At 53.3% G+C, this 70,222-nt stretch overlaps 3 protein-coding genes across 3 annotated transcripts; all 3 read left to right on the forward strand.

Annotated features, from left to right (window-relative positions):
- The first annotated feature begins 35,917 nt into the window (after positions 1-35,917).
- On the forward strand, positions 35,918-36,874 carry LOC136302488 (olfactory receptor 14J1-like). The gene has a single exon (XM_066205964.1). The coding sequence runs from the start codon at positions 35,918-35,920 to the stop codon at positions 36,872-36,874; it is 957 nt and encodes a 318-aa protein (XP_066062061.1).
- A 9,204-nt stretch (positions 36,875-46,078) lies between these two features.
- Positions 46,079-46,867, forward strand: LOC136302518 (olfactory receptor 6E1-like; the record flags this gene model as incomplete). Its single annotated transcript, XM_066205990.1, is given in 3 exon segments — positions 46,079-46,299; positions 46,301-46,431; positions 46,434-46,867. Coding segments are annotated over 3 exon segments (786 nt in total), but the record flags the coding sequence as incomplete, so codon positions are not given.
- Positions 46,868-55,019: 8,152 nt separating this feature from the next.
- Positions 55,020-56,262, forward strand: LOC136302489 (serine/threonine-protein kinase pim-1-like; the record flags this gene model as incomplete). Its single annotated transcript, XM_066205965.1, has 3 exons — positions 55,020-55,562; positions 55,689-55,739; positions 55,945-56,262. Coding segments are annotated over exons 1-3 (912 nt in total), but the record flags the coding sequence as incomplete, so codon positions are not given.
- Positions 56,263-70,222: the final 13,960 nt, after the last annotated feature.

The following is a 70,222-nucleotide window of genomic DNA, read 5'->3' on the forward strand; positions in this document are numbered from 1 at the left end:
CCAGGACAGTTCTAAAACAAGTCGAAGACATCTGGCTCAAGAGTGCAGGGATAGAAGAAACAAGGAGTGAATCTGGGAACTTGGGTTGGGTTTTATGATAATGGGTAAATTGTAATTCACATGTAGCAACTGTATATAAGAAACACTTTTAGAATCTCATGTCCATGTAAGATTATGAGTTACCCCACTTTAGACCTCGAGGCTGCATAAGTGATGCCCTCTTAATTGCAAATTAGTGTTAAGGAGTTTTATTCTGATATTTATGTAAATTGGGTTACAGAGGGGCCTCACAGAACCAAGGACTCTACTGTGACACCTTGGAACCTCATGGAACCAAAATCCTTTTTGACACAGCAGAGCCACATGGAACCAATGGCCCATGGTGATATTGCAGATCCAAGGAGACCATGGTCACACTCTGCAACCTCATGGAATCAAAAGTACATTGTGACAGAGAAAGGCTTCATGGAACCAAGAGTCCATTGTGACACAGCAGGGCCTTGTTGGAACAATGGAACAATCGCTGATAGTGCAGAAACTCATGGAACCAAGGGGCCGCTGTGTCATTATGCAGCTCCATGGAACCAAGGAAACCATTTGGGCACTGCAAGGCCTCATGGAAGCAAGGGACCATTGTGACACTATGGGGCCCCATGGAAACCAGGGGGCAATGGGACACAGCGGGGCCTGATGGAACCAAGGATCCAATATGACACCACCATTGCTACACTGTGAGGCCCCATGGATCCAAGACAACAGGGAACAGGTCTCGTTGACTTGGCCTGACTAAATTGACCTTGGCATGTTGGGGGTCCCTTCTCATGTGCCCCTGAAACACTGGGGCTCTGTGCTTTCCTTCCTATGGGAATGTACTGCCCTTCTCATGCAGGTGCTTATGGCTGAAATAAAGATTCTGCCCCTAAAATTCCATATATCCAAGGTACAGAATCCAAGATATTTATTCCATTGTTCCCAGATGAAAGCTGCCAGGACAGAGAGACCTGGCTGGCCATGGCCTCTGGTGGCTGCCGTTCATCAGCCCCTGAAGCACTGGGGCTCTGTGCTTTCCTTCCAGTGGAGACTATGGTGACACTCCAGGGCCTCATGGATCACAGGGACCATTGTTACACTGAGAGAAATCATGGGACCAAGGGGATCATTGTGGAACTGCTGGGCCCCATGGGACCAAGGGGCCACTGTGCAGCAGCAGGGCTTTGTGGAACCAAGAGGCCGTTGTTGCATTACAGGGCCTGGTGGAACCAAATGTGAACCATTGTGATCCTGCAGGGCACTGTGGATCCATGGAGACCATTGTGACATTGCAAGGCCACATGGAATCATGGAGACCATGGTGACACTGCAGGGCCCCACAGAACCGACTGTGACCCTGCTGGGCCTCATGGCAGCAAGGGGCCAATGTGACACCTCAGAAGGAAGAAGAACATTGTGACACTACAGGGCCTCATGGAACCAAGGGAACATGGAACAGATCTGGCTGGTTTGGCCTCCCAAGGGCCACCTGACAGGTCCAGCTGATTTTGTAATGCTGAGGGCTGCCTCTCATCAGTGCTTCTGGAGTATAGTGCCTCAGTGCTTTTCTTCCTATGGAAAAGAACCATCTGTCTATCGAGGTGGCCAGAGGCAAAATTGATACTCCCCCTGAAAAATTCCCTATATGCAAGGGTTGTTCGAGAAAAAAGCTGCCAGGACAGAGAGCCCTGGCTGGCCTTGGCCTCTGGTGGTCACCTCTCATCTCAAGAAGGTTCTGAGGAAAGTATTTGCACAGGTTGGACTACTGGAGCATCACTGAGTCTCTCATCCTCCAGCACTAGGGCTGATCTGGAGTCTGATCTCCCTCTCCACCCCTCAGCAGCTGCTGAGCCTTTCAAGGGGGCCAGGGCTGTGGGGTGAGTGCACCCAATGCTGGAGCAACCCAGAGCAGGCACTGCCATGCGTTTTACCCAGACTTGGCTGGGCTGGGTTGAGGGCAGGGGAGGTGGGCAGAGCTGGGAAGAAGCTGGGCTAGACTGGGAAGTGTCCAGGAGATAAAATCCACCCATGTCAGCTGAGCTGTGTGACTCTGCAGGGCCAGGACTCACGTTCCAGCAGGTGTGTGGTGCTGTGCCAGTCCCCTGGCAAGGATCTCACACTGGCAGGTGCAGCACTGAGGAGTTTGGTCTGTGGCCTTGGTGGCATGGCCAGTGTGAGAAGGTGCCCCAGGGCTTTGACCATCCCTCCAGCCTCTTCCATCAGCCACTGGCACACCTGGGCACTCACCCCAGTTTATCGGTCTATTTGTTCTGTGGTGATCTCCTTCTTCTTGCTGATTTCAGCACTGGTGTAGGGGCAGCATCAGCCCTGCCAAGGCTCCCTCCTCACCCCGCCCTTGGCAGTCTTCAGGGCAGGGCTCTCTGTGAACCCTGGCATGGGATGTGGGTGTTGGAACTGGACACTGAGGTCTGCTGTGGACACTCTGGTTGGACCATTTGCCCACCCAAAACACACCCTGTGCTGTGCCGTTTCTGCTGAGGGGGATGTGGGGCCTGTGCTGGGCAGGGGGGCTGTGCTGCCTCAGGGACAAATGACAAGGATGAGCCACAATACAACAACCAGGAGGTGGAAGTGAGGACAAGCTAAGGCGGAGGAATGCAGTGATCTGACCTGAGCATGTGTTCATGTGTTTAGGAAAGCCAAAGCTCAGCTGGAGCTGATGGAGGCCTCAGGCAACATCCAGAGCAAGGTTAATTCTGCTGTTATATTTGCAGGAAATGGCTGCAAAAGGAACATGTCAACCTGCTGCTAAATGAGAGCAGGAGGGGCAAATCTAGAGACACCTTCCACTGGACCAGATTGCTCCATGCAACCTGGCCTTGAACACGGCCAGAGGTGGGGAGTCTGCAGCCTCTCTGGGTAACCTGTGCCAGGACCTCACCATCCTCACTGGGAGAATTTCTTCCCAATATCCTATCTAAACCTGCCCTCCTTCCCCTCATGGCCATTCCCTGTTGTCCTGTCACTCTGAAGGCCATTCCCTCTTTTCCTGTCACTTTGTTCAAAGTCCCTCTCCAGCTCTCTCAAAGCCCCTTTAGGTGCTGGAATGGACTCCAATGTCTCCCTGGAGCCTTCTCACACCCAGGCTGAACAGCTCCAGCTCTCTCAGCCTGGCTCCAGAGCAGTTCCAGCCTTGCAAATGTCCATTGTGACACTGCAGGGCTTCCTGTAACCAAGGGTGCATTGTCACACTGTGGAACCAAGGAGACCCTTATGACACTGGGGTCCCCATGGAAACAAGGGGCCACTGTGACACTTTGGGGCCTCAAGGAACCATAAGTGTTCTTTGCGATACTGCGGAACCAAGGGGCCATTGTGACACTCTGGGGCCCCATAGAAGCAATGGGACATTGTGACACTTCAGGCCCTCATGGAACCAAGGAGAGCAGTGTGGCACTACAAGGGCTCATGGAATAAAGGAACCCTTGTGACACAGGGGAGGCCAAGGAAACCAAGTGGTCCATTGTGACATTGAGGGGCCTTCGAGAACCAAGGGGCCATTATGACACTTTCGAGCGTTATGAAAGCAAAGGGGATCCTTGTGGCACTGTGGGGTCTTGTGTAACCAAGGGTCTGTGTGGCACAGCAGGGCCTCATGGAACCAAGGCCATTTCAAAACTGCTGAGCCATGTAGACCATTGGGACACTGTGGGGCCTGATTGAACTGATGAGAATATGGTGACACAGTGAGGCTTTATGGCAACAAGGATCCATTGTGACACTTTTGGGTCTCCTTTAACCTGGAGTCCAATTGTGACACTGCAGAGCCAAGGAGATCATTGTGATCCTACAAGGTCTCATGGAACCAAGTGGCCATTGTGTCACTTTGGGGCCCCATTGGACCAAGGCCAGCGTTGTGACACTGTAGGGCATCATGGATCCAAAGGGCCCTTGTGACACTGCAGGGCCCCATGTGTAAGAGACAGTCCAAAGATCCCTCATCTGCCTCACGACCATCGTCAAGGACAGAGACTGAAACCCCTAAAAGGGACTTTAAAATCTCAGCACAGGAGTTCTGGCCTGGCTGAGGTGGGATGTTGACCAAGTGCTGCCTGCTGGTGTGTTTGATGAAAAAACCCAGCACGCATTTCTATCGGAACATCAGAACCTGAGCAGAAACAATGGGCAAGTCACGGTGAAGTGACTGCGCCTGCTGACTTGTACTGGTTGACACTGTACCTGCTGACGGCTGACCTGTTCTGAGTTCCCAAAACGAACACACTGTAATGATTTCCCCCACCTGTTTGGCAAACTGCCTGTGGCTTCGGAGAGGATTATAAGGACCCCTGAGTTAACCACAGACTTTGAGATCTCCCCACAGAAGAAGACGGATCTATTGGCCAGACCACGAGGATTTCGTCTCTCCGTTGGTAGCTATAACCCACCTCCTCTTTCTCTTTTCTCGCTATCCTTTATTTCCCTTCAAATCTCCACTATTGCATTTGTTGGCACTAAATAAAGGTGCATTTTTGATTGAGTAAACTGAGTTGTCCCCTGCTGTGTCTTTTGCGCCTTGAGATCCTTAAAACAAACCATCAGGTTCCCTGCATATATTTGCGGACTCTGACATTAAAATGGCGTCACGGACAGGATCTTGATGGACATAGGGGTTGCGGGTTTTATATAGTTTGTAACAGGGAGAGGACCCTCGTCTCAGCCGCACCTAGCACACCAATTCGGTGAGCGCTGTTAGAAAGCAAGGGGGGGCGAGGGAAAATTCCCACAAACTCTATAGACCCAGGCGAATAGCACTCCCTGTCATCAGGATTTCACAAAAAGATCTCATTGTGCAAAAGATGGGACTGTAGTTAGGTTTTTTTGTGTGTTTTGGGCTGCTTGGTGTAGTTGAGGAGACAACTATTTGTAACTAAGGTGAACCTCCCAGGCAGTTTTGGTCTCCTCGCCCATTCCAGGGAAGCGAAGGGAAACACAGTTGTAGCTGCGCTTTTGGTGTAACTTTAAGAATACCTCCATGAGAGTGGTTTCGGTCCCTTCACAAAATGACTGAAAAAGATAAGAATGCCTTTTATGCTTTGTTAGCAAAACATGGCGCTAGACCTTCTCCAGATGGAGAAAGGTGGGCACAGAATAATTGGTTTAACTTTGAAAACATAGTAAATAGAATATATTCTTTACAACATGATGTTAGATATAAACTGGGCAGAAATAAAACCATTCTTTGCTCAGTTTTGGGGGCCTGTCTCTCGGCAGCCATAGCAACCCGTTTTAAACGGGTAAGTGAAGGAAAAGCAGTAATAGAATCCCTGCAAAATTTGGTAGAAGCTTTGCAAACACAATTAGAACAGGAAAGAAAGAATTATTTGCTGCAGACTTCCCTTGCAGAAGGGCGAAGTAAAAACTTAAAATCTGCAGATTCACCCACAGAAATAGAAAGAAAGGAGACAGACAACATTAAACAAATCTACCCTCAGAAAGAATTAGAACACATGTAAAATTGTGGGGAACACTGTTGCTCCAACTTGAGACCTCTCATCAAAACAGAATATAATTCTATAAATGAAGAGGATCATGATCCCCACATAACCACCAAAGAAATACCATACACGGCCACTGAATTAGCTAAATTAAAGAAAGAATAGTCCCGCCTCCCAAGTGAATCAGAGACGGAGTATGTGTTTAGAGTTTCCCTCACTGGGGGTGACCAAATTCAATTAAGTAAACAAGAAGCAAGTGGCTATTGGGGACATGGAGTTTTCTTAACAACAGGAAATACACGTGCTCCATGGTCCCTGACACAGCGTGCAGCTTACTGGGCAGGGGGGTTAAACCCCCTTGAGAGGGGTGACCCTCTGGCAATAGTTGGCACTCCAGACCAACTCCTAGAAAACATACACAAAGCTGCATGCTTGCAAATGATACATGAAAGGAAATTAATCTCTGGCTATGAGTCATCAATGCAACAGCCTGCCAAACCTGAGATCATGACCCCCCTAATTCGAGGTTTGCCAGAGTCTCTTAAACCAACAGCAATTCTTCTTCAATAAACAAGAGCATCTATCTCTCCGGCAGATAGACTTGAAAGATTTCTTGGCCATACAAGAGATCAAACTGGTTCCACTGACTCCACTGACTCCTCACCTTTTACAACTCCTAGCACACAATATAACAACAGTCATAAACTTTGGACATGGAGTGAGGTAGCAGAGGAGATAATAAGTAGAAAATATGGACCAGTGAAGTACTCAGAGGACAAACAAGAAAAACCCAGAGGAGTCAGGCACATTGCCTCTCCTAATGAAAAATCAGAAAAGGGAAAACAAATTTCCAACTGGCAGCAACGGTGGTGGCTAGGACTGAAAAGGGGAGTTCCACGAGAAGTAATGAATAAATTGCCATATGATAAATTGGCTAAAATAATTTCTAATTGGCTCTGTCCCAAACATATTGTATTGGAATCATCAAACCGACAACCCAGCACACCTCCTGTCTGCAAAGACGACAGCCCATCCTCCACTAACATGGAAATCCAGACAATTTTCGGACAAAGATCTGCAGAACTAAGGCCATCTGCTGGATTCGGAGAACCAGTGTCCCAAGAACAGTAGCAGGAGCCAGTGAAGAGAACGTTGCTCAGTGTCACTCCAGGCACGGCTGATGCCGGGCACAGCTCAGCCTGTGGGGAGCTCCCATAGCTCCTGCCTTCTCCCTCCCTGATGACAGCTCCCTCCCTCCAGCCCTCAGACCCTGCCCATCTCCCCTTATTCCCTCCCAGCTCATCCCTTTGCTTCACCTTTCATTAATAAACACTTTGGCTTCTTCACTTTACCTGTGTCTCTGTGGAGCTGAAGCGGCGTAAAAACCTGAGCCCTGGGACACACAGGCCCCTGCTGCTGTCCTCTTCCGCGCCATGTTTTGTGCAGAGACACAGAAGAGCGAGGCCGCGTCAGGCTGGAAAGGTGTCTGTGCTGAAGGTCCTGTTCCACAACACTGTGGAGTTTAAGGTCCTACTGAGCAGCCTGAAGCTCCTGGATTTTGGAAGAGCCAACCTGAGTATGCTCTGAACCCAGCTGTGAGGGATTCCATGGCAAGCATCTACAGAGGGCAAAGGAGCTTGGAATGCTGGAAGCTTTCAAGAATAGCTTCCTGAAAGCACAGCAGTGCTCCATCCCTGCACAGGGTCAGGGAGAGGGCAGAAGCAGAGACCATCAGGCCTCAACAGGGAGCTTTTGGTGTGCCTAAGGGCAAGTGAAGCAGCAGCAGCACGGTGGCAGACACTCGGATGCGTGACCGAGCCAATGTCCCGAGCGCCGTCAGGCAGTGCCGGGATCCCGGCTGCGGTTCTGGTCCCCAGAGTTGAGGAATCACAGCCCCTGCCTCAGAGCCTGTCAGAAAGCCAAGCAAGTGAGAGCAGAGGGAGGGCAGCCTTCCAGTCTCTCTTGGGCATGGCCACAAAGCAGCCCCTGCTTCTCCTTCCTCCGCCTGTGTTTGGGGTGTGCTGATGGCAGCGCCAGCCAGGCTGTGCTCTGTGTTCCAAAGGCTGTGGAGAGTGGGCATGAAAAGTGCTGGGTGCACAGCAGAGAGTCCTGGAAGGTGCTGGCAAGAGCGTCCTGCAGGAACAGGGCTCTGGTCTCTGCCTGGGAAGAGCCTGGTTTTGCTGCTGTGAGTGCAGGCAGGCGTCGATACAGGTGAAGAGGCAGCGGGCACCTTGTGTTTGTAGAGGGCCTGGGGCTGCATGTGCAAACCTCCACCTGGAATCACACTGGGGGAAATCCCAGCTAGAGCTGGAGCGCCTGTCCAGAAAGCACCAGAAGGAATTCAGCCTTGCCAGGGTTTCTTAAGAGTGTGTTGGTGTTCCCCAGGAAAGGTACACATTTGGGAAAATGCCTCTGGGGGAAAGGGGCTTGCTGCGGAAGGAAAGCGCTTTCCTAGGAGCTCCCGGTGCAGTCGGAGCAACTGTCCCCCTTTGGCTCTCTGTGGTCCTTTCAGTCCTTGAGGCCCGTTGCACTTGGCAGATGGACAACGGAAAGGAGAAGACTGTGAAGAGCAGGTTTGGAATCCACCCGGACCTGCGGAGACCAAGACCCGCACCTGCAGTAGGGTGTGTTCCCCCCCCTTTGGACACAGGTGTGAGCAGGAGTATCTCTGTCCAGCAAGCAGCCCCAAAGCTGTCTTTGAGAGCTGTGAATTCAAAGGCCTTCGCGCACACACCTCTCACATCTTACCTGTCTGCTGTGTTTCAACTCCTGGCAATATGCATTTTCCTCTTCCTTGCTGAAAGCTGCTGCGGCCCAGAGGGCCAGCACCGAGCTGGGCTGTGTGGGCCAGGCGGCACGGAGAGTCTTGGCTGATCTTGGAGTGTCCGTGGCCTCAGAAAAGGCTTGGAAGGTTTGCCTCCGGAGGCGCCCTGCTCACTGGCTCTTCCTATGCATCTTGGAGAGAACAAGGCAGGCATTTCTGGCAGCTGGGCATTAGCAGGCCTTCAAATGGGGGCGTGTTGTGAAGCAGGCCCAGCTGAGACACCCTGAGAGGAGCCCAGCGCTCCTTGCCCCTTTCCGCAGACACGTGAGCGTTGTCTGCTTTCGGGATGACTCCGGCTGTGTCAGGGGGTGCTGCTACGTGGACACAAAACAGCCAGTCCTGTCCTGCCGGGTCACAGCAGTGCCTCGCAGCAGTCCTGCATCCCCGTCAGAATGCCGGCCAAGAGAGGTCCTGGAAGTTGAGGCAGATGATTTGAAGCTTGCGCAAGTGCCTACAGGTCAAGGCCAAGGGCGTTCCCTCAGGATAGAGCAGTCCTGAGAGGTCTCTAGAATTCAAAGAAATCAGCAGACAAATGCATTGTCCACCAAAAGCTCTTTGATTGGCAGGAGGTTAGGGCTCTGCACCCCACCACAAGGCTTCCTTGCCACGTCCAAATTGCAGTGGGTTTCTGTAGGAATTCTATCAAAAATACCTTCCGTCTTTAGACTGCTGAGGTGATTCCATAGGCAGGGGCTTAGAAAGAAACACATTGCCTCAGAATCCTAGACTTGAAGCTAATGTCCACCTGCTGGCCAGGAGGAGTCTCAGCGCACCAAAGCAGCTCATCTTCCTCACCCCTTCCCTGCACAGGGCTGATTCTGTAGCCGCCCTTAGGTCTTCCCAAGGCTATGTCTAAAGCTTTTTGTCAAGTCACTCTCTTGCCAAGTTAGGCTTCCAGGTTTTTCTTATGTTAACTGGTGCTAAGTACTTCTGGATATGTGTGCTAAGTACTCTTTCCTTCTGTCAATAGCCTGTGCTTCCTTACATCAAACAAAGGCCTTGTTTCATTCCTAAATGTGCCTGATGCTGGCCCAAGTCTTTTGGCACTGCTTGCTTTCCTGTGGCATGCTCTACGTCCCCCGAGAGTAAAGAGGGAGCTGGAGAAGGAGCTTGCCAGGCTGCTCTCCATCCTTTACCAGCAGCCCTGCTTAAGCGGACAAGTCCGAGCTGAGCGCAAATGGAACAGCCGAGCACGGGAAGGGTGGGTGGGAAGGATGATCCAGGAACCGTACGCCTGGCAGCCTGAGCTTGCTACCGGGGGAGGCCTTGGAGCACATCCTCCTGAGTGCCATCCCACGGCATGTGCAGGGAACCAGGGGGTGGGAAAGCTCTGTGGAGGGATGGGGACAGCTGCGGGTCTTGGCAGGGCGTTGAGCTGGGGTTGGTGTTGCTGGGCGTGTTGGGGAAGGAGTCGTCTGGAAGAGGAGAGGTCTAGGCTGGAACTGGAGTCACTTTGAAGGCACCACCTGTGGTATGGCACAGCTTTGGTTATGGAGGACAGAAGGAATAGCTGGGACTTATCAAAAGCATGATGTCTCTGTGGAAGTGAAGGACTCGAGAAAAATGCAGAACACTTCCACAAGCCAAACACAGGTCCCAAATGGGAAGACAAACAAACAAAACCTTGTGACCTCCAGAAGGAGCCCATGCACCCTTGGGTAGAGCTGTGCAGAAGCCAAGACATAGAGCTTCACTGAGCCAGATGCTCACCTGGAGCACCAGCCCTTTGGTGCCTCAACATGGCAGATCAAAGCCCATTTCCCAGCTGTCACTGGCTGGGGCAAATGCTAGGTCCTGGCAGGACTGCAGCATTCAGGATCTTTAGCCAGCAGCAGCAAGTGCTGGCTGGGCAGAAACTTGCACCTCTGCCTTGTACTAAAGACAGCACCCTCCAGAATTGGCATTTACTATCTCAGGAAAATCTGACTCTGCTGTCCCCACAGCTGTAGGGCTGGGGTAACTTTGCTCATTTTGCTCCTCTTTGGCCTCTTCTCCAGCAGAAGAGAGAGCCATCAGCACTGCAGGTGGCTGAGGAGCTACCACTAACTGTAGCAATGTATCTGCAGCAATGTATCTGCATAACTTGGAATACAAAGTGCTCAAGCCCAACTACCACCTAGAGATATTAGTTACAAGTAGCAGCTCTTTGGGAATGTATCAAGGCCACAGAGACACAAACTGGTCTAAAAAGAAGAGGAGCCTGGGAAATTGAATACCAGGACAAGAAGAATGAGCTAGAGGCCATGAAGGCTCGGAATTATAGCCAATCAAATTGCCTAAGGGACGTGTGCTGAGCCAACAAAGCAGACGAACCAATCAAGAAAGGCATGAAGGTGTGAACAGTGATCTTACAATCTATAAACATAGTGTAATGTAAATATGAAATGGCTTCTGCAGAAATCCTATTGGTTCTGTCGTTCAGAGGTACTGAGCTCCCACAAGTATCATTCAGATGTATTTGCTGGCAGCCAGAAATGAAAATTCAGGACTCAAGCTGTAGCCCTAAAGAGCAGGGAGATGCTCGAGGAGGCACCACCTTTGTTTTAGCAATTCAGGAAGCGAGCGAATCCTTCTGTGAAAGGAACCACTACCCTCCTTGCCTTCCTTCTGGCACCTGAGAAGGACAAAGACTGTCCCAAATGCAATTTGCAGGCTGCCACAAGTCTGTGCTTCTTGTGTCTTTTCAACACAGCTCTACCCAAAGCTGCAGCCACAGCTGACACCAGAGAGGAAAGCCCCTGAGAGCAGCAGAGTCTGTGGGGGCTGTTAACATTTACCTCTCCTTCTGTGGCAGTGTGGAGTGCTTTACAAACCTCTCCAAAAGTCCGAGAAACAAAAGAGCCACAAAGAAAGGAGAAAGCGTTTAGATCTTGGAGTGCAAGCCAGCCCAGACTGGAGATCTCTGCTGGAAATGCCTAAAACCTGCAGGATGCAGAAGGGCTCTGTCAGAAGGCAGATGAGGCATTTTGCTCTCAAGTGCATGGCCACTGGTCCTGAAGCATTGAGGATGACTGCCTCAGCTCAGAAGGAGAGTTTCTTCTTTCTTCTCGGGTTTCAGTCTCTAAATTATGCAGTTCTAATCCTGACCATGGAGTATTTTCATTCAGCAAACTCTTGGAAAGAAAGCTGTGATAGGGGGTAGGTTTCTCTTTCAGGCAAGCAAGATTCTTCTCCCTCTGTACGTGTGGCCAGGGTATTATCGCTATACAAAAATGCTAAGGAAATAAACACACCGCTGTCCCACTCTTGAGAGACCAGGAGATCTACCAGGTCATTTTCCTTGCTCCAGGTAACACCTTGGCAGTGTGACCATTTAACAATTTGACAATGCCTTCTGGCCATGCTTACAAATTCTGACTGGAACTGAGAGATGGGACAATCTATCCTCAGTGTCTGAACATTTTTGCAGCTTGCCTGACTTCAGACTTGATAGATATTCTACCAGGAAAACACCTGGCCAATGGTTTTGTGGTTGGACTCACCCGTTGCCGATATTTTTGACTTTGATGGATTTTGTCATGGGATTTTCCATGCTCACAATTGTCCCTGAGGAAAACAAAATTCAAGATGCTCGCTTTGAAGCAGAGATCCCAGCTTCCAGGAGGCACAAAAGGCAGCCCCATTGCTGGGGCTCTGAAAACTTGGTGGTCAGCTGGGTAAAAACAACAAAAAAACCAGACAGACAGCTCTGAATCAGAAAAGGCCTGCAGGGACTGATTTTCTCCAGAAGTCCCTCTGGGGAATCCTAAATGTCGCTGTGATATCAAACTGAGGAGGAACATTTGGAACATTAGGATTTTGAGGCAATGTGTTTCTTTCTAAGCCCCTGCCTATGGAATCACCTCAGCAGTCTAAAGACGCAAGGTATTTTTGATAGAATTCCTACAGAAACCCACTGCAATTTGGACGTGGCAAAGAAGCCTTGTGGTGGGGTGCAGAGCCCTAACCTCCTGCCAATCAAAGAGCTTTTGGTGGACAATGCATTTGTCTGCTGATTGCTTTGAATTCTAGAGACCTCTCAGGACTGCTCTATCCCGAGGGAACGGCCTTGGCCTTGACCTGTAGGCACTCGCGCAAGCTTCAAATCAGCTCCCTCAGCTTCCAGGACCTCTCTTGGCCGGCATTCTGACGGGGATGCAGGACTGCTGCAAGGCACTGCTGTGTCCCGGCAGGACAGGACCGGCTGTCTCGTGTCCACGTAGCAGCACCCCCTGACACAGCCGGGGTCATCCCGAAAGCAGACAATGCTCACGTGTCTGCGGAGAGGGGCAAGGAGCGCTGGGCTCCTCTCAGGGTGTCTCAGCTGGGCCTGCTCCACAACACGCCCCCGTTTGAAGGCCTGCTAATGCCAAGCTGCCAGAAATGCCTGCCTTGTTCTCTCCAAGATGCACAGGAAGAGCCAGTGAGCAGGGCGCCTCCGAAGGCAAACCTTCCAAGTCTTTTCTGAGGCCACAGACACCCCAAGATCAGCCAAGACTCTCCGTGCCGCCTGGCCCACACAGCCCAGCTCAGTGCTGGCCCTCTGGGCCGCAGCAGCTTACAGCAAGCAAGAGGCAAATGCATATTGCCAAGAGTTGAAACACAGCAGACAGGTAAGATGTGAGAGGTGTGTGCACGAAGGCCTTTGAATTCACAGCTCTCAAAGATAGCCTTGGGGCTGGCAGCTGGACAGAGATGCTCCTGCTCACACCTGTGTCCAAACGGGGGGGAACACACCCTGCTGCAGGTGCTGGCCTTGGTCTCTGCAGGTCCAGGTGGATTCCAAACCTGCTCTTCACAGCCTTCTCCCTTCCCTTGTCCATCTGCCGAGCGCAACGGGCCTCAAGGACTGAAAGGACCACAGAGAGCCAAAGGGGGACAGTTGCTCCTACATCACTGGGGGCTCCTAGGAAAGCGCTTTCCTTCTGCAGCAAGCCCCCTTTTCCCAGAGGCGTTTCCCCAAATGTGTACCTTTCCTGGGGAACACCAACACACTCTTAAGAAACCCTGGCAAGGCTGAATTCCTTCTGGTCCGTTCTGGACCGGCGCTCCAGCTCTAGTTGGGATTTCCCCCTGTGTGATTCCAGGTGGAGGTTTGCACATGCAACCCCAGGCCCTCTACAAAAACAAGCTGCCTGCTGCCTCTTCACCTGCCTCGACGCCTGCCTGCGCTCACAGCAGCAAAACCAGGCTCTTCCCGGCCAGAGACCAGAGCCCTGTTCCCGCAGGATGCTCTTGCCAGCACCTTCCAGGACTCTCCACTGTGCACGCAGCACTTTTCATGCCAGCTCTCCACAGCCTTTGGAACACAGAGCACAGCCTGGCTGGCGCTGCCATCAGCACACCCCAAACACAGGCGGAGGAAGGAGAAGCAGGGGCTGCTTTGTGGCCATGTCCAAGGGAGACTGGAAGGCTGCCCTCCCTCTGCTCTCACTTGCTTGGCTTTCTGACAGGCTCTGAGTCAGGGGCTGCGATTCCTCAGCTCTGGGGACCAGAACCGCAGCCGGGATCCCGGCACTGCCTGACGGCGCTCGGGACATTGGCTCGGTCACGCGTCCGAGTCTCGGCCACCGTGCTGCTGCTGCTTCACTTGCCCTAAGGCACACCCAAAGCTCCCTGTTAAGGCCTGATAGTCTCTGCTTCTGCCCTCTCCCTGACCCTGTTCTGGGATGGAGCACTGCTGTGCTTTCAGGAAGCTATTCTTGAAAGCTTCCAGCATTCCAAGCTCCTTTGCCCCCTGTAGATGCTTGCCATGGAATCCCTCACAGCTGGGTTCAAAGCATACTCAGGTTGGCTCTTCCAAAATCCAGGAGCTTCAGGCTGCTCAGTAGGACCTTAAACTCCACAGGGTTGTGGAACTGGACCTTCAGCAAAGGCACCTTTCCAGCCTGACGCGGCCTCGCTCCTCTGTGTCTCTGCACAAAACACGGCGCGGAAGAGGACGGCAGCAGGGGCCTGTGTGTTCCAGGCCTCAGGTTTTTACGCCACTTCAGAAGCTCCACAGAGACGCAGGTAAAGTGAAGAAGCCAAAGTGTTTATTAATGAAAGGCGAAGCAAAGGGATGAGCTGGGAGGGAATAAGGGGGGATGGGGAGGGTTTGAGGGCTGGGAGGGAAGGAGCTGTCAAAAGGGGTGGAGAGTGGGGGGAAAAAAGGGCATGGGCAGGGTCTGAGGGCTGGAGGGAGGGAGCTAACTACAAACAGGGAGAGGTCTGAAGCCATGGGAATTGTGCTCAGCCTCAGCTGTGCGTGGAGCTCCAGCAGCACTGAGAGATGGTGTCCTCTTCAGTGTCTCCTGGTGTGTTCTTGGGACACTGGTTCACTGGATTCAGAAGACGTCCCCAGTTGTTGAGCTTTTTGGGGAAACCAGCTTCATTTTGCAGGTTAGAGCATGACGGGCTGCTGTCTTGCCTCTGGGTTTGATAGGCTGGAAGAGAGAAGAACAGAGCCATGGTCAGAGCCGGGATCTGTGGGAATCCTAGGAGATCTTCCTGCCAGGGCCATCCCACCCAGAAGGAAGCAGGAGACATTGGGATCAGCCAGAAGGTGCTTGCCACGAATCCCCCACGTGCCCCTGAAATCTCTGTGTTGTGCCCTCTCCAGCCCTCGTCCACACAAGGAGCAAAGCCCTCCAGAGCCGGGGACTGCAGCTCTCAGCCCAGGCAGTGCACCTTCCCCTGCCAGAGAGAGCCGCTGACAACCCGCTGCCCTCACTCACCCCGGGCGATGAGCTGGAGCTCTCCCTGCTACATCCACATGTACCGCACGGCCATGCCTGTGAACGCAGAGCGTGTCACGGCCCCAGCGGCACAGCTCCCTGCCAGCACCGCTGACAGCCCTGTGGCCACACGGCCTCCTGCCCCAGCAGGGCTAAGCCCGGGCCCTTGCCGCCTGCTGCCGCCCCAGGGCACGGCTGCCAGAGGGCGGCAGCAGCCCCGAGGGCAGGCGGGGCTCCACGACGCCGGGCCCGGAAGTCGCTGCAGCCGGGGCAGCAGCTGGGGCCAGGGCCGAGCTGTGGCGGGCCTCAGAGGGAGCCCGGGCTCGTGGCTTACCGATGAACCGCAAGGCCGCCTCGAGCAGGGACTCCTGTGGGTTCTGCAGGTGCTCGGCCGCTTGGCTCCTGTCGTCTGCCAGCTGGAGAGAGCGGCAGGAAGGAAGGGTTGGCGCGGGATCAGCCCCTGGGCCGGGCTCTGGCCGTGCCCAGCCCCGGCCTCCCCTGCCCATACGGCCCTGAGGCCCAGCCAGCAGCCGCTGGTGCCAGTCTCTGGAGGGGGCAGAGGGCCGACTGCTGCCCGGGGAGTGGCGGTGCCGCCCCGCCCCGCAGCCCCGCTGGGCCGGGACTCCACGGGCACCCGGCTCAGGGCCGCAGGAGCCTGGAGAAGAGCTCGCGGGGCCCAGGGAAGGGAGCGGCGTTTGGGGCGCAGGCCGGAGCCCCTGGGTGCAGCGCTGGGCCGGGGCCACGGCAGCCAGCCCTGCAGCCACGGATCTTCTCCAGGCTGAGGCTGGCACTTCTCCAAGCCATCCTTACCTTACACTCATCGATATTCAACGGATCTTCCTTGGTCAGTAGCTCCTCTAGATCCCTCCACTTCAGGAACTTGGCCGCACAATGCAGGGTTTCCCGAGAGGCCTGAAGAGCAGCAGAGATGCAGAGATGGCACCACAGCCCAGGGCACAGGGACCCGCATCCCTGTGCCAAGGCCTGGAGGAGGGCGCAGTCTGCGTGGCACCAGGGCCGGAGGCAGCTGAGCCCCCTTCCAGGCATGCACAAAACCTCACATTTGCCACACGCCGGTTCTCATCATGGCAGTAGATTAAAAGTAGGTGCAGGCTCTTGTTGACAGTTGTCTTCAGGGACTTTTTTCCTTCATCCACTACCAACTCCATCACCTTACGGAAGAGGTCAATGGAGAGCAGTTGCATGAAGCTATTTTCCTAGAGGAAAGGAAAAAACCTAAGCACCGATTACTCCAGGCCCACCTAGGCAAAGGCCTGAAAATGCAGACAGCACAAAGATTCTGGGCAGCACCCAATGCCTGTGGCTCGGGTTGCAGAACCTTACATTGTTAAAGAGCGCCAGGAGTGCCTCAGCCAGCTTTTGGGCGGTGGTGCTGGATATCAGGATGTCTTCGTTCTTCAGCATATCAGTAAGCACACGGAGGGTCAGGGCAACCACCACTCCATCTTCATCGCCCAGCAGATCCACAAAGCTTTGAGACAGACAGCACATTCTTCTGGCCTGTGTGGAACACAAGGCTGTGCTGTGAAGCCGTCAACAGCTGCACCAGCGACAGCGCCCTGGCACTGCAAGTCCAGCCTGCTGCCGCAGGGCCCAGAGACTAAAGGCCCGTCCCCAAGCACTCAGGCAGCTGAGGCAGGAGAGCTGGGAGCAGCTACCTCAGCTCCTGAAGCCCAGCCAGCCCATGGGGCTGCTCTCCCCAGTGCAGCTTCAGCTGCTGCCCCCTTCTCACCATCAGGGGATCCTTGCTGAGCACCAGGAGGCCTCTGAGCACCAGGTGACACCTCTGCCTGCACTCGATCCGCAGGTAGCTTGACACGACCCTCAGGACCCAGCCACCACATTAAGTCAAGTCCAGGCACTCCAGGACCTGAAAGGCAGAGGGCAGTGGCACAGGGCCCGGCTGGCAGGAGCCCAGAAGTGCACAGGGCCAGCCCCAGGCAGCAGCACAGGGCGCTGGTGCCATCCCAGGCCAGGGATGCAGCTGCAAGAGGGCAGAGAGCTGGGAGGCAGCTCAGCGAGGCCGCGCTGGCCTTCAGGCTCACCTCCACAAGGAATGCCAGGAGAGGCAGATCGTAGCCTGGCTTCTCAATGCTGAGCAGCCGGAGCAAATGGATTGCGATGCAGGAAGACAAAGGGATCGAGACATGGCGCATCTCCCTGTCAGGGGCAAAAAGGAACAAAGAGCCTGAGGTGGGGGGGCACACTTTTCTCAGGACTGACTCATAGAGGTGCAGTCTTTCTCCAGCATCCCTGGAGGGGACGTGGGTGCTTTGGGAGGCGGCCACTCCTGTGCACCCTCCTCTCCCAGCCTTTTCCCGTCTGCTCGGCCATCCCTAAAGTGACGAGGCCCTCTGGCCCATGACCACAGGGACTGTGTGGGGCAGCCCGGGCACAGGGCACAAATTCCATGGACAGCAGGGAGATAGGGGGTCTCACCTGGCCAGCAGAGCCACAGCATAGTGCTGGGAGTCAGCACAGGGCAGCGTGTCCCAGCCATGCTTGGACTCCACAGCGATCACCTCATTGTCACACTCCAGCCGGCAGAGCAGGGACTTCACGGCCTGCACTGCAAACCTGTGTGCAGAGCAAAGCCCGGGTCACACTGGGAGCACTGGCACTGGTCACAAGGACGTGGGAAGGACAGGAGCACGAAGACCTGTTGGGGTCACTGGGAAGGCGGTGTTCCTCTCGGCATGCTCTCCAGAAGTGATCGACTTCCTGTGGTAGCATCTGCTGTGTGGTGATGACAACATGGAAAAGCAGAGCCACAAACAGGCGGGAGGAATGAAGGATCAGTGCCTCGTGGCACTTGGGCACCTGGACAATCACCCAGAGCGCCAGAGTTGCCTGCAAAAGAAGTTGCCAAGGAGAGCCCTCAGTGCCGAGGTGTCCATGTAGCAGGGCCCTAGGGGAGACGCAGGGGGAGCAGCGGGCCTGGTGCCCCCTGAGCCTGCCCTTAGCCCAGGTTTCAGCCCAGGGCCTGAGGCAGGGAGAGGATGGAGAGCTGCTGGAGAGGCGACCTGGGGGTGAGCAAATGCCCAGAAACTCACAGCCAGGGCAAAGACGTCCTCCTTGTCCCCATCAGAGGTAACCATGCGAGACAGAGGCCAGTCCTCCATCACACGGAGGAGTGTTGGCAGCACCTTCTCCACTGTGGAACTCGATTAGCTTATGGTTCTCCACATCATTGCAGCAGCTCTGTGGGATCAGAGCTCTGTGTCAGGGACGTCTCAGCCACACTACCATGCCCTGTGCGGGTCTGGGGGCCAGGGGACAGAGCCCCGGTGCCCTGAAGGGCAGGGAGGGAGCATGGCAGCAGGCTCGGGAAACAGAGGGGCCCCAGGGTCCTGGACCTGTCTGGCAGAGCCCATTGCACAGGCCGTGCAGGGCCACGGCCCTAAAGGCCAGTGAGCCCTGAGCTCTCAAGGCAGGTGGGCCCATACCTGTCACATATTGGGGCACAGCGCAGGAGGGTCAGCACCACGTCAGCTGGGTGTTCTTCAGCCAGCCTCACAATGTCAATTTGCATCCTGGCAACCACAGTGACATGGGATGCTAGTCTCTGGTGAATATTCCTTACAATGGCTGGTACCTGGAGGAGGCATGGGGAAGACTTGGAGCACTGTCCAAGGCAGCAACTTCTCCAGCTTCCCTTCCCACAGTACTCTAATGGCTTCAAAGGCTGAGAGGACCCAGCGGCTTGAGGGGACACACAATCCTGGGAGGCCTCCAGCCCTGGCCCCAGGCTGCTTACCCGCTGCTGAAGAGGAACAGAACTCTCCTCGAAAAAATCCACGGTGGGAGCATGAGTCAGGGTGGGAGTGGGGGTGCTGTCAGTATTTAGGAGGCCTTGAGTCATTCTGGTGGCAGTGTCTGTGATGGTGGTGCCCTCGATCATTTCCATGACGACAGCCTTCGCCCGGAGATCATTCACTGCAGTGACAAAATTTTCTGAGCGTGCAGTCAAATTTGTGCTGACATCAGGCTCTGCCTGGCAGTTGGTCAGCCTGGAGTTAAGCTTGGCTGTACCTGCAGTTGCAGTGCTGCTGGTGTTCCTACGCCGAATGCGCAGGAATTTCGGGAACATCTGCAGGGGAACAAAGCCAGGGATGTTCCATGGAATGCTCCAAGCACGGTGCTCGGCTGAGCAGTGACAGCAGGCCCAGCCCAGGTCGGGAGGGCTGCAGGTACCTTCAGTGTCCTGCGGAAGTGGCCACTGGCAGGCCTGTGCTCTTGTGTGCCGTCCGTGGCTGCATCTGGCAAAGAGCGAGAGCAGGCAGAGCTGAGGGGCTGCGGGAGAGGCTGGAGAACACAGCCCAGCCCTGTCCTCCCCAGGCTGGAACCGCCCCGGGATGCCCCAGGGGATGGAGCATGGGCGCTGCCAGGTTCAGCCCCAGCCCCTCTTCCGTCCTGTCCCTGGGCATGTCCACAACAGGTGGGAGAGGATGGAGCCAAGCTGGCTGCAGCCATCAGCCCTGTGGCCCAGTTCTGCCACTCACCGTCCTGCACTGGCTGGAACTGCTCTGGCTCTTCAGGCTGCTGTGCTCCACGGGCTTGCTTTCTTTCCCCCCTGAAGACTTTGAAGAGGCCAAGAAATCTGCCCGCCATGCCAGAGTGTGGTGTTGAGGGCGCCTTCTAGAGAGGTGGCTCAGAAGAGCTTCGAGTCAACAAGTCCTCGATGGCAGGTGCAAAAGAGAAGCCTCGGGTAGGCCACAGGTCACCAAGTCCTGTGGTCTGGCCTCGAGGTCAGCTGTAGGAATAACGCCTCGGAAAAGCTCTGGATCAGACGGGAATGAGTGTGCCTTGGGGGGCTCCTCACGACACCGCTCTATCCCGTCCTGTCCCGTTGCCTGCTCCGAGCACTGTGGCCTGGCTGCGCCACCGCCAGCACCTATGTCACCACAGGTCACAAAGGGTCCTTTGACACCCTGTCCCGTTCCATGCCACGGTGACCCCGCTGCTGCACCATGTCACAAAGGGCCAATGCACACACTGCCACCTGCCCTGGGGCCGCCCCCAGCCCAGCCAAAGTGGCCCAGGTTGGAAGGAATCCCTCACCCCAAGTGTCGAAGACAGCCCTGAGACAGCATCTTTCGGAGCGGCTCAAACCGTGGGCAAACGCTGCCCTGCTCTGCGGGCCCAGGGCAGAAGAAGGAGCCCCCAGGGCTGCCGACGCAGCCGCAGCGGGAAGGCCACGGGGCCTTGCACAGAAGCTGGCACGGCCTCCCTGGGACACGTCCACATCCGCTGGCTGTCCTAAACCCGCAGGTGTGACGCAGACGAGGAACGTGTGGGCCAGGGCACAGATGCTGCTCTGAGCCCTGGGGCCAGGGGAGCGCTGATATCGGCAGGTGTGACGGAGCCTCCGCCCAAGCAGAGCTGCCACCCCCCGAGCCCTGGCAGTGCTGGTGTCATCTCCTGCCCCAGAGACCTGTGCCCCGGGGCGCTTCTCTGCCACAGGGCAGCCAAAGCCACCGTGCGCTGGGGGCCGTGCTCCTTCCTACAGGGCATGTTGGCAGGAGCACCTGGAGCAAGTGCTGGCAACTGTTGCTCTCTGTCAGAAGCTGTTACTCCATGCTGAAATTGTTTTCTACTTGGAGCCATTTCCTGAAGCACAAAATCACCCTGGCAGCAGAAGCAGAGAAGGATCTGGCATTTAAGAATCCTCAATTCAGGAAAGCTTTTCTTCCCATTACTCAACTCATGTAGTTCAAAAAAGTTGCAAACTTCCTAAATTAATAGCAGTGGCCTGAGAACCTGATAGATTTGGAAGTTTCCTTCGCACCTCAAAGCAGCAACACATTTGCCTTAAGGTCATCCACTGAATGTCACTTTACAAAGCATGAGACCACACAGAGGCAAAAAATAGGCCTTGCTTTAGTTTCAAACATTTTTCTAGGAAGGCATGAGAAGAACCTAATTCTCTTAAAGAGTAAAAGCTCTCCACGAATGAAAGTTCACTCAGTGTTACAAAAGCAGCCAAAACAAAGCAGTAGATTGCAAAAGACCTAATCCTGCCCCAGCTACAGATATCTAAGTGGCCAAGAAAGCACAGCTCTCCCCTCCTCTTCCCCACAGGAGAAGCAGGATGACTAAGAGAAGAAGTCCCAGCTATTCCTTCTGTCCTCCATAACCAAAGCTGTGCCATACCACAGGTGGTGCCTTCAAAGTGACTCCAGTTCCAGCCTAGACCTCTCCTCTTCCAGACGACTTCTTCCCCAACACGCCCAGCAACACCAACCCCAGCTCAACGCCCTGCCAAGACCCGCAGCTGTCCCCATCCCGCCGCAGAGCTTTCCCACCCCCTGGTTCCCTGCACGTGCCGTGGGATGGCACTCAGGAGGATGTGCTCCAAGGCCTTCCCCGGTAGCAAGCTCAGGCTGCCAGGCGTACGGTTCCTGGATCATCCTTCCCACCCACCCTTCCCGTGCTCGGCTGTTCCATTTGCGCTCAGCTCGGACTTGTCCGCTTAAGCAGGGCTGCTGGTAAAGGATGGAGAGCAGCCTGGAAAGCTCCTTCTCCAGCACCTTTTTTACTCTCGGGGGAGGTAGAGCATGCCACAGGAAAGCAAGCAGTGCCAAAAGACTTGGGCCAGCATCAGGCACATTTAGGAATGAAACAAGGCCTTTGTTTGATGTAAGGAAGCACAGGCAATTGACAGAAGGAAAGAGTACTTAGCACACATATCCAGAAGTACTTAGCATCAGTTAACATAAGAAAAACCTGGAAGCCTAACTTGGCAAGAGAGTGACTTGACAAAAAGCTTTAGACATAGCCTTCGGGAAGACCTAAGGGCGGCTACGGAATCAGCCCTGTGCAGGGAAGGGGTGAGGAAGATGAGCTGCTTTGGTGCGCTGACACTCCTCCTGGCCAGCAGGTGGACATTAGCTTCAAGTCTAGGATTCTGATGCAATGTGTTCCTTTCTAAGCCCCTGCCTATGGAATCACCTCAGCAGTCTAAAGACGGAAGGTATTTTTGATAGAATTCCTACAGAAACCCACTGCAATTTGGACGTGGCAAGGAAGCCTTGTGGTGGGGTGCAGAGCCCTAACCTCCTGCCAATCAAAGAGCTTTTAATGGACAATGCATTTGTCTACGGATTTCTTTGAATTCTAGAGACCTCTCAGGACTGCTCTATCCTGAGGGAATGCCCTTGGCCTTGACCTGTAGGCACCCGCGCAAGCTTCAAATCATCTGCCTCAGCTTCCAGGACCTCTCTTGGCCGGCATTCTGACGGGGATGCAGGACTGCTGCGAGGCACTGCTGTGTCCCGGCAGGACAGGACTGGCTGTTTTGTGTCCACGTAGCAGCACCCCCTGACACAGCCAGGGTCATCCTGAAAGAAGACAACGCTCACGTGTCTGCGGAGAGGGGCAAGGAGCGCTGGGCTCCTCTCAGGGTGTCTCAGCTGGGCCTGCTTCACAACACGCCCCCATTTGAAGGCCTGCTAATGCCCAGCTGCCAGAAATGCCTGCCTTGTTCTCTCCAAGATGCACAGGAAGAGCCAGTGAGCAGGGCGCCTTGGGAGGCAAACCTTCCAAGCCTTTTCTGAGGCCACGGACACCCCAAGATCAGCCAAGACTCTCCGTGCCGCCTGGCCCACACAGCCCAGCTCAGTGCTGGCCCTCTGGGCCGCAGCAGCTTACAGCAAGCAAGAGGCAAATGCATATTGCCAAGAGTTGAAACACAGCAGACAGGTAAGATGTGAGAGGTGTGTGCGTGAAGGCCTTTGAATTCCCAACTCTCAAAGACAGCTTTGGGGCTGGCAGCTGGACAGAGATGCTCCTGCTCATACCTGTGTCCAAAGGGGGGGGAACACACCCTACTGCAGGTGCGGGTCTTGGTCTCCGCAGGTCCGGGTGGATTCCAAACCTGCTCTTCACAGTCTTCTCCTTTCCGTTGTCCATCTGCCAAGTGCAACGGGCCTCAAGGACTGAAAGGACCACAGAGAGCCAAAGGGGGACAGTTGCTCCGACTGCACCGGGAGCTCCTAGGAAAGCGCTTTCCTTCCGCAGCAAGCCCCTTTCCCCCAGAGGCATTTTCCCAAATGTGTACCTTTCCTGGGGAACACCAACACACTCTTAAGAAACCCTGGCAAGGCTGAATTCCTTCTGGTGCTTTCTGGACAGGCGCTCCAGCTCTAGCTGGGATTTCCCCCAGTGTGATTCCAGGTGGAGGTTTGCACATGCAGCCCCAGGCCCTCTACAAACACAAGGTGCCCGCTGCCTCTTCACCTGTATCGACGCCTGCCTGCACTCACAGCAGCAAAACCAGGCTCTTCCCAGGCAGAGACCAGAGCCCTGTTCCTGCAGGACGCTCTTGCCAGCACCTTCCAGGACTCTCCGCTGTGCACCCAGCACTTTTCATGCCCACTCTCCACAGCCTTTGGAACACAGAGCACAGCCTGGCTGGCGCTGCCATCAGCACACCCCAAACACAGGCGGAGGAAGGAGAAGCAGGGGCTGCTTTGTGGCCATGCCCAAGAGAGACTGGAAGGCTGCCCTCCCTCTGCTCTCACTTGCTTGGCTTTCTGACAGGCTCTGAGGCAGGGGCTGTGATTCCTCAACTCTGGGGACCAGAACCGCAGCCGGGATCCCGGCACTGCCTGACGGCGCTCGGGACATTGGCTCGGTCACGCGTCCGAGTCTCGGCCACCGTGCTGCTGCTGCTTCACTTGCCCTTAGGCACACCCAAAGCTCCCTGTTGAGGCCTGATGGTCTCTGCTTCTGCCCTCTCCCTGACCCTGTGCAGGGATGGAGCACTGCTGTGCTTTCAGGAAGCTATTCTTGAAAGCTTCCAGCATTCCAAGCTCCTTTGCCCTCTGTAGATGCTTGCCATGGAATCCCTCACAGCTGGGTTCAGAGCATACTCAGGTTGGCTCTTCCAAAATCCAGGAGCTTCAGGCTGCTCAGTAGGACCTTAAACTCCACAGTGTTGTGGAACAGGACCTTCAGCACAGACACCTTTCCAGCCTGACGCGGCCTCGCTCTTCTGTGTCTCTGCACAAAACATGGCGCGGAAGAGGACAGCAGCAGGGGCCTGTGTGTGCCAGGGCTCAGGTTTTTACGCCGCTTCAGCTCCACAGAGACACAGGTAAAGTGAAGAAGCCAAAGTGTTTATTAATGAAAGGTGAAGCAAAGGGATGAGCTGGGAGGGAATAAGGGGGGATGGACAGGGTCTGAGGGCTGGAGGGAGGGAGCTGTCATCAGGGAGGGAGAAGGCAGGAGCTATGGGAGCTCCCCACAGGCTGAGCTGTGCCCGGCATCAGCCGTGCCTGGAGTGACGTTGAGCGATGTTCTCTTCACTGGCTCCTGCTACTGTTCTTGGGACATTGGTTCTCCGAATCCAGCAGATGGCCTTAGTTCTGCAGATCTTTGTCCAAAAATTGCTTGGATTTCTGAGTTAGTGGAGGATGGGCTGTCGTCTTTGCGGAGAGGAGGTGCGCTGGGTTGTCGGTTTGATGGTTCCAATACAATATGTTTGGGACAGAGCCAATTAGAAATTATTTTAGCCAATTTATCATATGGCAATTTATTCATTACTTCTCGTGGAACTCCCCTTTTCAGTCCTAGCCACCACCGTTGCTGCCAGTTGGAAATTTGTTTTCCCTTTTCTGATTTTTTATTATGAGAGGCAATGTGCCTGACTCCTCTGGGTTTTTCTTGTTTGTCCTCTGAGTACTTCAATGGTCCATATTTTCTACTTATTATCTCCTCTGCTACCTCACTCCATGTCCAAAGTTTATGACTGCTGTTATATTGTGTGCTAGGAGGTGTAAAAAGTGAGGAGTCAGTGGAGTCAGTGGAACCAGTTTGATCTCTTGTATGGCCAAGAAATCTTTCAAGTCTATCTGCCGGAGAGATAGATGCTCTTGTTTATTGAAGAAGAATTGCTGTTGGTTTAAGAGACTCTGGCAAACCTCGAATTAGGGGGGTCATGATCTCAGGTTTGGCAGGCTGTTGCATTGATGACTCATAGCCAGAGATTAATTTCCTTTCATGTATCATTTGCAAGCATGCAGCTTTGTGTATGTTTTCTAGGAGTTGGTCTGGAGTGCCGACTATTGCCAGAGGGTCACCCCTCTCAAGGGGGTTTAACCCCCCTGCCCAGTAAGCTGCACGCTGTGTCAGGGACCATGGAGCTCGTGTATTTCCTGTTGTTAAGAAAACTCCATGTCCCCAATAGTCACTTGCTTCTTGTTCACTTAATTGAATTTGGTCACCCTCAGTGAGTGATACTCTAAAAACATACTCCGTCTCTGATTCACTTGGGAGGCGGGAGTATTCTTTCTTTAATTTAGCTAATTCAGTGGCCGTGTATGGTATTTCTTTGGTGGTTATGTGGGGATCATGATCCTCTTCATTTATAGAATTATATTCTGTTTTGATGAGAGGTCTCAAGTTGGAGCAACAGTGTTCCCCACAATTTTGCATGTGTTCTAATTCTTTCTGAGGGTAGATTTGTTTAATGTTGTCTGTCTCCTTTCTTTCTATTTCTGTGGGTGAATCTGCAGATTTTAAGTTTTTACTTCGCCCTTCTGCAAGGGAAGTCTGCAGCAAATAATTCTTTCCTGTTCTAATTGTGTTTGCAAAGCTTCTACCAAATTTTACAGGGATTCTATTACTGCTTTTTCTTCACTTACCCGTTTAAAACGGGTTGCTATGGCTGCCGAGAGACAGGCCCCCAAAACTGAGCAAAGAATGGTTTTATTTCTGCCCAGTTTATATCTAACATCATGTTGTAAAGAATATATTCTATTTACTATGTTTTCAAAGTTAAACCAATTATTCTGTGCCCACCTTTCTCCATCTGGAGAAGGTCTAGCGCCATGTTTCGCTAACAAAGCATAAAATGCATTCTTATCTTTTTCAGTCATTTTGTGAAGGGACCGAAACCACTCTCATGGAGGTATTCTTAAAGTTACACCAAAAGCACAGCTACAACTGTGTTTCCCTTCGCTTCCCTGGAATGGGCGAGGAGACCAAAACTGCCTGGGAGGTTCACCTTAGTTACAAATAGTTGTCTCCTCAACTACACCAAGCAGCCCAAAACACACAAAAAAACCTAACTACAGTCCCATCTTTTGCACAATGAGATCTTTTTGTGAAATCCTGATGACAGGGAGTGCTATTCGCCTGGGTCTATAGAGTTTCTGGGAATTTTCCCTCACCCCCCTTGCTTTCTAACAGCGCTCACCGAATTGTTGTGCTAGGTGTGGCTGAGACTAGGGTCCTTCCCCTGTTAGAAACTATATAAAACCCGCAACCCCCCTGTCCATCAAGATCCTGTTTATGACGCCAATTTAATGTCAGGGTCCACAAATATATGCAGGGAACCTGAGGGTTTGTTTTAAGGATCTCAAGGCGCAAAAGACACAGCAGGGGACAACTCAGTTTACTCAATCAAAAATGCACCTTTATTTAGTGCCAACAAATGCAATAGTGGAGATTTGAAGGGAAATAAAGGATAGCGAGAAAAGAGAAAGAGGGGGTGGGTTATAGCTACCAACGGAGAGACGAAATCCTCGTGGTCTGGACAATAGATCCGTCTTCTTCTGTGGGGAGATCTCAAAGTCTGTGGTTAATTCAGGGGTCCATATAGTCCTCTCCGAAGCCACAGGTAGTTGGCCAAACAGGTGGGGGAAATCATTACTGTGTTCTCATTTTGAGAACTCAGAACAGGTCAGCCATCAGCAGGTACAGTGTCAACCAGTACAAGTCAGCAGGAGCAGTCTCTTCACCGTGACTTGCCCATTGTTTCTGCTCAGGTTCTGATGTTCTGATAGAAATGCGTGCTTGGTTTTTTCCATCAAACACACCAGCAGGCAGCACTTGGTCAACATCCCACCTCAGCCAGGCCAGAACTCCTGTGCTGAGATTTTAAAGTCCCTTTTAGGGGTTTCAGTCTCTGTCCTTGACGATGGTCGTGAGGCAGATGAGGGATCTTTGGACTGTCTCTTACACATGGGGCCCTGCAGTGTCACAAGGGCCCTTTGGATCCATGATGCCCTACAGTGTCACAACGCTGGCCTTGGTCCAATGGGGCCCCAAAGTGACACAATGGCCACTTGGTTCCATGAGACCTTGTAGGATCACAATGATCTCCTTGGCTCTGCAGTGTCACAATTGGACTCCAGGTTAAAGGAGACCCAAAAGTGTCACAATGGATCCTTGTTTCCATAAAGTCTCACTGTGTCACCATATTCTCATCAGTTCAATCAGGCCCCACAGTGTCCCAATGGTCTACATGGCTCAGCAGTTTTGAAATGGCCTTGGTTCCATGAGGCCCTGCTGTGCCACACAGACCCTTGGTTACACAAGACCCCACAGTGCCACAAAGATCCCCTTTGCTTTCATAACACCCAAAAGTGTCATAATGGCCCCTTGGTTCTCGGAGGCCCCTCAATGTCACAATGGACCACTTGGTTTCCTTGGCCTCCCCTGTGTCACAAGGGTTCCTTTATTCCATGAGCCCTTGTAGTGCCACACTGCTCTCCTTGGTTCCATGAGGGCCTGAAGTGTCACAACGTCCCATTGCTTCTATGGGGCCCCAGAGTGTCACAATGGCCCCTTGGTTCCGCAGTATCGCAAAGGACACTTATGGTTCCTTGAGGCCCCAAAGTGTCACAGTGGCCCCTTGTTTCCATGGGGACCCCAGTGTCATAAGGGTCTCCTTGGTTCCACAGTGTGACAATGCACCCTTGGTTACAGGAAGCCCTGCAGTGTCACAATGGACATTTGCAAGGCTGGAACTGCTTTGGAGCCAGGCTGAGAGAGCTGGAGCTGTTCAGCCTGGGTGTGAGAAGGCTCCAGGGAGACATTGGAGTCCATTCCAGCACCTAAAGGGGCTTTGAGAGAGCTGGAGAGGGACTTTGAACAAAGTGACAGGAATAGAGGAAATGGCCTTCAGAGTGACAGGACAACAGGGAATGGCCATGAGGGGAAGGAGGGCAGGATTAGATAGGATATTGCGAAGAAATTCTTCCCAGTGAGGATGGTGAGGCCCTGGCACAGGTTACCCAGAGAGGCTGCAGACTCCCCACCTCTGGCCGTGTTCAAGGCCAGGTTGCATGGAGCAATCTGGTCCAGTGGAAGGTGTCCCTTCCCATGGCAGGAGATTGGAATTGGATGATCTTTAGGAGTCCGACCCAGGCCATTCCATGATCCTAAATTTGCCCCTCCTGCTCTCATTTAGCAGCAGGTTGACATGTTCCTTTTGCAGCCATTTCCTGCAAATACAGCAGCAGAATTAACCTTGCTCTGGATGTTGCCTGCAGCCTCCATCAGCTCCAGCTGAGTTTTGGCTTTCTTAAACGCATGAACACACGCTCAGGTCAGATCTCTGAATTCCTCCGCCATAGCTTGTCCTCACTTCCACCTCCTGGTCGTTGTGTTGTGGCTCATCCCTGTCATTTGTCCCTGAGGCAGCACAGCCCCCCTGCCCAGCACAGGCCCCACATCCCCCTCAGCAGACACAGCACAGCACAGGGTGTGTTTTGGGTGGGCAAATGTTCCAACCAGAGTGTCCACAGCAGACCTCAGTGTCCAGGTCCAACACCCACATCCCATGCCAGGGTTCACAGAGAGCCCTGCCCTGGGGACTGCCAAGGGCTGCGTGAGGAGGGAGCCTGGGCAGGGCTGATGCTGCCTCTACACCGGTGCTGAAATCAGCAGGAGGAAGGAGATAACCACAGAACAAATAGACCAATAAACTGGGGTGAGTGCCCAGGTGTGCCAGTGGCTGATGGAAGAGGCTGGAGGGATGGTCAAAGCCCTGGGGCACCTTCTCACACTGGCCATGCCACCAAGGCCACAGACCAACCTCCTCAGTGCTGCACCTGCCAGTGTGAGATCCTTGCCAGGGGACTGGCACAGCACCACACACCTGCTGGAATGTGTCCTGGCCCTGCAGAGTCAAACAGCTCAGCTGACGTGGGTGGGTTTTATCTCCTGGACACTTCCAAGGGCAGTCCAGCCCAGCCAAATTTGGGTAAGCCACATGGCAGTGCCTTCTCTGGGCTGCTCCAGCATTGGGTGCACTCACCCCACAGCCCTGGCCCCCTTTGAAGGGATCAGCTGATGCTGAGGGGCAGAGAGGGAGGTCAGCCGGCACATCAGCCCCAGGGCTGGAGCTTTCTATGGCAGGGGAAATGGAACTCAATGACAGTGTACGACTCCTGCTCCTGGCTCCAGGAGATGCCCAGCACAGGCTGCCTCTGCCCTATCAGTGCCAGCCCCTCTCCCCAGGCCGGCACAGTAGCCCTGGGCAGGGGAGAGAGGGGCCTGGCCAGAGCTGGTGCCTGCAGCAGCAGCAGCTTCCTCTGGATTCCTCCCTGAAGGCAAAGAAACCCTCCCTTGCTCTTCTCCTTGGACATCTCTTTCCCCAGCTGAGCGTGCCCTAGCTGGCCGGGCCTGCTTGCCCTGCTACCCCAGCCCCTGCTCCCCACAGGGCCCTGAGCTGGCCCTGCTGCTCGGAACACACCAGATTCTGCTGCTGTCCATGGCCGGGGCTGCAGGGAAGCAGCAGCTCCAGGGGAAGGTTGCAGAAAGGCTCTGGGCACTGAGGCTGAAAGGGGCACCCCAGGGTGTGCAAGTTCTCTGTGTGGGAGCTGAACCTGTGACCCCTTGAGCCTTCCCACGTGCTGGGGCTGCACCTCCAGCTCCAGAGATGTGACTGATGGGAGCAGAGACAAAAATTCCTGCTGGATTCTTTATTGTCTTTGCTTCTACACGTGACCTGGATCCGTATGTAGAGGAGGGGTTTTGTGTCAGATCACACTGACAGAGTTAGAAGAATAATATTATTTAGCTGAAAAAATATGTCATGCATAATACACAATGAGAAAAAAAGGACACCTATGATCGGAAGAGCATCTGAACTTTTCAGATGATAAGAAATTCATTGATGTTCCAGTAATCACACCTATTCAAATACTTCCATCAGGGCTTCCTTAAGAGGACAGGTGACCAGCAGAGGCCAAAGCCAGCCAGAGCTCTCTGTCCTGGCAGCTTTTGTCTGGAAGAACCCTTGCATATAGGGAATTTTTCAGGGGGAGTATCAATTTTGGCCATGGGCACCTGGAAAGACAGATGGTTCTTTTCCATCCCATGGTAACTCATAAGGTTCCATGGACATGTGATTCTAAAAGAGTGTTACTTATATACAGTTGCTACATGTGTATTACAATTTACCCATTACTGTACCACCCACCCCAAGTTCCCAAATTCACTCCTTGTTTCTTCTATCCCTGCACTCTTGAGCCAGATGTCTTCTCTTTGTCTTACAACCGTCCTTGCAGGGAAAGCAGGCCCTGCATGCCTTGTTCCTGTGCTAAAACATCACAGGCACAGGAAAAGTCTAATTAAGCCTTCTGGTTTCAAGCGCAAGGCTCTGTGTGGCCAGGCAGAGGCAGGCAGGACGCAGAGCTGTCAGCAAAGGAAGGGCCCAGCCAGGTGGGGCAGCCGGGGGATGATGACAGCCTGCAGGGACAGAGGCGCAGGGCACGGACACCGTAGGACAGCCTGGGCTGCACAGGGCACAGGGATGGGCAGCAGCTGCAAGGCCCTGACAGAGCCAACTCCTGCAGCACTTTGGCCATGGCTGCTGGGCCTGGGCCTGAGCCATGAGGAGGAGACAAGTGACCCTTGCAGGCCTGGGGCCTCATTGCCTCCTTGTCCCTGCTCAGCAGCCTGGCAGGGGCCGCCCCATGTTGCTGCCATTGGCATTGCACATCCCCACATCCCAGTGGGCCGGGAAGAGCCCTGAGCACTGAGGGAATGTGGTGGTTTAGCATGAATGTGAAAGATTTTTTTTTTTTTAAGAAGGAATAGTATGGATTGACAGCTTGGTTGACAAATAAGAGTGTTGTACATATCTCTTGGGACCCAGTCTTGAATCAAAGGTACCAAGTGACTCAGTCGTCTTTCTATTTCTGGCTGGCAAGGAGTTAACACCACTTCATAAGTCAGAGGTTCAGGCTAGGCCTCCCCAGAGCCAGGCCCGGCAAGGCCTTGGGAGGGCCACTGCCTGTAGGAGAGCTGCCTGGGCAGGCACTGTCCCCTTTTTCTTCCAGCTCCTCTGATGGGGAGAGGAGGAGCATTGCAGATCGGCACTGCTGGCCCTGTGCCAGGGGCCGCGGCGGCTGGTGGCCGTGCTCTGGGCTTGACTGACGGAACCTCTTGTCTCACAAAATCACAGAATGTGTAGGCTGGAAGAGACCTTCAAGGTCATCGAGTCCAACCCAGCCCTAACACCTCAACTAGATCATGGCATCAAGTGCCACATCCAGTCTCTTTCTCAACACATCCAGGGATGGTGATGGCACCACCTCCCTGGGCAGACTATTCCACTTTTTAATCACTCGTTCAGTGAAAAACTTCTTCCTAATTTCCAACCTGGATTTCCCTTGATGCAGCTTAAGACTGTGTCCTCTCGTTCTGTCAGTTGCTGCCTGGAGAAAGAGACCAACCCCCCCCGACTACAGCCACCTTTCAGGGAGTTGTAGAGAGTGATAAGATCACCTCTGAGTCTCCTCTCCTCCAGGCTAAACAACCCCAGCTCCCTCAGTCGTTCCTCACAGAACTTGTGTTCCAAGCCCCTCACCAGCCTTGTTGCCTCCTCTGGACACGTTCAAGCATCTCAACATCCTTCCTAAACTGAGGGCCCAGAACTGGACACAGAACTCAAGGTGTGGCCTCAGCAGTGCTGAGTACAGGGGAAGAATGACCTCCCTGCTCCTGCTGGCCACGCCATTCCTGATCCAGGCCAGGTGCCATTAGCCTTCTTGGCCACCTGGGCACACTGCTGGCTCCTGTTCAGCTGTCTGCTGACTAGAACCCCCAGGTCCCTTTCCGCCTGGGCACTGTCCAGCCATGCCGTGCCCAGCCTATAATGCTGCAGGGGGTTACTGTGGCCAAAATGCAGGTATCGACACTTGGACTCATTAAACTTCATTTTATTAGACTCTTCCCACCCATCCAACTGTTCCAGGTCTCTCTGAAGAGCCATCCTATCTTCCAAGCGGTCGACACACACTCCCAGCTTAGTGTCGTCCACGAATTTACTAATGAAATATTCGATACCCTCATCAATGGCATCAATACAAACATTGAACAGAGCTGTCCCCAGCACAGACCCCTGAGGAACACCCCTGGTGACTGGCTGCCAGCTGGATGCAGCACCCTTCCCCACCACTCTCTGGGCCCGGCCATGCAGCCAGTTGTTAACCCAGCAAAGAGTGCTCCTGTTCAAGCCGTGGGCTGCCAGCTTTTCCAGGAGCGTGCTGTGGGAGACAGTGCCTAAGGCCTTGCTGAAGTCCCAACAGACAACATCCACAGCCTTTCCCACATCCACCAGGCAGGTCGCCTGGTCATAAAAGGAGATCAGGTTGCTCAAACATGACTTACCTATCCTAAACCCGTGCTGGCTGATGGAGGAGAGAATTTTGAAAATTCTTCTCTGGAGCTCCAGGGAGCTAATCCAAGTTTGAGTTGCTTTAGATCAGACCAGGGCCGGAGGAGGGTCATCCATCAGTGTTCTTGAACATGATTCTTCTCCATGCTCCCCCTGCTATCACTTTCAGCCTTGAAGTTCTGGGAGTCAGCTGAAGAAGGGGAAAAAAAAAAAGGCTTTAGGCAAAGACATTAACCTTTTTCCTTCCTTCATAGAAGACAGAGTGATTTGAAATGTAAGGAGAGAGTATGAGACAAAAGTTAGCAAAAGAACTGATAAAGACTATTGGAAGAAGTGGATATTTCTGACCAGACTTCTCTGGATGTGAATTACAGAAAAATAGATTATTATAATGCTGTTTGGGAGAATGCAAGTTCTAGTCAAACAGTTGTATGTACTGATATGAATGAGATTTTATTTAGGATTTTGAATAGAAAATATACCCGGCTCCTGGGAAAAAATAAGGAAGTCTCAGCCTCTGAGACAAAGATGCTTCTAGAAAGGAAGTAATTTTGAACTTCCGGCTCCTAGGCATAATAGGAGGTCTCAATTTCTTTTGAGGTAGTGATGATTTTAGAGAAAGAAGAAGAGAATCCTTGCTTTATACTAGAAAAGCATTCTTAAAATGGTACCTCAAACATGCAGAGGCCCATAAGCAGCTTGGGAAACTGTTATATGGGTGGGACTGCACAGAATCTGCAAAAATTCCATGTGGTTGCAGATTTGTGACCATGAGAACCACCAGACCTTTTCCTGTGGCACGTATCTCCATAAACTCTAGAGAGGCTCCTCTCCCAAGGTGATGCAGGATTGTGTTTAAATAGCTGCAACTGGCTAAAAATCATAGTTTTCTCTCTGTTGATTTGGAAAGTGAACGGTTTGTGGTAAGTGGAAAGATGTTTGAATGTCTCATTTTTCCTTTTTCTCTTCTCTTAGTGTATGCTAATAAAATCTATCTGTTTTTACTTTTAAGTTGAGCCTGTTTCAGCTTTTTCTCCCAAAATCTTATCTCCCAGCTAGTAAACAAAATTCAGCAAACATAAAACCACCACAGGAAGGGACAGCATCTGCCTTGCCAGGGGCTGGAGCTCAGGCCCTGGCCTTTTGCATTCCTGAAACACATGCAGGTTTGCTCAGCATCAGAGACACCTTTGCCTTGTTTGTCCCCACCTGTCATCAGTGCCTGCGGTGTTCTGCTCTAACTGGAACCTGGGGACACTTTCTCAGGCGTGTCCCTCAATGGGACCCATTTAAAACTTCAAGAAACTTTGGCGTTTTTAATCTGACTTTGAGTCCTTGAGAAGTTTTTTGAACACTCTCTCAGGGACAGAGTCTGATGTAAACAACAGCAAATCCCCAAGAGGCTCATTAGCATCCTTGTGCCGTGTCTGTGCTGCTGAGCTGGGCCGGGCTCCTGACACAGAGGCACCTCCTGGCAACCAAGATGAGCTTCAAAAAGGCATTTCTCCATCAAAGTGGCTCCTGTGCACAGCCCAGCAGGGCTGGGGCACTGCTTTCAGCCACCCTGGGCACAGCACACAGGCACAGAGAGCTTCAATCACTCAGGGCTGGGAAGATGCTGAGGACTGACTGGGCGAGAATCATTTCCAGCCCTTGACACTGGAAGCCTCTGGCTGCAGGACAATGCAGCTGCAGCTCCTGCAATGATCTCCTAGAGCAGGAACATCCCATTATGGATTCTGTAAGTACAACTCAGACTATCTCTGCTGTAAGCATGTGGACATGCTCAGGGCTTCTGCTCACTCCAGGAATATTTCCAGGACAATAATTTTTATAAAGATAAAATTTACTCAGTCATTGTTTTCAGTTTCTTACTCCTGGTGAACGGGGGGGATAAATAATAAACAACTTCATGTTTAAAAGTCCCTAAGGCATCTGAACTATACCTCCAGTGCTATTCATGGGTTCCCAAAAGTGCTTTCATCCACTCCTTTGCCCATGGACAGCACCAGCATCACCTTCACTGGAGCCATCAGGCTTAGTCTGACCGGTCCTTTCTCCAAGCTCCAAACAGAACCTGCCCCCAGCCAGTGCCCTGCAAACAGGCAGGTTTCTGTAGGGCCAAGGAGAGTGCACAGAGATTTGGGGTCTGTGAGTGCTGGCAGGGAGAGATCAGGAACAGGGAAATACCTCCAGGAGAAAAATCTCCAGGAAGCAGGGAGAAGATCAGGCAATGAGAGATAACAAAACCCAGAAATGCTGTGGCAGGGAGAGATCTCCAGAGGATCCTTTCCAGTGCAGCCCCTCCCTCGGAACAAGCCCCCTCCCTCTTGTCCCCCAGCCAAGCCTCTGCCCTCAGGGCTGGGGGTCCAAGGCATGAAGCCCCTCCTGTGCAGGCAGAGCTGCAGCAGAGCCGTGGGGCAGCTCTGCAGCCCCGGGCCCAGTTCCCTTTGCAGAGCACAGGGCTGGGAGCAGCTGCCTGGCACTGGGGGGCTCTGGGAGGGGGCACAGCTGGCTCAGGGTGACCCTGTCCCCAGTGCCCGGCTGTGGGCAATGCTGTCAGTGCAGCCAGGGAAGGAGCTCCATCTCATTTAATCCAGTACCATCATTAGGACACTTGAAAGTCTCCCTGAGATTTCCTTCCAAGCTTCCAGCTTCCCTCCACAATGCAAACGTGCCCTGTAGCATCTTTGTGTTATCTGAAAGCCCCACGGGGAGACACACAAGTTCTGTGATGGAGAAAATGCTGTTGGGTTGGTGGAATGAGTCCCGTGTGTCCTTGGATACAAATGTGGGGCTGAGCCCTTGAGAAGAGGATGGACATTGGGTGGACTGTGGTGGATCCATCAGCTCTCAGCAGTGTCAGGATGGTTTTTAAAGGAAACATGGGAGGGTGATCATCCTCTGTAGGGAACAGGTGAAAGCCCAGAGAATCCTGGAACAGGACAAGGTGACAGACCTCCTCCCCTCATTCTCCATGCACCACCTTGCCTCAGAGAACTTGCTCTGTTCTCCCTGAGCGCAGCAGCAGAAATGCTGAGAGTTTCTGACATCAAAAATAGTCAAGTGGAGATGAAGAAAAGCTGTTGAAAAAACTCTAGAACATTTAAACAGACTTTACCATTCCTGGTCACTGGCAGTGGGAGTACAAGCTGACAGAGACTTCTGTATTAACAGGGTTTCAAAGTGGAACACGAGGACAGGGGTCCCTGTCCCCCTCTCACGTCTGCACGGCAAGGCTGAATTATAAAAACCCTGCATGTAATTGCCCTGAACCTGAAGACCCACTCAGCCAGCACCAACCAGGGCTCCCCAGTTAGAGTTTAAGGAAAATCTGCTAGAAAATCAAAAGGCTGTCAGTGTGATACAGAAGAATGGTCTGTGGGAAAAGGCTTTGATTTTACTGAAAGAACTTTCTCCTAACCTGTCACTGATCTTTTCTCCTTGAACAGGCCCCCATGGCCAGACACAGCAAATGTCCAACAGCAGCTCCATCAGCCACTTCCTCCTGCTGGCATTGGAAGACACGCGGCAGCTGCAGCTCCTGCACTTCTGCCTCTTCCTGGGCATCTCCCTGGCTGCCCTCCTGGGCAGCGGCCTCGTCATCAGCGCCGTAGCCTGCGGCCATCACCTGTACAGCCCCATGTTCTTCTTCCTGCTCAACCTGGCCCTCGCTGACCTGGGCTCCATCTGCACCACTGTCCCCAAAGCCATGCACAATTCCCTCTGGGACACCAGGACCATCTCCTATGCAGGATGTGCTGCTCAGCTCTTTCTGTTTGTCTTTTTCATTTCAGCAGAGTTTTCCCTCCTGACCATCATGTGCTACAACCGCTACATGTCCATCTGCAAACCCCTGCACTACGGGACCCTCCTGGACAGCAGAGCTTGTGCCCACATGGCAGCAGCTGCCTGGGCCAGTGCCATTCTCAATGCTCTGCTGTACACGGCCAACACATTTTCCCTGCCCCTGTGCCATGGCAATGTCCTGGGCCAGTTCTTCTGTGAAATCCCACAGATCCTCAAGCTCTCCTGCTCACACTCCAAACTAAGGGAACTTGGGCTTCTTTTGTTTTCCATCTGTTTATTTCTTGGTTGTTTTGTGTTCATGGTTTTCTCCTATGTGCAGATCTTCAGGGCTGTGCTGAGGATCCCCTCTGAGCAGGGACGGCACAAAGCCTTTTCCACCTGCCTCCCTCACCTGGCCATGCTCTCCCTGTTCCTCAGCACTGGCACATTTGCCTACCTGAAGCCCCCCTCCATCTCATCGCCATCCCTGGATCTGGCATTGTCAGTTCTGTACTCAGTGGTGCCTCCAGCCCTGAACCTCGTCATCTACAGCCTGAGGAACCAGGAGCTCAAGGATGCCCTGAGGAAAATGATGAGTAGATGCTTTTCAGGAGCAACAAACTGCCTCTTTTCTTCTGCATAGTGTTCGCAATGGAACTCATGAAAGGTCCAACAGGCCTTCCCAGGTCTTTGGAAGTATTCAATTGTTTTTCTGACACAAAATTATCCCAAATTTTTTTTTTTTTTATCACCTCCATCTAATTCACTGTATTCCTCTTGAATTTGACCAAGAAGCTCTGTAAACCAGGGTGTGTGCTATTGCTACATTTGAAGAAAATAAACCAAGTTGCAGTGCTGTTTTATCTGGGATCCCAACTCTGTGACCTGCATGAAATAAGAAAGGAGAAGGGTGTTGGGGGTTAGGTTTGTTCCTTCTTTCTCTAAAGAATTTTTTCCCCACAAGTTACCAAAGAGACCAAGTGTTGGATACTTGAGAGTACTTAACCGAAACAAAGAGATGGACAAAAGGTGGAAGGGGGAGATAACGCAGGTAAAAGACAAAGCTTGAGGCAGCTGCGTGCTTTTCTTCTTCCGGCGTTCGGAGAGACGCGTGTCTGCCGCTCCTCGAGGAGCTCAGCCGCCGCAAAGCACGCCGAGCGGAGAACGGCTGTTGCTGGCTGGAGGAGTTTCACTGTGGCCAAAGGGATCCAGTCCTGGGAAATCTACTATCACCGGTTCGGCCTGAATCCGGAGTTTTCCCGGCCACCCGCGGGGAGCTGGTCCAAGCCCTGCCTCTCCTTCGGTTTTCTTTGGCGCTGCTCGTCTTGCTACAGCGTGACCCTGCACCCCCCGCGCTGCCGGGACATCCTGCCCCTGCCTGCCGGGACACACTGCCATCCCAGCTACCAGCCCGGGACTTTTCCAATGTTTCACCTTGGTGCTCTGAGGATCCTGCAGGGACACCGAAACCAAACTGCCCTGGGTTTTGTGAAACAAAGCCCTCAAGGTTCTTGGTACTGTTGTCGTTTGTCATTAATGCTGTAGTTGTTTGGTGGGGGGGGGAGTTTTTTTGTGTTTGTTTGCTTTGTATTACATACTAGTAAAGAACTGCTATTCCTATTTCCCAAATCTTTGCCAAAGAGCCTCTGATTGTAATTTTACCTGGCAGATACCTGTCTTCCCAAACCAAGACACCAATAAACTGAGGTGAGTGCCCAGGTGTGCCAGTGGCTGATGGAAGAGGCTGGAGGGATGGTTAAAGTCCTGGGGCACCTTCTCACACTGGCCATGCCACCAAGGCCACAGACCAACCTCCTCAGTGCTGCACCTGCCTGTGTGAGATCCCTGCCAGGGGACTGGCACAGCACCACACACCTGCTGGAACGTGTCCTGGCCCTGCAGAGTCACACAGCTCAGCTGACATGGGTGGGTTTTATCTCCTGGCACTTCCCAGTCTAGCCCAGCTTCTGCCCAGCTCTGCCCACCTCCCCTGCCCTCAACCCAGCCCAGCCAATCTGGGTAAATTGCATGGCAGTTCCTGCTCTGGGCTGCTCCAGCACTGGGTGCACTCACCCCACAGCCCTGGCCCCCTTGAAAGGCTCAGCAGCTGCTTAGGGGTGGAGAGGGAGATCAGGCTCCAGATCAGCCCTAGTGCTGGAGGATGAGAGACTCAGTGATGTTTCAGTAGTCAAACCTGTTCAAATACTTACCTCAGAACCTCCTTGAGATGAGAGGTGACCACGAGAGGCCAAGGCAAGCCAGAGCTCTCTGTCCTGGCAGCTTTTTCTCAGAGAACCCTTGCATATAGGGAATTTTTCAGGGGGAGTATTAATTTTTCCCATGACCACCTGGAAAGACAGATGGTTCTTTTCCATAGGAAGAAAAGCACTGAGGCACTATACTCCAGAGGCACTGATGAGAGGCAGCCCTCAACATTACAAAATCAGCTGGACCTGTCTGGCGGCCCTTGGGATGCCAAACCAGCTAGATCTCTTCCATGTTCCCTTGGTTCCATGAGGCCCTGTAGTGTCACAATGTTCCCCTTGCCTCTGAGGTGTCACATTGGCCCCTTGCTGCCATGAGGCCCAGCAGGGTCACAGTCGGTTCTGTGGGGCCCTGCAGTGTCACCACAGTCTCCATGATTCCATGTGGCCTTACAATGTCACAATGGTCTCCATGGATCCACAGTGCCCTGCAGGATCACAATGGTTCACATTTGGTTCCACCAGGCCCTGTAATGCAACAACGGCCTCTTGGTTCCACAAAGCCCTGCTGCTGCACAGTGGTTCCTTGGTCCCATGGGGCCCAGCAGAGCCACAATGATCCCATTGGTTCCATGAGACCCTGAGGTGTCACAATGGCTCCTGGGATCCATGGGGCCCAGCAATGTCACTGTGGCCCCTTGGTTCCATGGGGTTCCCATCGTGTTACAATGGTCTCCATAGGAATGAAACAACCGAGCCCCAGTATCTTAGGGGCAGATGAGCAGCAGTCACCAGAGGCCAAGGGCAGCCAGATGAGATGGTGCTGGCACATTTTGTCTGGGAGCAATCCTTGGATATAGGGAATTTTATAGTCGGAATACCAATTTTGTACATTACCACCTAGAGGAGGAGGATGGCTCTTTTCCATAGGAAGGAAAGCATGGAACACCGATGTCTGAGGGGCAGATGAAAGGCGGCCATCAGAGGCCAAGGCCAGCCAGACCTCTCTGTCCTGGTAGCTTTTGTCTGAAAGCAACCCTTGGATATAGGGAATTTTGGAGGTGGAATCCCACATTCGGACATTTCTGTGTTGATAAGTAGGATGGTTCTTTTCCATTGGAAGGAAAGCACAGAGCACAAGTGTTTCAAAGGCAGAAGAGGAGAGAGGCGGATCCTGGGAAGCCAAGACAGCCAGAGCTGTTCGTCCTGGCAGCTTTTTCCTGGGAGGAATTCTTGGACATACAGAATTTGAGAAGAGGAATCTCAATTTTAGCCATGGACACCTTGACAAGAATGATGGTTCTTTTCCATTGGATAGAAAGCACTGAGCCCCAGAGTTTCAGAAGCAGGTGAGAAGCAGTCCCCAAGAGGCCAAGGGCAGCCTGACCTGTCTGTCCTGGCAGCTTTCCCTTGGGAGTAATCCTTGGATGTACGGAGTTTTGGAGGTGGAATCCCAGTTTTGGCCATGGGTGCCTGGTGGAGATGGATGGTTTTATCTGTAGGAAGGAAAAGCACGAAGTCCAAGTGTTTTGGAAGAAAATGACAGGTGGCCACCCATAGGCCAGGCCAGTCAGACTTGTCTCCCCTTGGCACATTTTGTCTTTTTGTCACCTTTTTGGGGCAATCCTTGGACATAGGGAATTTTGGAGGTGGAATCTCAATTTTGGCCATAGCTGCTGGGGCAGGAAGAAGAGTACTTTATATTAGGAAGGAAAGCACAGAGCCCCAGTATTTCAAAGGCAGATGAGAACCAGATCTGTGGAAGCCAAGGCCAGCCAGACTTGTCTCTCCTGTCAGTTTTGGTCTGGGAGCTATCCTTGGATATAGGGAATTCTGGAAGTGGATCCCCAACTTTGGCCATGGGCACCTTAAAGTGAAAGGTGCATTTTTCCCATAGAAAAAAGAAGCACATGGTCCCAGTGCTTGAATGGCAGATGTGAGATGGACCCCAGGTTTCCAGGCCAGCCAGATCAGTCTCTCCTGGCAGATGTCATCTGGGAACAATCTTTCCATTTAAGGAAATTTGGAGGAGGAATGGCAAATTTAGCCACAGGCCCTTGGAGGAGAAGGACAGCTCTTTTCCACAGAAGGAGAACACAGAGCCCCAGAGCTTCCGGGGCAGATGAGCAGCAGCCCTCAACATGCCAAGGTCAGCCAGACCTGTCCAGCAGCCCCCGGGAGGCCAAACCAGCCAGGCCTATTCCACGTTCCCTTGCTTCCATGGGGCCCCTGAGTTTCACAATGGTCCCCTTGATTCCATGAGGCACCACAGTGTCCCCATGGCCCCTTGGTTCTGTAGGGTTCTGTACTGTCAGCAATGGTCTCCTTGGCTCTGCAGTGTCACAGTGGCCACACAAAGGCCCAGGAGCTTAAAAGACGGATCACAAGCTCAGCCCATGGTGTGGACCCTCCTTCTCCTGGGGTTTGTGTCTCACCCACATTGGAACCCAAGCAGTTGCTAGCTATATGTGTGTCTTTGGATATAGATCTTCTGTCTTTCTCAATCTCTCTTTTTCTTCTCCTTCTAACCCTCTTTACCTGAAACATTTTTGGGAAATTTAACATCTTTATTGTTTAACGCTTTCCAGATTATAAGGGTGTCTTGGTTTGGAAAAGACAGGTGTTTACTAGGGAGGGGCAGGGCCTCCCTTGGAATGGAGAACTCAAACCCCCTCGCTCCAAATTATTATAATTTTGAATTTTGAGGGGGCTCTTAGGCAAAGATATGGGGATAGGAAAACCAGTTCTTTTCTAGTATGTATAACAAGGCAAACAAACAACAAGAACAACAGCATTAACAACAAAACAGAACCAGGAACCTTGAGCGTCTTTGTTTCAGAAAGCTTGGGGCAGTCTGATTTTGGTGCCCCTGTGGGACTCTGAGAGCACCAAGCTGGAACAGTGAAAAATCCTGGGCTGGTGGGTAAGGTATATCAGAAGCTCCACGGTGGTAGCTGCATTGGCAGGGACGTCCCGGCAGGACAGGGAAGTGCAGGCCCACAGAGTAGCAAAAAGGGCTGTGCCGAAGAAGGGGGAGTGGTGAGACAGGGCCAGCCCAGCTCCAGCAGGGCAGGAGGAGGCAGCCCTGAATTCCTGGGAACACGAGCAGAGGGTAGATTTCCCAGGACCGGACTTGGTAGTGTCAGTGGATTCCTCCCACAGCATGCAGCAGCCTGGCCATCCTCTCTCCTAAATATGAGGGCAAGAGACAGCGTAGCTGCCCCCAGCCCCATCCTCTACCTGCCCCCAAAACTCAGATTATCTTCCCCCTCCGAGGGAAACTCCCAGAGACAAAAGAAGTGTATTCCAATGCTACACTTACTCTCCTGACTTTTGGCTACTGCTTTGTTTTAGTCAAGCACCGACAAGTACCCAGCAGTTAGTCTCCTAGCAACTTATCGGACAAAATTCTGTAAGCAAAAAAGAAACAAATCTAACCCCCAACGATATCCACCCCAATTTTTTTTTTCCCATACCAACATATTACATTGAATTTAAACCTTTAAATAATATACATACATTCGCTACCTTAATTATATACATATATACATGCAAACATGGATACGGACACAGTGTCATGGGTAGTTCTCCCTAAAACAAGGGTCCCTTGAGGTATGCATCGGATCTCTCCATCCTTTTGCATCACCCACCAGGTGCAACTTTGTCCCTGAGCAAAGACAACCCCACGGATGGGATTGTCTTTGCTGAAGGCAGAATTAATCCAGTTTTTCCCAGCATATCTCTCATGTGTGCCACTGGAACCTTATCTCCATCTATTGTTCTCAGGGGCTCAGATTGGGCAGGGCTGCTCTGTTGGTGGAACCTCAAGAGTTCACCAACCAGGTGGCTATTGGTAATTAATCTCCCAGTTCTTGAAAGTCTCCCCATCCAGTGCCTTCAAAATGGTTTTAAGCAGGTCATTGCACCATTCAACATTCCCGACCACAGGTGCGTGATAAGGAATATGGTACACCCACTCCATGCCATGTTCTCTGGCCCAGGTGTTGGTAAGGCTGTTCTTGAAATGAGTCCCATTGTCAGACTCGATTCTCTCAGGGGTGCCATGTCTCCACAGGACTTGTTTTTCCAGGCCCAGGATGGTGTTCTGGGCAGTAGCGTGAGGCACAGGGTGGGTCTCCAACCAGCCAGTGGTGGCTTCCACCATGGCCAGCACATAGCACTTTCCTTGGAGGGTTTGGGGAAGGGTGATGTAGTCAATCTGCCAGGCCTCCCCATGCTTATATTTGGACCACTGCCCACCATACCATAGGGGCTTCACCCGCATGGCTTGTTTGACTGCAGCACACATCTCACAGTCATGGATAACCTGAGAAATACTGTCCATGGTTAAATTCACCCCTCAGTCTCGTGCCCACTTACAGGTGGCATCTCTGCCCTGATGACCTGAGGCATCATGGGCCCATCGAGCTAGGAACAACTCTCCCTTGTTTTGCCAATCTAAATCTATCTTTGACACCTCTATCTTTGCAGCCTGATCTACCTGCTCCTCATTAGCCCGACTCTTGGGGACATGGGCATCTACATGGCGGACTTTCATAGGTAGCTTCTCTGCCCAAGTAACATCTCACTGTTCTCTAGTGGCAATGTCTTTCCATTCATCAGCAGCCCAGATTGGTTTTCCCCTCTGCTGCCAGCTGGCCTTTTTCCACCTTCCCAGCCAGCCCCACAGAGCATTGGCTGCCATCCACAAATCAGTGTAGAGGTAGAGCTTCTCTCTTTCAGCAATGTCCAGGGCCAATTGAACTGCTTTCAGTTCAGGAGGTTGACTTGATCCACCTTCTCCTTCAGTAGCTTCAGCAGCCTGTCTCCATACTCCCCTGCCTGGGGCTCCACACAGCTGCCTTCCACCTCCAGTTCATCCCTACGATGCAACAGGAGCTTTCAGTGAAAAGAGCGTAGAATGTTTCTTCTGCTGGCAGTTGGTTGGACAGAGAAGCTTCTTCAGCCTTTGTCACTTGTTTCTGCTCCTCTTCATCAGTGAGACCAAAGTTTTCACCTTCTGGCCAGCTTGTAATTTTCTGTGAGTTGGATATAGAAACCTCATTAGGTAACACCATGTTGTCTAGCTTACCCTGGTTTGGATGGCACATGGTTGTGGCTGTATTCCTCCCATTTGCAGGCCCTTATCAAAACATGGGCCCTATAACTAAGGCTACTGTGTCTGTTATCTAGTTTGTTTTATGGGTTGATAATGTCGGAGTCCAGGGCATTCCTCTGGATGCCCTGGGAGGCCACAGACCTGAGCAAGAGGGTTTGAGATCTGTACAGGGGGGTTTTGGAGCTGTACAGGGGGGTTGGAGACCCTGGCACAGAGCTCAGGAAGACACTGTCTTTGACTTCAGTCCATGGGAACGGCTTCCAACATTGAGGGAAGAATTACAAACCACAAAGATGTGAAAAAAGTAGTTTAGTTTGGTATAAGATGAGAAATGATGTAGTTTTGACTTTTTAGAATATAGGTACATGGCGGACAAGATGGAGGACTTAGGGTGTTGCCCTTAGTTCTTCCTTCTTCTCCCCTGGCCTCCATCTTTTGGTGACGGTGGCACAAAGTAGTTTAAGGAGATTGGATCAGAGTAAAGTTGACCATTTTACTATAGGTGATAGGTATTGGAATATAAGTGTAAACAGGTGATACGTAACTTTCTGTATAAAGGGACTGCGACGTCCCACTGTGGGGGGAATCGCCTCGTGTCCCAGCTGCTGTTCAGATCTCGGCTGGGCACGGAGAACATTTTAAGATATGAAACAATAAACAACACAAAATATCAAGAGAACAAGACCTTGAGGACTCCGCTTCTTTCTTGCGACCTGGCTCAGGGCTTTCAGAGGGAAAAAAGGCTTTTTACCATCTTCAAGCTCAGGTGAGGAGACCAAACCCAACAGATAAGGTGAGGAATTCATGGATTTTTAACTTCTGCTTGAAGTTAAAGCACATAGATACATGGTTATCACATTCTAAGTGTATGTTTTTGGGGTTACTTTAAGAATGGTACTTTCTGTGAGGAAATGACAGCAGGGGAAGTTTTCTCCCAGCCCTTCAACCAGTTCTTTGTGCCTACCCCACCAGCTTCTGAAGGGCTCTGTCAGCCCCTGGAGTGGATACACAGGCTGAGCCAGAGGTGAGAATGGCAGAAGAGGCTGAGCTGAGAGGGACCCAGAGGAATGATGGAGTGCAGGCAATGGCGGCCTGGGCATCCCTGGGAGGGGTGTCCAAAGGCTCCTGGAGCTGCGGCAGCCTCGGGGCTGTGATCATTCCCTGGGGAGCCTGGTCAGTGTCCCAGCCCCCCTGTAGGGGAAGGAGCTTTTGCTGCTCTCTGGCCCAGAGCCAGCCTGGCCCAGCCCCAGCCGTTCCCTGGGCTGCTGTCCCTGCTCCCCCGGGGCCCAGGTGGAGCTGCCCCAGCGCCGGCCCTGGCAAGGAGCCGCATCCCCCGGGGAGCTCCGAGCTGCGTCTTCTGGGCTGCGGCTGAAGGGAGGCAGTGGCCGCAGAGCTGCGGGGAAAGGTCCTGGCCCTGGCTCTGGGCTGGGCCGGGGCCATGGGGAGAAAATCAACTTGCAGCTTGTGACCCACAGCAGGGAGGAGCAGTAATTGCTGGCTGAGAGAGACTCTTGCCAAGGGTCTGCAAGGAGAGGACACAGGGAAGGGCTTTGTGCTGCCGGGGCCTGGCCGAGATGGGATGTGGGCATGGACTTGTACCCTGGGAGGGTGGTCGGGCCATGGCCCAGGTTGGCCCGAGAGGCTGCGGCTGCCCCCGAATCCCTGGGAGGTTTTAAGTCATGGTTGGAAGGGACTTCCTGCCCCAAAGTCATGGGATGGGATGGGATGGGATGGGATGGGATGGTGTAGGGTACCGTGGGGTAGGGTGGTGTGGAGCGGTGAAATGTGGGGATTGCACTGTGGGGGTGGTAAGAAACTTGGCAGGTGTAGGGATTGCAATGAGGTATTGGGTAATTTTTGCTCTTGGAGTAGTGGGTCTAGAGGAAGGGAAAGCAAGAGGCACTTTTTGGAGGCTCCTGTTGCTTGTAGCAATTTTGGGGCCTAGAAGTGCATTCTGGGAGATCACAGTGAAATTGGCAAGGCAGAGGTAAAGGTCCCAAGCTGTGCAGGGCTGAGGTTACGTGGCAGTGATTTGGGGAGGATAAGGGCACCACATTACAGATAGGGAGGAAGGAAGAAAGGAAGGAAGGAAGGAGAGAGAGAGAGAGAGAGAGAAAGAAAGAAAGGAAGATTAAATAAAAGGGACGGAGGGACTACTCCCCAAGAAACTACTGGGCAAGATAATATTAGGCAAGAAACTAATCCCCAAGAAACTATTGGGCAGGAAACTACTCCTCTAAAAAGTACTGGGCAACAAAGTGTTTGAAGTGCAATCACTGTGCTGTATGGCAAGACTGCAGGAAAAAAAAGAAGCAGAGAAGGAAGGATAGAAATGTTTGTCCAGACTGTGAAATTATCGCCCTTGTTTTTGCCATGTTCCTGTCCCAGCACGAAGAGCTGGAATTCTGCACCAGAAAATGCAACAGCAGTTACTGAGTTCATCCTAGAGGGTTTCCCAGAGCATGATCCAAGACTGCGGATGTTTTTATCTCAGGACTTTCTGCTCATGTACCTGACAACAGTGATGGGCAATGCAACCATCCTTTTCCTCCTGTGTGTGGATCACCAACGGCAAACCCCCATGGACATTTTCATCTGCAGCCTGGCCTTCCCAGAAATCTGGTTTACATCCTCCACAAGCATCAAATGGTTTGTGATGCTGAGTTCTGGTCAGAACACTCTCTCACTAAGCAGCTGCTTTGCCCAAAACTATTTTTATTTTGCCCTGGGCTGCACAGAGTTTTTCCCTGGTTGTCATGTCCTTTGACCGCTGTGTTGCCATCTGCCACCCTTTGCTCTACGCTGACATCACAAAGCCTCAGCTCTGTGTCCACCTGGGTGTTGCTGCTTGGGTCCTCGGCTTTGTCCTGCTGAGCTACTGCTGCTCATCCTCTCTGAGCTGTCTTTCTGTGGCTCCAAGATCCCCCATTTCCTCTGGGACAACTCCCCCTTGTTCAAACTGTCCTGCTCTGACACCAGCTTTCTTTGGGAAACAGACTCTGTCTTCTTACCGTGTGTCGTGCTGGGCTCCTTATGTTTGACTCTGGCATTTGACATCTGCGTCCTTTTCTGTGTTCTGCATCTTCCAGCAGCCTCTGGGAGGAAGAAAGCTTTGACCACGTGTTCGTCCCATCCCGTCACCTTATCCATTGTCCGTGGGAGCTGCATTGCTCTCTGCACGTGTCCTCCAGAAGATGTTTCCTTGAGGACCAACAGAACTGGAGCTCTGCTGAACACAGTCCTGTTCCCATTCCTAAATCCATTCATCTGCAGCCTTGGGAACAAATCTGTGATCCTGGCCCTGAACAAATCCATTGCCAGGCCAAGAACAAAGCCTTTCCTCTAAGCATGGTGCATTTCTGGAAAGCCATCCCAAGGATCTGGTATCATCTGTTACACAAAACCAGTGCCTGTGTGTGCAGCCTCCAGACACAGCTGCTTCAGGAGATTGACGCTCCTGCTGGGTTGTGTCAGGTTGAGAGAGAAGAGACTCATCTACACTCCCAGACAGGGCACCAACAATGGCAGCAGGACAAACTCAGTTCATTCTCTGCCCGGGCTGCTCCCGGGCCCCTCTCAGGAGAGCCACCAGCTCATTAAGAGCCCATCTCTGGAACAGAGAAGAGCTCAGAGGAACAGTGGCAAGTGACAATCCAAATTACAGCTCCTGAGCGATGGACACCTTGTCCCAGCTCCTCTCCTGGGACAGCCATCAGCCCTGCTTTGAAACCCCAAAGTTTGAAACCCCAAAGTCACCCTCCCAGTAAAGAAAGACTTTCTCCTGTGCAGTCTAAACCCTCCCTGGTACAGCTTTGAACCATTCTCACACGTTCCATCCCAGGATATCAGGGAGAAGAGAAAGGGAAATGCACGGCAGAGCCAGGGGGGCAGCGAGATGGGAGTGTGCAGCCTGCAGGGACACAGCAGCAGCTGTGGGACAGCGCAGGACAAGCTGTGCTGGACGTGGCCAAGGGCCTGGCAGGGCTGGCAGTGCCCAGGAGAAGCCAAGTCTTGGTGCCCTGGGGCACAGCAGGGTCTGTGCCACCAAGGGCTGGGAGGGGACACCTTGTCCTGAGGCCCTGGGGCCTCCTGGCACAGCCCCAGCAAGGCTGGGCACTGTCACCCCCTTGTCCTGCCCTCAGCATCCCCCCACACCCTAGTGGCCCCAGGGATCTGCTGGGACCAGTCCCTGGGGAGCCTTGGTCAGGAATGGCCCTGGGGGGCTCCTCAGTGCTCCCAGGGACTGCAGGTTTTTCAAAGCACTTTGGGTTTTACTTTTGCCTGGGAGTCTCTGAGGGGTTTGTGCAATCACGGCCTCCAATTGTCTGCTGTAATTAGTCCCTTGAGATGTTTTGTCACTAACAACACTCAGTGGGGCTCATTAATGCCTCAAGTTACTCAAGAGTCATTAAAGTACTACTTTTTGACACTGAATCACTCTGAGAGGTTTGTGCAGTCATGGCCTCCAATTATCTGCTGTAATTAGTCCCTAGAGAGGCTTTGTACTGACACTCAGTGGGGCTCATTAATGCTCTGAGATACTCAATGTCTTTTAAGGTACTTTGGGTTTTCCTTCCCACACTCCGTCTCTGAGAGGTTTTTGGGCACTCTTGGCCTCCAGTTCTCTCCTCCAAGGAGTCCATGAGGAGCCTGTGTTGGGGATGGACCTCAGTGGGACCCAGGAATGCTTTGAGACACGTTGGGATTTTCCTCTGACTTGGACTCCTGGAAAGGTTTGTGCCATCTCCTCTCAGGCCCTGAGGGCTCAGCACCAAATGCACCACGGGGCTCTTTGGGATCAAGCAAGTCCTGACAAACCACGGCTCTGCCTTGATTTCCCTCTGCTCTGGTGCAGTTCATTAGGAAGGTTTTGTACTGCAGTTATGGAGAAAGATTTCAAAGAGCTTCTAAGAAATACACATTCCTGTTATAAAGGGTGTGTTTTATTACTGTTCTCTTTAGAGGAGAGGTGATTGCAGCATTCTGTGATTGATATTGATCCAGGGCCTCTCCTCAGAAGGCCTGGCCTGGTCAGAGAAGCTGTGCCTTGAGGTCTGACCCAGTATGGATAACATTCCCCAAGCCCATCCTGCCTGTCGTCACTCACCTGGGACCTGCTTTGCCCAGAGAGCTGCCTGCACTCAGGCAAAAAAGGGGTTTTCTATTTTTGAAGCAATGTAAAACTCTTAATTTTCCCCACTGAAAACAGACACACTTCTCAAGTGTGTGCCAGCCCAAGGGGCCACCAAAACCACTCCAGCCCTGCCCTGGGCCGGCTGTGAGGGTGGATCAGCATCCCAACCTGCCCTGGGCCACTGCAAGGGGCTGTGGCCACGGACACACTTGGTCAAACTGGGGACAATGGCAACAGTGTGGGGAAGACTGGGGAATACTGGGGCGTGCTATGGAAGATACTGGGGGGAACTGGAAGGGAATGGGAATGAACTCAGGTGTATTGGGAGGGACTGGGCTGTACTGGTGATGAAATGGGCTGTAAAGGGGGGGACTGAAGGGGCACTGGGGTAGAACTGGGCTGTACTGGGAAGGACTAGAGGGGTTGAATCAGCTGTTCCCGCCTCCGCAAACTCCCATTTGCCCAGGCTCCCGCCCGTCACCGCCAGCACCCAATCAGTGCCAGGAAACCGGGGCCTCGGGGCGGTGCCTGGTGTCGGTGCCACGTTTCGGTTTTGCCTTCAACTCCCGTCATGCACCGCGGCCCAATTGAGCCCCATTGCACCCTGGACTACAATGCCCATCATGCCCCGCGCTCCACAGAACCCCGCCCCCGTATCCCCTCTCCCCCCCATGTGTACCCTACGTTTCCCCCAGACCCTCCAGGATCCCTAAGTGCCCCCTCAGTATTTATTTGGAACCCCCCAAAATCGTCCCCGACTCCCCTGAATGCTCCCAACCCCAGAGATGCCCGTTAGAGCCACTTCTGGGAATTCATCTCCGATCATCCCCCGTGCTCTCAGAGCTCTGCCGAACACAGTCTCGCGCCGAAAATTCCTGCTGTGCTCCGTGTCCTAAAGCGCCCGGTTCGAGCTCCCCAAGTTCCCCCCAATTCCTCTCGAACCGCACACGTTTCCCCCGAGGGCCTCAAGTCGCGAGTCGGACGCAGAAGTGTCCACCAAGCGCTATCCCGGACCCGCCACAGCTCGGCTTTATGCACTCCCGGGACTACAGCTCCCAGCATGCTACGCGGCGCACACAGAGCCCGATTCCAGCCGTGACTCCATCTCCCGTCATGCCCCGCGCCCCTCCGACAGCCATAGGAGCTGCGCCTCGAACTCCCGTGATGCTCCGCGGCCCCGTTCTACCGTGTTCTACCCGCGCCTACAACTCCCATCATCCCCCGCGCCCCAGAGAGTCCCCTCAGGGCCCCCCAAGTGCCCGCCCGGACGCTGAAGGGCCCCAGATTCCCCTCCCTGACCTCCAAGTGCCCACCCGGCTCCCCCAGATGTACTTCAGACCCCAAATTTTTTTCAGATTCCATCCCCAGGTTTAGAACTGCCCCAAATGTTCCCCAGAAATGTCTCCGTGGACTCCAAAGTGGCCCCTTTTACCCTGTCTGAGAAAACGATAAAGAAGATGAAAAAAGGAGTAAAAAAAAAAAGACTAATAAGCATAAATAGGGAGGAATCAATAGCCAGATGTTGTCAATGAATTAATGAAGGGAATTCTGTTACTTAGAACCAATGACCAATAATTTTTTTGGTTGCTAAAAATGTATCGGTTTTTTTAAATAAATGTAAAACTTAGGTAAAAACATATATAATAATATTTTTTATATTTATAAATATTATTATAATTTCCTGATAATTTTTTTAAGAATGAAAAATTCATAATTTAAAAAAATTATTTCAGATGTCAGTTTTTGGTGGATGATTTCGGGCACGGTTAGGTTGGGGTGAGGAGCAGGTTGTCCCAACAGGGTCAGCCTGCAGGGGGCTCATTCTCCATGCCCAGACCTCCTAAGGAGACACTCAGCATTAAGATCACTTGGGGAATGTTTCTTTCACCTCTTCAATGGACTGAAAAATAAAAAAAAAAAAAGCACCCTTGTTTAGAAAAACAAATCAGGAGATGCACTTTGAAATCTTCCTCCATAAGAGAACTCCAAACTGGCTCCAAGCAACTGCACAAGCCCTGGAGACGAAGACAAGTGAAGGAAGAATATGAGGTCGTGACTGCTTTCTGGATTTGAATCAGCCCCATGCTGGATTTGGGGCTGAGTCCACAAGCTCCAGGCACTGAGAGAAGGTTGAAGAAGCGGCTCAAGGAGGCAGAAGCAAAACTCCAAGACCCTTGGAGCATCCCTGGGCCCCACTGAGGGCAGGGAGTGCCAAAGGCTCCCCAGGGACTGCTGAGAGCAGATCCTTGAGGCCAGGATTGCAGGGAGCCGCAGGCTGTGAGCAGGGAACTGCAATGCTGAGCAAGGCCTGGGCTGGTTGGAGGGAGCAGAAAGGCCAAGCCCTGAGCCCAGGCCTGGCACAGCAGGGCCTGTCCCTCCCGGGTGGCTCGGGGCTGGTTGTGGGGCAGTGGGATGGGAGGGGCAGAAAGGACAAATGTCACAAAGCTGTGTGACACTCCCGATCCTCATGGCACTGAGGGCCAGTGTGACACAGCAGGGCCTCATGGAAACAAAAGGCCGTAATGAGCCTGCGGGGCTGTAACACCCCAGAACACTGAAATAATGGGGGTACTCAAAAGTTCTCTTACTCGAGTTTGGTGCACAAGGAGAAATGCCAACCAGATAGTCTCAGGATGAACAGATGCACAGAATATTCTTATTTGCAAGGAACAGTCAAGGATCATAAGTCCAATTCTGAAGTTAATGGCCCATAGAGGGATGGAACCCTAAACCTCGGTGATATTAGCACCATACTTTAACCAACTGAGCTAAGAGGTCAAAGCAACACACAGCTCTACTGGCAAAATATAGAAAATCAAGGAACTTGGAAAACCATTTAATAAAACATCCAACTCAAAATAAAACTCTTATCATAGCAGTAGCTTCATTGACTTAGACCATTTGACCTGGAAACCTTTACAGAATTACAGAATGACAAAATGACTAGATTGGAAGAGACCTCCAAGATCATGGAGTTCAACCCATGTCCCAACACCTCACCTAAGCCATGGCACCTAGTGCCACATCCAGTCTTAAAACACATCCAGAGATGGTGATGCCACCACCTCTCCAGTCAGATCATTCCAGAACTTTATCACCCTTTCCGTAAAAATCTTTTTCCTAATTTCCAACTATATTTCCCTTTGTGTAGCCTTAAGACTCTGTCCTCTCATTCTGTCAGTGGCTGCCTGGAGAAAGAGACCAAGCCCCACCTGACTACAAACACCTTTCAGGGAGTTGTAGAGAGTGATAAGGTCACCTCTGAGTCTCCTTTTCTCCAGGCTAAACAACCCCAGCTCCCTCAGTCGTTCCTCACAGGAGTTGTGTTCCAAGCCCCTCACCAGCCTTGTTGCCTCCTCTGGACACATTTAAGCATCTCAGGGTTATTCTTAACTGAGGGCTCAGAACTGGACACAGCACTCGAGGTGTGGCCTCACCAGTGCTGAGTACAGGAGAAGAATGACACCCCTGCTCCTGCTGGCCACACCATTCCTGATCCAGGCCAGGTGCCATTGGCCTTCTTGGCCATCTGGGCACACTGCTGGCTCCTGTTCAGTTTCCTGTCGACCAGAACCCCCGGGCCCCTTTCTGCCTGGGCACTGTCCAGCCACACCATGTCCAGCCTAGAGCACTGCAGGGGTTATTGTGGCCAAAATGCAGGACTCAGCACTTGGACTTAATAAACTTCACCTTGTTGCACTCTGCCCACCCATCCAACTGTTCCAGGTCTCTCTGCAGAGCCCTCCTACCTGCCAACAGATCGACAAATGTTCCCAGCTTAGTGTCATCTAAAAATTTACTAATAAGAGATTCAATAGCCCCATCCATGTCGTCAATACAAATGTTGAACAGAGCTGGCCCCAGCACAGACCCCTGAGGAACACCCCTGGTGACTGGCTGCCAGCTGGATGCAGCACCCTTCCTTACCACTCTCTGGGCCCGGCCATGCAGCCAGTTGTTAACCCAGCAAAGAGTGCTCCTGTCCAAGCCGTAGGCTGCCAGCTTTTCCAGGAGCGTGCTGTGGGAGACAGTGCCTAAGGCCTTGCTGAAGTCCCAACACACAACATCCACAGCCTTTCCCACATCCACCACACAGGTCGCCTGGCCATAAAAGGAGACATAAAAACTGGTCAAACATGACCTACCCATCCTAAACCCATGCTGGCTGGCTCTGATACCCTGGCCATGACACAATATAAACTGCTCCATGACCTTTACCAGGTACTGAGGTCAGGCTAACTGGCCTATAATTACTAGGATCCTCCTTCCCACCCTTCTTGTGAATGGGTGTCACATTGCCCAGCTTCCAGTCATCTGGAATCTCACCAGTGGGCCAGGACTGTTGGTAAATGATGGAGAGCGGCTTCACAAGCTCATCTGCCAGCTCCCTCATCACCCTGGGGTGGATCCCACCTGGGCCCATAGATCTATGAACCTCCAAGCAGCTCAGCAGTTCTCTGACTGCCTCCTCCTGGCTACCAAGTTCCCTCCCACATCCAGTACAGAACATAGGTTGGCCTTCCTATTGCAGTTAATATATTTGAAAAACTTTTTTTAATATCCTGTACTAAATTCCCAAAGTAAATTTGAATTGAGTGTTGGACTCCCAAACACTTTTCCTACATGCCCTAGCAATCCCCTTAAATACTCCTTGACCTGACCCTCCTTCCAAAGATGATACATCCTCTTTTTATTCCTAAGTTCCTTCAAAACCTCCTTGCTCATCCAGGCTGGACGTTTGCCTCGTCAGCTCATCTTCTGGCACACAGGGAAAGCCTGTTCCTCTGCCCTCAAGATCTCTGCTTTGAAGCACGCCCACCTTTCCTGGACTCCTTTGTTTTTAAGGGCTGCTTCCCTAGCAACTCCCTGAATAAGTCTCGTAAATAGGCCAAAGTCTGCTGATTGAAAGTCCAGTGTAAAAGTCTTCTTGATGTTCTTCCTGATTTCACCAAATATCGAGAACTCTATAATTTCATCATCACTGTGTCCCAAGGAGCCTCCAACCACCACATCTCCCACCAGCCCTTCTCTATTTGCAAACAACAGGTTGAAAATAGGCCCTCCCCTGGTGGGGCTCACTCACCAGCTGCAACAAAAAGTTGTCCTCCATACACTCCAAAACCTTCCTGGACTGCCTCTTTCCTGCTGTATTAAGTTCCCAGCAGATATCTGGCAGCTTAAAGTCACCTACAAGAACAAGGGCTGGTGATCCTGAAACATTCTCCAGCTGCTTATAGATTAAGTTGTCCACCTCTTCTTCCTGGCTGGGTGGATGATAACAGACTCCCAGCAGGTTCCCCTGGTACCCCGTCCTGTTTTCTTAGGGTACAACGGTAACAATGAAAACCTTACCAAGGGCACAACTCCCAAGTCCACAAGGAAAAGAACAGACAAGCTGTCAAGTTCTTCAAATATTTGTCCTGCTTTGCTGCAAGACTCCTACTTCACACACGGTGTGGAAAGCAAAGGGAAGCTGCAGTTGGTGGCACGTCTTGTGACAGAAGCTGCACCTCGCTCTCCAGGAAGTGTTCTTGGAAAGAGCAGACAGGAGTGTGGAGAAGATTCTGGGAAAACTGAAGGAGCGCTTAAGAAATGAAATGAAACTGTAAAGAAGCAATCAAAGATGTCCTTGTCAAATGATTTTGATGCTCCCCTTTTCCATCTTGCACTACTTCTCCATCCCATGAACTACAAATGGATCTCACCTCTAAGATCCATGATTTGGCAAGTTGGAGATGCTGTAAAATACCATGAGCTACACACAATTTGCCTTCCCCTGTTTTTCTTGGAAAGCAATGCTGGAGACACAAGTGCAGTGCTTGGGCCAGGTACGAATTCTGCATTCAGGGAACGTGCTCTGACAGTGTCTGACCCTCAGCAGGGACAATGCACAGCAGCAACCAAGGGGATTGCTCTGCCACAGTGCAGGAGTCAAGACTCTGGGTCTTGGCTCCTGTGGGCAAAGTTCCCGTGTTTGGACAGGCTCGGGGCTGCCCCCGGGGAGCGCGGGGCTCGGCGTGGGGCTAAGCGGGCAACGGACAAATGGACCCGGGGAAAAAGAGCCCCGGGGCTTCAGTTGCTACGGCAGCAGCGTCAGCAGCGGCAGCAGCAGCAGCAGCAGCAGCAGCAGCAGCGGCAGCAGCAGCAGCAGCAGCAGCAGCAGCAGCGGCAGCAGCAGCAGAAAAAGCGACTTTTGTCGACTTCCTCCTCCTTTTCCTCTCCCTCTCCCGCAGGCCCGCACCCTCTCCCGCAGTCCCGCACCCTCTCCCGATCTCCCTGTCCCGGTGTCCCCGTCCTCTCGCAGTCTCCCTCTCCCCTGCAGGGACGGGCCATGCCCCCGGCCCGCCCCCGGCCCCAGGCGGGGCTGCCCGGTCCCCGCCCCCGGCCCTGGGCCTCCCGCCAAGGTCTCGTCTTCGCCGGGCTCTGGCTGTCCTGGCGATGGCGGTGCCGGACGAGGATCAGTGCCTGGGGCTGCGGCGGCATCGCCGCCCTTTGCCTCCGCCTGTGCCGAGCCCGGCCCCGGCCACGGCCCCGGCCCCTTCCGGGCCCTGCGGAGGACACACGCAGCGCGGCCGCTTGTGCCGCCTTCGCTGCGGCCTCCTCGGCCCAGTCTCCGCCGCTCGGCAGCGTGGCCGTTGGCCCCGAGCTGCCGCTGTCGCGTTGCCAGGAGCGAACGCCTGGGGATTCGCGGCCCAGGGTGGTTGAGGGGCGCTCGGGGGCCGTTGCTGGCTCCGGGCCGAGCACTGACAGCCACGTCTCGCCGGCAGGGAAGGCGCAGCAGGGCCTCCAGGGGCAGTACCGGCTGGGTTCGCTGCTGGGGCGCGGCGGCTTCGGAAGAGTCTTCGCAGGGACGCGGCTCTCGGACGGGGCAGCGGTGAGCGGCGGGGCTGGCGACGGGCACAGGAGGAGGAAGAGGAGGGCGGAGGAGGAAGAGCATGGGGCTGGGCAGCGTGGGCAGCGTGGGCAGCGAGCTCAGCCCGTTGCTCCCCTTGGCTTGCAGGTGGCCATCAAAAGGGTGCCACGGAACCGCGTCCGGCACTGGGGAGAGCTGGTGAGTGAGCGGGGGCCAGCGGGAGAAGCCGGGGCGTGCCGGGCGGGGACGAGTTGAGGCCCGGCAGGGTGGAAGCCGCCAGGACGCCTCGAGGGAGAGCGGGCGTGGGGCCAGCGGAGGGTGCAGAACATCCCGGGCTGGGTGAGGGCTTCCCCACCCCTGGCACGGCCTCAGCCCCACTGACGGCATCGTGGTCCTCCCACAGCCCAACGGCACCAGCGCACCGCTGGAGATCGTGCTGCTGGACAGGGTCTCCACTGGCTTCCCTGGTGTCGTCCAGCTGCTAGATTGGCTTGAGCTCCCCAGTGAAATCGTGATGGTGCTGGAGCACCCCGAGCGGTGTCAGGACCTCCAGCATTTCATTCAGGCACGGAGGTTCCTGTCCGAGGAGGTGGCGCGGGAGCTGTTCCACCAGGTGCTGGAGGCCGTGCGGCACTGCACCAGCTGCGGGGTCCTGCACAGAGACATCAAACCAGAGAACATCCTGGTTGACCTGGCCACCGGGCAGGCCAAATTGATCGATTTTGGCTGTGGCACCTACTTTCAAGACACGGCATACACGCAGTTTGCAGGTGAGCCCATGCAAGGATGTGCTCCCAGCTCCTGACATCTGATGGCCCAACATCTCACAGCCCAACCTGGGTGTGGCAGTGGGGATTCTCCCTTTTGCTGCCAGTCATGGCACTGAGACTTCAGCTGAGTTGCTTTTGAGCAGGGGTGGGTTGGGGCCCAGCTTCCAGCCCTGCTGGCAGCCTTTGCCAGCCACTCTGCCCAGGACTGGGGCTGGGGCAGCCGGCCCGACAGAAACACCTGTGGGTGGAGGTATCAGAGAGCGTGGAGTCAGAACCTGTGCACCAGCCAGTTTGGTGTGCAGGTGAGAAAGGGCTTGGACTGCTCCTCTGGCCTTCTTTGTCTTGTGTTCATAACGTTATTTGGGGCAATGCAGGCAGGGAGGAGGAAGGCATGGTTTTCCTCCTGCTCTGAGTGGGTTTTTTCTTGTTCTGGTCAGGCCTTTCCAGGGCTTCTGCCACCCTTTTCCTACACCAGTGGTTTCTTTTCCAATGCCAATTTTTCACACAAGGCCCCGGTCCTGGTGGGAGGGCAGCGAGTCACACCATGTGCCACTGGGGCAGTCCCCACATGCCCAGGGATGCTGGGGCCAGGCTCTGGGAGCAGCAGCATCCCCCTGATGAACTCCATCTGTATTCCATAGGAACACCAGCATACAGCCCCCCAGAATGGACCGCCTTTGGCTGGTACTATGGCGAGCCAGCTACCATCTGGTCCCTGGGCATGCTCCTGCACCAGATGGTCTGCGGGCAGCACCCTTTCAGGAGTGGCTGGAACATCAGCTGGGGCCAGCTCCTGCTGCCACAACGGCTCTCTCAAGGTGGATCCTCATCTCTGGGCACGGGGGGAATACCAGTGCTGGGAGACAGCAGTTGGCTCGTGAGCATCCTGCTCTGGCAGCTGCTGAGGAGGTGGCACATGTCCTGCTCTCCTGCTCTCCTCCAAAGCAGGGAATTGATGGGAAAGTTTAGGCCCAGCTCTGAGCACATCCAGCATGGCCTGGGCATGGGAATATGGGGCAAAGCAGCCAGGGGCCTTCTCCAACTGACTGGCAGTTTCTGGTTTCTCTTCCCAGAGTGCAAGGATCTCATCAGGTGCTGTTTATCCGTGGATGACATGGAAAGGCCTTCATTAGAAGACCTTTTTGGTGATCCTTGGATGCTGGATATTCATCAGGAGTAGAAGAAGGGTGAGAGCCAGAGGCTCATTTTGATGCAGGGCCCTGGTAAGTTCCAGCTGCACACATGCCTTGGCAATCAGAAGCAAAGAAACCCAGACTTTTTTGTGCTGCCTGTGTCACTGCACAGGGGTCATCAGGTGGGCACAGGCAGCCCTTGTGCTGGAGCTGAGCTGCTCTGCCCACCACTGGTGGCTGCCATGCGAGTTGTTTTGGCTTGTGCTGCTTCACTGACAGCTGGGGCCCTGGGCAGAACACTGACAGTCTGGTCTCACCCCCAGGGAAGGAGAAGGAGCCCCTGGAGAAGCTGGACCAGGTGGGGCTGCTGCTGCTGGAGACAGCGAGGACGACAACAAGGATGACAACCTCTTCCTGAACCTGGCCACCAGCAATTGAAGGTGATGGACTTCAATTCTGGCACCTTCTTCAAAGCCAGGCTCCACAGCCAATTTGCAGATGAGTTCACACACAGGGTGATGCTCCCAGATTTGGGCATTGCACAGCCTGGCCAGGAACCAAAGGTTCCCCCGTTTACTGGGGCTGATGCAACTGATTGTTCAGTGGGCTGCCAAGCTGCTTTTTGGCAGGGCTGGGGGCACAGGCTGGGGTGGTTCTGAAATGAGACTCGGCTCCTGGCCCTGCCAACAGCCGCCACCCCCCACCATGCCCTGGGCTGGGGCTGGGACAGCCAGCCCGACACAAACCAACCCCCAAGGTGGGAGCAGAGGTGGGAGTCCAGAACCTGTGCTCGGCTGCTTTGCTTTGCTGGCAAGGAAGGACTTGGGCTGCTCCACTCCCTTTGTTTTCTTTGGGATCACCATTATTTTGGGGGGCAGTGTAGGGGGGGAAGAGTGAAAGCATGGGCTTCCCTCACTGGTGGGTGGGTTTTTCCCTAGCATGCAGGGCATGGGGGCTTCCTCAACCTGACAGAGATAGGATCTTTTACCTTTTCCCTTTTTTCCCTTTTTTGTCTGTAATCTTTTTCTGTTAATTTGATGTTTGTTTATCTAAAGGAAGCCTTCTAGGTGGTGTCAAGTCTTGACTGGGAAGTGCTTGGGACCAGCTGTGGAGTGGATGAAGGAGAAGGCTAGGATGTGGTTTGGGAGCAGCTTTTCTTCCCGCGGCGGATGGCGTGAGGTGTGTCCCCGTCTTGTTGGCACGGGTGGGGTAAGAGCTTTTGGGAGATGGCAGCCAGCACAGGAGCATCCTGCTCTGGGCAGCTGCTGGGGAGGTGGATCTGCCCTGGCTGGCTGCAGGCTGGGCACGTGTCTTGCCCTCTTGCTCTGCTGCCAAAGGCAGCAATGATGGGCAGCTTTGGGCCCCGCTCTGACCACGGCCAGCATGGCCTGGGCACCGCGGGCGGCTGGGACAAGGGCACAGGAGCCTTCAGCTGACGGGCGATTTCTGGTTTCTGTCCTTGCAGCCGGGCTCTGCGGATGTTGAGGCTCCTCTGGGCTCTGCCAGGGCTCTGCTGGAGCTCAGCACCGGGCTGGGATCAGCCAAAGAAGAAACGGTGTGACCTGCAGCAGACTTGCCTTGAGCATTTCGGCAATGCACCTCAAGTTTGCAGAGGGCGCATCTCCAAGGAAAAACATGACACCCCCCCAAAATAAACTTGTTTAATACCTTCTGAAATGAAATCAATCTTGGGTGACGCCAAATGACATTTTTCAGCTTGCTCAAGCTGTAGCTCAGCCCTTCTCTGAACAGTTCTGTCCCCCACCTGCATTTTCCTTCACAACAGCTCCCTATTTTCCCCCAGTGAGTGCCCAGCTGATTGCAGTCTCCATCACACTATTGCCATCCTTGGTGCCTGTCACCATGGGGAAGACCAAGCCCCAGGCTTAGGGACTCATCCTGTCACTGGCTGAGGGGCAGCAATGCCTCAGAGGTCTGGTGGCATTTTAGTGTCATTCAGAGCTGCTCTCTTGCCCTCAGCTCTCCTCACTGCTGAGTTCCCACTCCCTTTTCCTCATCCTTCCAGCAGGATGAGCTCTGTGAAGTCCCGTGAGCCACCCCACTCTTCCCGGCCCACCCACCCACCTCAGTTAGGCTGAAGCTGAAGCTTCTTTGTCTCCTCTGGCACACCAGTGCAGTCCCCTCTGCGGGGAGCCCAGAGCACAGCACACAGCAGTGCAGTCCGGGCTGGACCAGCTGTCCTCCACCCCTGGCTTGGCTGTTTGTGGCAGCCAAATGCTCCCTGTTTGCAGCTGTCCCTGCAGGATGGCCCCAGGGCAGAGCCCAGCCGGGCTCCCACTGCATCCCCTGGAGCCTGGGGAGACAGTGGTGCCAGAGCTGAGGTTCATGGGGAGCAGCCAGAGCTGTGGCCTGCAGTCAGTGTTTGCAAGTGTTGTGTTCTCATCTCCTGCAGTTCGTGGGGAAGACAACGAGTGTTGCCAGGCCAGCAGTGCCCCTCTGTGCAGGGACAAGGCTGAAGGGCTTTCCCATTCCAGAGGAGCCGGCATTGAGCCTTGGCAGGGCTGGAGCCGGGTCTCGCCTGCTGTGCGGGACTCACTGCCCACCAACTGCCCGCACCCGCCGCGCTCCGTCCTACAGGGACAGAAGGGTCTGTGTGTGCCAGGGGCTCTGGGATGTCTCTGTATCCATGGACAGAAGGGTCTGTGTGTGCCAGGGGCTCTGGGATGTCTCTGTATCTATGGACATAAGGGTCTGTGTGTGCCAGGGACTCTGGGATGTCTCTGTACCCATGGACAGAAGGGTCTATCTATACAAGGGTTTCCATAACATCTTTGTTCCCTTGGGTATGGAATGAACACAGAGTGAAGGTGTCAGTCATGTTGCTTGTGCACTCCTTCCTTTCCATACAAGACACATCTATGCACACCCCCACATAAAGATATTTTAAAAGGATAGGGATGGATAGAGATTTCCCACAGAGCTCTAACTTTGGCACAACTCACTTGTTTCCTGATGGGCAGGGAATTTTTTTCCCAGCTCTTTGTGAGTAGGTTTCCAAGAGCTGAGGGGAGCAGCATTCAGATGCAGTTTCAGGATTTCTAGGCAGGAAATGGAGCTGACAACCATCAGTGTAACTCACCCTATTCATCGGGATGGGCTGCTGATTCTTTAGGAATATGGCACGATGGAGCCACTAGACTTGGAAAAATCCTATCTCTCTGTGGATCTGTGGAAGGTGGGGAGCAGCAGGAAAATTTTGTATCTTCTTTGGGGGACACAAGGTCCAAGGAGCTGCGGTGGCAGAGGGTGACCAGGGCTGGTGGCAGGTGAAGTCCCATTTCATGACATTCACAAATGGAACAGGACGAAGCTCCAAGCACCCCCAATCCCACTGATGAAGTCTTTGTGATGCTGCACATGCTGAAGGGAAAGCTGCTGTCACACAGTCTACTGGGATTTATATCTCTTTTTTTTGGCAATACTTTATGTCTACATTTCAAACTGCAAAATTTTTACACTCACGATGCAGTCATGCACAATCCATCTTTCAATTTCCTATTGCTTCAAACCACTATTTAAATTAACTTAATATTGGTTAAAAAAACCCAAAATCTGCCAAAGGAATTCAGCTGACGTATTTTTTCCACCAGCACATTAACAAAGTAAGTCACTGAGTTGTCTGTTCAAAAAATCAGTTACCTCTTTCCTAATCCAAAGTTACAGAAGACTTTTCACTAAACATTTGGGGTAGTTTTTATCTTTTATATATTTTCTAATATTTTCTTTTTCTTTTTTTCTTTTTTTTTTTCAAAACATAAAACACATCCTATAAAAGGCATTACCTTTGCTCCTGGTTACCCTGTGGAACTGCTCCCTTCCTGGTGGCCAAGCTGCTCAGGCAGAGCCTGGCAGCTCCTGGCCCTGCAGGGCTGAGGCTTTTCCCCATTGCTGGGCACAGACTGATGGAGCAGCACTGCTGAACATGGGGACACACAGAGGGTGCAGAAGCAGCTGCCTTTGTCCACCTGAAGCTCCAAGGCCCAAACTCTGAGCAGACAGGGCTGGAAGAGACTGGCAGGCTCCCTGTTTGCTGTGCTGCCCCACTTCTGCCCGGCCCAGCTCTGCGAGAGGAAGAGGGAGAACAAGGGGCAGCTCCTGCCAGCCCCCAGCCCAGGGACCCCTCCGGCCCCGGGCCCTGGGGCCCTGTCAGCACCCGCTGCTCCAGCCACGGCTTCTGCTGGCCCTGACAGCAACAACCAAATTGTGCCTGATCCCCAGGGGGCAGCAGCAGGGCCTGCATCTGATCCCTCAGTCTGGGGCCGGGCTGGACAAACGACCCCACAGCAGCAGCAGAAGCAGCAGCACATGGAGCTGACTTTCAGCACAGCCCCTGCCACTGTTCCCTCCCGTGTGCAGTGGTGTCACAGCAGCCTGAGGCACCCAGGAGCCCTCAGGGCCAGCAGGTACTTGAGATGGCAGCCCTGGGCTCCTGGGGGTTGTGAAAGGAAGAGAGGTGGGGACTCCTTCTCCACGTAGAGCTTCCCTAATGGAAAAGGCTGCTGTGAGCAGGCAGCTGCAAGGGCAGAGAAAGGAGGGTCTCCACCACTGGATCCGTGCCAGTTCCACAGTCCTGGGCAGCAGCCACCGAGCACAGGGGGAACAGAGGGCACAGCAAGAGGGACAAAACTAGGCAAGGTCAGAGACTGGGAAGAGCCAGACCTGGGAGCAGGAGCAGCTGCTTCATTGCACTCTTGAAGAAAGCTCTTGGCTGCTTCAAAGTGCTGAAAGGCATGAAGAGCAGAGAGGAGGCCACACCAAACAGTGCTCCTGTTTTCACATCCGCCCCTCTCAGTGTCCCAGAAGGAATTGGATGAACTGTATTCTTCTCTCCGAGTCGTCTCGTTCAGTGTGAGCAGCTTAGCAGCAGGAGCTGAAGGAGCTGAAGCCTTAGGCCACAAGCACTGACCAAGAGGAAATTCTTGAGTCAAGTTATGCTGCTAACATGGACCTAACTGAATCCAGCAGATGGAATCCTGGAATTATAGAATTCTTTCTGTTGGGAAAGACCTCTGAGCACATCAAGTCCAGCCGTTCACCCAGCAGGGTCAAGCCCAACACTAAACCTGGTCCCTGAAGTACCAAGGCTGGACAACAGGCCCTGAGTGAGGCCTGGACAACAGGCCCTGAGACCAAGGTGTCCTCTGGATGCAACTTCCAACCAAAGATTATCTTTGTATGTGCTCATTAATGAAATATGCATGGTCATTAGTGCTGTGATAGATGTATCCCCTCATCAGTGAAACATGGATTGATCTTTCTGTACTTAGAAACTGGAAGGGGCCATGAAATCCAACATCTGGCCTTGTTTGGGGGTGGATGGTATTGGTTATTGGTTATATTTGAGCTCTGACCAGGCTTTGGAACAAACCCAAGAGGAGAATGAAACCAGATGTTCCCGCACCAGAAGTGCTGTCAGTTTGTTTATTCAGCACAATCAGAGCTGGGCCCTCTCACAGCCAGGTTGGAGCCTCACCTGTGGCTGGAGGCACCTGCAGGAATTCCCAGTGTCCGGGAGTGGCTCTGCAGTCCTTGGCTGTGACAGCTTCCCCCAGCTGATGTGTGGATCTGGTTGATGGGAAAGTCTGAGAGTAACTGGTACATCTTTTTTCATAATCACTGCAGGCAATCTTTGGTAGTGATGATTGGGTGCATTGCTGAGCTTCCCCTTTTGTCATTCTTTGCAGTTTTGTGTTATAATAAATCACACCATACCTGAACCTTGTGTCTGTGTTTTTGGTGTTGACCCTGCTCAGTGGCAGAACAGACACTGCAGCCCCACAGAACCAAGGGTACATTGTGACACTGCAGGGCCTGGTGAGACCAAGGGGAGCAGAGTGACACCGTGGGGCCACATGGAACCAAGGGACCGGTGTGAAACTGCGGGGACTCTTATAATCAAGGGCCCATTGTTTTCCTCTCCCTGCCCCAGCCCTGCAGAGCAGCCCAGTCCAGTCTGGCCCAGCAGCAGGAGCTGGAGGCACTGGAGGTCATGGACAGCCACTCTGTGTCTGCAATGCTCAGGAGATGTTTAGCTCAGGCAGCTCCTGCAGCCCCAGGGCCAGCCCCGCTGCCCAGCACAGCAGTAGAGAGTTGGCCCCGGGCCTCCTCAGGCTGCTGCTGCTGCCCCAGGGACAGGGCAGCCTCTTGCCAGGGCTCCTCTGCACACCCACGGGCTCCTGCTCTGCTCCTGGCACACGGCAGCTGCCCACAGAGCCTTTCCCAGGGGAACACGTCTGTGCTGGCCTGAGCAGCCATTGCTGCAGCCCCTGCCCTGCTGCCCAGAGCCCCGAGCTGGGGCTGCTGCTGTGCAGAGCACGGGGGCTGTGCTGCCCGGGGCCCTGGGCTGCCTCTGCTGGGCTCTGCTGCTCAGCCCGGGAGACAGAGGCAGCTGATGGTGCGCCCTGCACTGACCCCCTCCCACACAGGCTCTGCTGGGACCATGGAGGCTGCTCAGAGCTGCCTGCCTTGTTCCAGGGCTGCCACATGGCTTTGGGGCTGCCCTGGATCCTCCTGGGGAAGTTCCCTGAGGGCCAGAGCAGTCAGTGCCCAGACTCCTCTCCCTGTGCCTGCTGTGTCCCCTGGGGCTGCAGAGCTCTCCTGGCTCACAGCAGACATTCAGTCCTTGATCTCGGGGTGACCCCACCCTGGCCAGGCCTGTGCCCAGGGAGCTCCACTCCCTGCTGATCCCTGGCACACGCTGTCCCTGCAGCTCCCCTGTGTTCTCCTGGCAGCTCCCAAGGCCCTTCAGACAAACATTCCCCTGCCATCAGCCCTGGCACAAGCTGGAGAGCCCCAGGAAGGTTCAGCACAGGCCATTCACCATCTGATGGGCCCTGGCCACCAACAAGCAGAACCTGAGGCAGCCCTGAGTCCCCTGAAGGCCACGCTGGGACCCTGATGTCATCCCACTGAGCCCTGGGAGAAAAAGGAGTACAAGGAGCCTCTTCAGAGTCTGTTCCTTGGGCCTGTTCCTGAGAGTGACTCTGCAGGGAGAGCAAAGCCTTCCTGCCCTGCCCTCCCTGTGCTGCTGGAGCTGCTGTGCTGGAGCCCAGCTGTGTCCCAGCAGTGCCCATGGCCAGTCCCTGCCTGTGGTCACAGCAGGGACACGCAGCAGGACAGTGACCAATGTGCCAGAGCACTGCGGCCTTACAGCCACAGAAGGGCTGGGAAGGAGAGGCTGGAGCTGGGAAGAGCAGCACTGAAAGGACCAAGCACTGCTGCCTCCTGGCAGTGCTGCTCTGCTGGGACTCTTTTCCCCTTTTCCCATGGGACCAAGGAACCATTGTGCAGCAGCAGGGCTTTGTGGAACCAAGAGGCAATTGTTGCATTACAGGGCCTGGTGGAGCCAAATGTGAACCATTGTGATCCTGCAGGGCACTGTGGATCCATGGAGACCATTGTGACATTGCAAGGCCACATGGAATCATGGAGACCATGGTGACACTGCAGGGCCCCACAGAACCAACTGTGACCCTGCTGGGCCTCATGGCAGCAAGGGGCCAATGTGACACCCCAGAAGCAAGAAGAACGTTGTGACACTACAGGGCCTCATGGAACCAAGGGAACATGGAACAGATCTGGCTGGTTTGGCTTCCCAAGGGCCGCCAGACAGGTCCAGCTGATTTTGTAATGTTGAGGGCTGCCTCTCATCAGTGCCTCTGGAGTATAGTGCCTCAGTGCTTTCCTTCCTATGGAAAAGAACCATCTGTCTTTCCAGGTGGTCATGGGCAAAATTAATACTCCCCCTGAAAAATTCCCTATATGCAAGGGTTGTTCGAGAAAAAAGCTGCCAGGACAGAGAGCTCTGGCTTGCCTTGGCCTCTCGTGGTCACCTCTCATCTCAAGGAGGTTCTGAGGAAAGTATTTGAACAGGTTTGACTACTGGAGCATCACTGAGTCTCTCATCCTCCAGCACTAGGGCTGATCTGGAGCCTGATCTCCCTCTCCACCCCTCAGCAGCTGCTGAGCCTTTCAAGGGGGCCAGGGCTGTGGGGTGAGTGCACCCAGTGCTGGAGCAGCCCAGAGCAGGAACTGCCATGCAATTTACCCAGATTGGCTGGGCTGAGTTGAGGGCAGGGGAGGTGGGCAGAGCTGGGCAGAAGCTGGGCTAGACTGGGAAGTGTCCAGGAGATAAAACCCACCCATGTCAGCTGAGCTGTGTGACTCTGCAGGGCCAGGACACGTTCCAGCAGGTGTGTGGTGCTGTGCCAGTCCCCTGGCAGGGATCTCACACAGGCAGGTGCAGCACTGAGGAGGTTGGTCTGTGGCCTTGGTGGCATGGCCAGTGTGAGAAGGTGCCCCAGGGCTTTGACCATCCCTCCAGCCTCTTCCATCAGCCACTGGCACACCTGGGCACTCACCTCAGTTTATTGGTGTTTTGGTTTGGGAAGACAGGTATCTGCTAGATAAAATTACAATCAAAGGCTCTTTGGCAAAGATTTGGGAAATAGGAATAGCAGTTCTTTACTAGTATGTATTACAAAGCAAACAGACACAAAAAAAACTCCCCCCCCCACCAAACAACTACAGCATTAATGACAAACGACAACAGTACCAAGAACCTTGAGGGCTTTGTTTCACAAAACCCAGGGCAGTTTGGTTTCGGTGTCCCTGCAGGATCCTCAGAGCACCAAGCTGAAACAGTGGAAAGGTCCCGGGCTGGTAGCTGGGATGGCAGGGTGTCCCGGCAAGCAGGGGCAGGGTGTCCCGGCAGCGCGGGGGGTGCAGGGTCACGCTGTAGCAAGACGAGCAGCACCGAGGAAGCTGAAGGCGAGGCAGGGCCTGGACCAGCTCCCCGCGGGTGGCCGGGAAAACTCCGGATTCAGGCCGAACCGGTGATAGTAGATTTCCCAGGACTGGATCCCTTTGGCCACAGTGGAACTCCTCCAGCCAGCAACAGCCGTTCTCCGCTCGGCGTGCTTTGCGGCGGCTGAGCTCCTCGAGGAGCGGCAGACACGCGTCTCTCCAAACGCCGGAAAAAGAAAAGCCTGCAGCTGCCTCAAGCTTTGTCTTTTACCTGCGTTATCTCCCCCTTCCACCTTTTGTCCACCTCTTTGTTTCGGTTAAGTACTCTCAAGTATCCAACACTTGGTCTCCTTGGTAACGTGTGGGGAAAAAATTCTTTAGAAAAAGAAGGAACAAACCTAACCCCCAACATTATCCACCCTAAATTTTTTTCCCATACCAACATATTATATTGAGTTTTAACTGTTAAAAATACATATATATAGGCAAATATGGATACAGCCACATTGTCATGGGTAGTTCACCCCAATACAAGGTCCCCTTGAGGTATGCATCGGGTCTCTCCATCCTTTTGCATCACCCACCAGGTGCAACCTGGTCCCTGAGCGAAGACAACCCCACGGATGGGATTGCCTTTGCTGGAGGCAGGATTAATCCAAACGGTTTTTCCCAGCATACCTCTCATGTGTACCACTGGAACCTTATCTCCGTCTGTCTTTTGCAAGGGCTCAGATTGGGCAGGACCTGCTCGGTTGGTGGAACCTCGAGTGTTCACCAACCAGGTGGCCTTTGCTAAATTAATATCCCAATTCTTGAAGGTTCCCCCACCCAGTGCCTTCAAGGTAGTTTTAAGCAGGCCATTGCACCGTTCAACTTTCCCGGCCGCTGGTGCATGATAAGGAATATGGTACACCCACTCAATGCCATGTTCTCTAGCCCAGGTGCTTATAAGACTATTCTTGAAATGAGTCCCATTGTCCGACTCGATTCTCTCAGGGGTGCCATGTCTCCACAGGACTTGTTTTTCCAGGCCCAGGATGGTGTTCCGGGCAGTAGCATGAGGCACAGGGTAGGTCTCCAACCATCCAGTGGTGGCTTCCACTATGGTTAGCACATAGCGCTTGCCCTGGCGGGTTTGGGGAAGGGTGATGTAGTCAATCTGCCAGGCTTCCCCATATTTATATTTGGACCTCCGCCCACCATACCATAAGGGCTTCACCCGCTTGGCTTGCTTGATTGCAGCACATGTCTCACAGTCATGGATAACCTGAGAAATACTGTCCATGGTTAAATCCACCCCTCGGTCTCGGGCCCACTTATAGGTGGCATCTCTGCCCTGATGACCCGAGGCATCATGGGCCCATCGGGCTAGGAACAACTCTCCCTTGTGTTGCCAATCTAAGTCTATCTTTGACACTTCTATCTTGGCAGCCTGGTCTACCTGCTTGTTGTTTTGGTGTTCCTCATTAGCCCGACTCTTGGGAACATGGGCATCTACATGGCGGACTTTCACAGGCAGCGTCTCTACACGAGTGGCAATGTCTTTCCATTCATCAGCAGCCCAGATTGGTTTTCCTCTACGCTGCCAGTTGGCCTTTTTCCACCTTTCCAGCCAGCCCCACAGAGCATTGGCTACCATCCACGAATCAGTGTAGAGGTAGAGCTTTGGCCACTTCTCTCTTTCAGCAATGTCAAGGGCTAATTGAACAGCTTTGAGTTCAGCAAGCTGACTTGATCCCCCTTCTCCTTCAGTGGCTTCTGCAACCTGTCGTGTGGGGCTCCATACGGCTGCTTTCCACTTACGGTTCATTCCCACGATGCGACAGGAACCGTCAGTGAAAAGAGCGGAGTGTGTTTCTTCTGCTGGCAGTTGGTTGTACGGAGGAGCTTTTTCAGCTCGTGTCACTTGTTCCTGCTCCTCTTCGTCCGTGAGACCGAAGTTTTCTCCTTCCGGCCAGTTTGTAATTATCTCCAAAATCCCAGGGCGATTTGGGTTTCCAATACGGGCACGCTGTGTGATGAGGGCAGTCCATTTGCTCCATGTGGCATCAGTGGCATGGTGCGTGGAGGGAGCCTTTCCTTTAAACATCCACCCCAGTACTGGTAGTCGGGGTGCCAAGAGGAGTTGTGCTTCTGTGCCAATCACTTCTGAGGCGGCTTGAACTCCTTCATAGGCGGCCAAGATCTCCTTCTCGGTGGGAGTGTAGTTGGCTTCAGATCCTCTGTAACTTCGACTCCAGAAACCCAGTGGTCGGCCTCGGGTCTCCCCTGGCACCTTCTGCCAAAGGCTCCAGGACAAACCGTTGTTCCCGGCTGCAGAATAAAGCACATTCTTCACATCTGGTCCCATCCTGACTGGGCCAAGGGCTACTGCATGAGCAATCTCCTGCTTGATCTGGGCAAAGGCTTGTTGCTGTTCAGGGCCCCAGTGGAAATTGTTCTTCTTGCGGGTAACCAGGTAGAGAGGGCTCACGATCTGACTGTACTCAGGAATGTGCATCCTCCAAAAACCTATGGCTCCTAGGAAAGCTTGTGTTTCCTTTTTGCTGGTCGGTGGAGACATTGCTGTGATCTTATCAATGACCTCAGTGGGGATCTGCCGCCGTCCATCTTGCCACTTTACTCCCAGGAACTGGATCTCTCTGGCAGGTCCCTTGACTTTGCTCTTCTTGATGGCAAACCCGGCTTTCAGCAAAATCTGGATGATCCTCTCTCCTTTCTCGAACACTTCAGCTGCAGTCTTTCCCCACACAATGATGTCATCGATGTACTGTAGATGTTCCGGAGCCTCACCCTTCTCCAGTGCAGCCTGGATCAGCCCATGGCAGATGGTGGGGCTGTGTTTCCACCCCTGGGGCAGCCGGTTCCAGGTGTACTGCACGCCCCTTCAGGTGAAAGCAAACTGAGGCCTGCATTCTGCAGCCAGAGGAATGGAGAAAAATGCATTGGCAATGTCAATAGTGGCATACCACCTCGCTGCCTTGGACTCCAGCTCGTACTGAAGTTCCAGCATGTCCGGCACAGCAGCGCTTAGCGGTGGAGTCACTTCATTCAATGCACAATAGTCCACAGTCAGTCTCCATTCTCCATCAGACTTGCGCACAGGCCAGATGGGGCTGTTGAAGGGTGAGTGGGTTTTGCTGACCACCCCTTGGCTCTCCAGCTCACGGATCATCTTGTGGATGGGGATCACGGCGTCCCGATTTGTCCGATACTGCCGACGGTGCACTGTCGAGGTGGCAACAGGTACTTGTTGTTCTTCTACCTTCAGGAGTCCCACTGCAGATGGGTTCTCTGATAGTCCCGGCAAGGTGTTCAACTGCTTAATGTTCTCTGTCTCCACAGCAGCTATTCCAAAAGCCCATCTGAGTCCTTTAGGGTCTTTATAATATCCATTCCTGAGGAAGTCTATGCCCAGAATACATGGAGCCTCTGGGCCGGTCACAATCGGAAGTTTCTGCCACTCCTTCCCGGTCAGGCTCACCTCGGCTTCAACCAGAGTCAATTCCTGTGATCCCCCCGTCACCCCGGCAATGGAAATCGGTTCTGCCCCCACATGTCCCGATGGCATTAGAGTACACTGCGACCCAGTATCTACCAAAGCTTCATATTTTTGTGGCTCTGATGTGCCAGGCCATCGAATCCACACAGTCCAAAAAACCCGATTTTCCCGTGCCTCTTCCTGGCTAGAGGCAGGGCCCCTCTAGCACTGGTTATTATTCCTTTCTTGGACATACATGGTAGAGGTTCCTTCGAGGGAATCTGACACAGCATTCCCACCTCCGTAATACCTGGCAGCTTGCTCATGGGAGGCTGAGGCTACCTTCATTCTAGTGGAACTCCCTCTGTTAGCGTTTCTCTCCTTGAGCTCACGTACCCGTGCTGCCAGGACAGAAGTAGGTTTCCCATGCCACGCTCCCATGTCCTCCCCATGGTCCCGCAGATAAAACCACAGGTCAGCTCGAGGGGTGTACCCTCTCTCTCTCGCTGGGGAATGTTGGGCTCTGATTCT

The sequence above is a fragment of the Chamaea fasciata genome, unplaced genomic scaffold (assembly GCF_029207755.1).
Source record: "Chamaea fasciata isolate MVZ Bird 193981 ecotype frontalis unplaced genomic scaffold, bChaFas1.0.hap1 SCAF_29, whole genome shotgun sequence".
NCBI lineage: Eukaryota > Metazoa > Chordata > Aves > Passeriformes > Sylviidae > Chamaea > Chamaea fasciata.

What these genes read in the sequence shown, in the direction of transcription:
- LOC136302488 (XM_066205964.1), top strand. Translation starts at nt 35,918, where the DNA reads ATGTCCAACAGCAGCTCCATCAGCCACTTCCTCCTGCTGGCATTGGAA.